Genomic DNA, 72089 nt, shown 5'->3' on the forward strand with positions numbered 1-72089 from the left:
GGCTCAGGGGTGGGGACTGTTTTTAATTCGATTGTCCTCTTCGGGCCCTATGAACAAACCAAGATTTCCTCCTACGCTTTAAGCCATGAAGGTGGCCACCTTTACAACAGCCCCCACCTTCACTATGTCCCCTGAAAATATTAGCCTACTTAATTGTTTGACAAATGTAATTTCCAATATTTCTTTACAAAAAATGTCATATTTCATATGGAACTGCATTGCATTAAAATTACATCGGGGGCCGGAAAAGGTGTCCTCAGAGGCCGTAAACGACCCATCGAACCACCAGGTTCTCCAACCCTGGCATGGCTCTTCCTAGTTCTGCAAGCTCACTTCAGCTTCATCTGAGGCTCTTGAGTGCCTGTAAGAGAGCATTGAACATTGAAATCATCGCCCACCATGGTCAGTACTCTAATCAAGATTCAAGAATTTTATTGTCCTTCTCAAAGATCAACAAAATTATGTTTGGCATCATTGACACAATGAAAAGTGGAATGGGATAAGAACCATGAGATGACATTAAATGGGATGTTTAGCTCCCACTTCCCTGAAATAAACCTGAAATTCCCATAAATAACTTAAGCATTTAGCCATTGTAAGATTGTCGCCAGTGCTAAATTGGGTGGGTAAAACCAGGTAGGCCTAATGTGGAATATGTGGCAATGGGTTGTACAAAGCAGCTTCTGAATGAGGTTGCAGGGTTATTTCAGGGGAGTAGGAGCTAAATGATGGTTAAGCACGTTTGGCACATATTAAGGGGAAGAAGTAACGAGCAGGATGGTGGAGGTAATGCATTTTGGGGCCCTAGGCGAAATATAGACATGGGGGCCTCAAAAGTCATACTTTAAACACGCACACAAAAAAGGGTCACCCTTAATCAGTCTTACCTCTGACTGATCTTAGATTTGCACCCTCTGTAGAGCATTTAAGCATTTAGAGACATCAAATTTGGTGTTTTGGTGCTATGTTAGTGTTTTGTCTCATGTTAAGTAATTACAGATATACTGTACTATGTGACAAATTAAGATCAGGCCCAATTTTTGGTGTGTTCACTGTGGCTGGTGTGAAATTTGGGGGCCCTTATGAAGGGCAAATTTGGTCGGGTCCTAGGCAATTGCCCAGGTTTGCTTAATGTAATGTCTGACTCTGGGAGGAAGCACAAGTGATGCAGATGTGGAGTACAGTAGGTTACGTATCTCGGTAAGAGGAGTGGCAGTGTTTTTATTTCACCTGCTGTTTTCATCATGTGTGCTGGGGTGCCTGCTGGTCCACCTTAATGGGGCTTCAAAACCATGGCAACCATCCATAAGTCAGAACATTGCTATTGGCACAGTTGTAAAAGTTCACCAACAGAGGTCTAGGGGAGCTACGGTAGAGCTTCCTCAGGCAGTTTGTGATGATTAGTCCTCAAGTGTAGGGATTGACATGCTCAACTTCCTTGCGCTCAAAAACTTTTGAAAGCCAGATTGGGAAACTCCAACTCCCATTGTCATTGTGACACAGCACTCCACAGCACACAAGTGTTCACTGCACACTACGAAATTGAATGTATACCTCACCCGTGCAAGGGGGCAGCTCCCAATGGCGCCCCAAGGGAGCAGTGCGGCGGGACTGTACCATGCTCAGGGTACCTCAGTCATGGGGGAGGATGGGGGAGAGCACTGGTTAATTACTCCCCCCACCAACCTGGAGGGTCGGGAGTTGAACCGGCAACCTTTGGGATACAAATCTGACCCATGACTGCCTTTACCCTTGACCACTGCCATAACCGCTTAACCATGTCTCATTTTGGGAGTGAGTAAGAAAGTTAGCAAACTGCACTCAAGTTGCACTGAGGCTGACAGGAAGAGACTGCAGAGGGTGACCAAAACAGCACAAAAAATCATACTGCCCCCTGCCTCCCATACCCACCATCTACAACTCACGCTGTGTAAGTAGAGCCAGGAGTATCATTAAAGATCCCACACATCCTGGCTTTCATCTCTTCACACTATTGCCCTCTGGCAGGCGCTACAAGGCATTGCCAGCCAGAACCAATAGGATGAAGAACAGCTTCTTCCCCAAAGCTGTTACAACAATGAACACACACTTACTGGATGCTCATCTATAAAGGACTGTGCACTTCGTAGGGAAGCTAAAATCTCAGTATACTTTGTATACTGACAATAAAGGCTTTCTATTCTATTCTATTATTTCTATTAAAAAGGATGAAAAACCACAAGTGCCTGATGATGACTTAAAGGACAACTTCAGTCAATTTCAACATGCAGTTATAATGATCACACTACCCTGGACTTATCAGCACCTGAGGTTTTTTTTCTTCTTCAGCCTGGTCTGAGATCCTGGTCATTGTAATGGGGGCAGGTGTTTGTTTACATTTCAAAAACACATCTTGATTTATTCCCAATAACATCAAAAAGGTAATGCAACATCAGCAGACAACTAGCAAACAGTGATACCTTTTGGGAAAATATTTGGAGTAGGCCTATGTTAAGATTTTTTAAAATATAAACAAAATCTGCCCCCATTAGAATAGCGCAGATCTCGGAAAGGGCTGAGCCGAAAAATGCAGCATCGCCGGGTACTGACAAGTCAAGGGTAGCGTGAGAAATACTACAGCATATTGAAATGGTCAGAGCTGGTCCTTTAAGGGCCGAAACAAGTCAGCTTGTGGACATGGTGGTACAATAAAGAGACACATGAGATTCAGCTCATGTGTGCAGTTTTTCCATCCTTTTTATGTTTGTGATGATTGTCATGGGATGTCATCTGGACCTCGGCTTGCCCTCCGCTTGTGAAAGCTGTCTTGTATCAGTTTTTTAAGATATAGTACAGTTTATATCAGCTCTGTGAGATCCTGCAGTGTCACAGTGTGGATGAGAATATGATTTCTCTTTCTGTCTCCGTCTCTGTCACTGTCTGTCTGTCTGTCTGTCTGTCTGTCTGTCTGTGTGTGTGTGTGTGTGTGTGTGTGTGTGTGTCAGTGTTAATTTCGTCAACCACGACGATGACGAAAATATTTCGTCAACGCCCCTTTTTCCCTTGACGATGACGAGACGATGACGAAATAAAAAATGCCTCCAGCTAATAAAAATATGACGAAAATTTAAAAAAAAAATCGTCAAGGAGACTAAGACGAGACGAAATTTACAAGCCATGGACGAATGGACATTAAAAAATGTAATTATTTATAATTAATTTGTAATTTGTAATTGTAATATAGGCCTAAGTGTCTTGAACTTCATAGGTGATTGCGCGCTCACGCTGTGTTGCCTGGCTTGTCTCTGCTGGCAGCTGGCGGCTCAGTCAGTAGTTCTGTAGCCTAGTAGTTCAGTGAGTCCATTAAGTTGAGTTTAGGTCCTAAAACATTCCCAGAGAAAGAGAGAAAATAGCCGACGTTGAGGGAAGTGTTAATTTTGAAACATCTTCAACAACCCTCTTGTCCATGACGAAGACGTGTTTCTGCAGTAATGACAGTCGCGCCAATCCTCCTCTGATACTGTCATTCTAAACCTCCTCGAGCTTCCACTATTCTCCTTTTCACTTAGGCTGTCTTAACCCGGCGTTCGTTGTTTGTTCTTTTTTTGTAATGTTTGCTATATTTGTTGTTTAACCAAATGTGTAGGCAGTTCGCAAGCAAATCATGAAGGTCGGATTTGTGAATTGATTTAAATCAGTCACCGCGGGAGCGCGCGCCAGCAGGGGGAAAGTTGGCCTGTCTAAACAGAGGCACGGCTACTGTAGCCTAGTTTTGAAAAGAATCAATGGATGGGCGATCGCTGAGGAGTTTAAAACTGTTGAGATTTGAAACTTTGAGATTTGAACTTGTTCTCGTCGAGAGCAACGCTAAAAGACCCGAGGAAGTCGACAGCATCTCCATGCGTCTGCAGCGTCTTCCTAAGTTCCAAAAACTCTTTTCAGGGTCATGCTTATCGAGCCTCGACACCCCCGACAAACAAAACAGCATTCGTGTTTAAATATTTGTATGTGCATGTCCTTTCTATCGTCCAGTCTGCGTACCCCTGCCTAACTATTTTTCCTGGGACTTCTGCATGGCATACGAAGTGTGCTCGCACAATCTATTTAAGCCTCCACGCATACCGCACGAGTCATTATCGTTCTCTGCTCGCATTGCCAATTGAAAACAAAAACCGCTAACTTGCATAGTCTAACATCAGCAATATTTTATCTGACTCGTGGTCATCGGGAAGCCACTATCAGGGAGACTTCTTGGACTTCATGCAGACTTGGGATGTCTGGTCTTCCCACTGCCGGCAATCTGCAGGCTTTGTCACGCGGTCAGGTGAAGAAGAGTAGCTTCCTCCGTGATCAAACTCAAAATCAAATAGTAGCCTATGCAGCAGCTTCTAATGCACGAGAGAGAGAGAGAGAGAGAGAGAGAGAGAGAGAGAGAGAGAGAGAGAGAGAGAGAGAGAGAGAGAGAGAGAGAGAGAGACAGAGAGAGAGAGAGACAGAGAGAGAGAGAGAGAGAGAGAAGCTTGCACCTGGAAGTGTGTGTGTGTGTGTGTGTGATGCTCTTTTGCTCTATGATGTTGAAATGACTGATTTGGGTTTTGGTGGAAAATGACCAAGTAACAAGGTGAATATTTGCTGCAATAGGCTATATTAGTATTGAAATAACGATAGCCATTGAAGGTTATTAATTTTACACCACAATATTGACTAAAATGACTAAAATTTGAAATGTTGACTAAAATGGCTAAAATGACTAAAATTTGAAATGTTGACTAAAATGACTAAAATGACTAAAATTTGACTATGACTAAAATTGATTTTCGTCATTTTGACTAAGACTAAGACTAAATTGGGAAGCCAATGACTAAAATATGACTAAGACTAAAATTGTTTTTCGTCATTGTGACTAAGACTAAGACTAAATAAAAAAAAGCTGACGAAATTAACACTGGTGTGTGTGTGTGTGTGTGTGTGTGTGTGTGTGTGTGTGTGTGTGTGTGTGTGTGTGTGTGTGTGTGTGTGTGTGTGTGGGCAAAACAATTGCAGGCTTGATTGGAAGAGGTAGGCCCCTATACTCCCTGTCATTTATGTCACGGTTGGCCGCCTGCATCTTGCAACATAACAGGTGCAGGTGCTGGAGGTTTCTGAAAGCCGACTCTTATCCCACTCTGAGTTTTATTTGGAAAAAAGAAAAAGAGAAAAAAGTGAGACTAATTGATACCAACTTTAAATATTCTCTATCAAGATGTTTGATGGGTTTTTTGTTACTTTGCAGAGGAAGAGCGCAACACTGCTTCTTTACAGTGTCACCACTTTATTTGTGTCTGGCTAACGCACTAAGCCTCTGTCAAAGTCACATCAGTGATGAAGGCTTTAGTGCCGAAAAGTTAGCAAGCAAAAAATAAAGTGGTGAAACTAGGGGCGTAGCAGCAAATTTTGTGACCCTGTGTACAATCAGCTCCAATGGACCCCCCAGCCATAGTATATCTTCATAAACCAGACTGTGCGTAGACCCCCTATATAGGGTACTGTACATGGGGGCCTGGTGACTCAGTCACACTTTACTCCCCTGAACGTCACCCCTGGGTGAAGCCGTAAAGCACTCTTCCTCTGAAAACTGAAGACTATGATACTCTGAGAAGCTTCACCTGCTGAAAAGAAACTTTCGAGGTGTGCGAGCCCTCGCAATATTTTTGTTACTGTAATCTTGGTCCCTCTGCTGACAGTAACTACTAATTGGTCATTGACTTGCCTGAGGTGGGGCAAGGAGCGAATGAGAAAATCTAAGAAGAATCTGAAGACGGTAGAAAATGGAAGCTGCAATGGGCTGGATTTTTCATGCTGGCAGTGACCAATGCAGTTCCATCAAAAAACTGAAAAAAATCCACTGCGTTGCAGCTCTGAAGGAGATCACTTGGGCTTCATCTTGGTTTCAGTGTGTCGTGGCCAGCAAGATATCGTATGCCAAGCACACATCGGCGTAGAGGCAAGGCGGCACATTGCCACGGTGTATCCGTCTGTGGTTGGACTAACTGATAATAATTTGATAGGCTCCTCTAATCTAGCCAAATGCTACAGTGATAATTCTCTAAAGAGTAGAGTGAGGCTCCAGGCATGTAAATGACAGCCTTATCTGCTCTTTCCAGAAGATTGTGCGTGCGTGCGTGCGTGCGTGCGTGCGTGCGTGCGTGCGTGCGTGCGTGCGTGGCAGTGGAGTGGCCAGCTCATATATATATAGCCCTCAAAGACATTATGAAAGGGAAGCTTGCACACTTTTGTCCTCGGGCAAGTTGCATAACTAACTTGCGTGGGCTCTCACCAGGCTCTCAAGTGTAAAATCTCCAAAGAAGCAAAGCAGCTTCCACTTTTCTTGAGTTGAAAGCCTCTCCAGATTCTGGAGCTGGCAGTGCATTGTTGGGTGGTGATGATGCCATGCCGACGACGCCAACAACACCTCATGGCGCGGCACAACAATTAGCCTGATGAGTGGCTGACCTTCTCAGCGAGCCTGACCTCCACCCCGCTGGTCTGTTTTGACAACCTCTGCACTGGGGATTAATGGGACCAGGGGTGGGGAGGCAGTCGATCCTCCATCCGCCCGCCCACCCCCCCATTTCTGACGCCTCTGAAATCTTGCCTCACCCGGGGGTCTGCGAGCGCTGGTCTCAAGGCTGCCTTCATGGTCCTCAGTGGTCAGTGCTGGCTGATCAGGCCCTGGTTCCATTACTGTCATTACCACCAACAACACACACCCAGACAGAGACACACAAACACACACATACTACAGCACAGACATGCACACGTGCATACACGCAGACACACACATGCGCAAACACACGCACACACGCGCGCACACACACACACACACACACACACACACACACACACACACACACACACACACACACACACACACACACACACACACACACACACACACACACACACACTCGGGACTGAGAAGGAATGGATGGGGGTGGAGGTTCGTGCATAATGGAGTTATAGGGGAGGAGACAAGTTGTAGCCTAGGCAGGATCCTAAGCAGGGCTGCAATGAATATTCATAGAAAATTACCGTCAGGGGCAGAACATCAACGTCGACAATATTAATGTTCGGTAGTAAGGTGAGAGAAGCACCTGGTAGAGCACTCTTAGGTCACTGAAAGACAGATATGGTTTCGAGTCAGAGAGGTATTTAGGTATTATGGAAAAGTTTCTGGTGTCTAGTGTTTATCACGCTGTGATTCTGGGTTTAATATCTTTGTCCTCCTGAATTTACAATTGTTTTCTGACATTCCCTCACTTCTGGCTTTCTGTTTTGGTTATTATGCTTTCTTTCTTTCTTTCTTTCTTTCTTTCTTTCTTTCTTTCTTTCTTTCTTTCTTTCTTTCTTTCTTGACATTTCAAGATGTATTTGTGTAGGTTCGCAACTCCTCCACTCCACCTGTTGTTACAATATCTCCTACGTAATTGGTTTGCAGAGATGCAGAGAGAAAACAAAGATAGGAGGCGGATAAGGAGAAGCGACTTGGAGACCACAAAAGATGGTGATTGGTTGTACTGTAGATGGATTATGCTGTGGGCGTCACTCACACTGCATTTGGGCCAAACTGCAAACATGGCAAAGCCTCTGGGTTTTTTTCTGCCGACTGTATATGGTGTATGAGCTGGACACAGTAAATTCTGCAGTGCTCATTCAACACTTAAAGAGTTGATTTGGCATCATCTGGACTTAAATGAACTCTTTAAGTGTTGAATTAACACCACACCATTTACTGTGCAAGACCACTCCAAACAGGAGATGCAGTAGGCAGCCTGGCATTGAATGGATTCCCTATATAAAACTCTCCACTAATCCTTTGCACCAACATGGTGTAAAGGCTTACCAACCAAAAAAAAGTTAGTGACTTACTTTTGGATTTTACTTAATTTACTTTTCCAACAAAGTAGCTGTGTGCTGCTTTATTTCCACTCCAGTATTTCTTTTTTTTCTCTCTCTCCTCCTCCTCTCTCCATACCCCCTGCTCTTCCTTCTCACAGCCTTAAATCTCTTAAGGCTGTTTCTACTCTTATGTACTATTACTGATTTCCAAATGACGTCTTACTGTAGTTAATATAATAAAGATGTTAGCCTTCTGGTATCGCAAAGCATAGCCTACTATACGGTGAGTGTCTCAGCCAGAGTAGTCCAACCGGCTTGTCTTTGATCATTTATGTTTGTCTCTCTGTTTCTGTTGTGTTTAATCAGATAGGACAGTATGGGAGATGACAGGAAATGAAAGGAGAGTGATATTTGAGAGGATATGCCCCCCTGGCTGGCAGCCATCCAGGGTCCACGTGTTTATGGTTTGGGTGCTTTAACCAACAGCCGCATTTTTAGCTTTTAATAATGAACCAGCATGAGCAAGGCTGGGAATACAGGTGACGTCACCTTACTGTTACATGGGTGTGTTTTAATGGTTGGTTGTCCAGCAAAGACACACACACACACACATACATACACACATGCGCGCACACACACAAACACACACACACACGCACACACACACATGCACATTTTATGCTCAAATATTCTTCTCTCCTTTGTTGCTGTGTTACCAAAATACACACAAATGTGCCCGCACACACCCACGCACACGCACACACATTAGAGACACCAGTTCAGCTCTCTGTCTGCATGCACTAATGAATCTTCATTAGTTGGTTCCATGGCCCATCCTGCTGGAGCTGCTCATTGGACAGCAGGTCAAGCTGTTTGTCCGTCTTCAGCCACGCGATCCAAGGGCATCGCACTCATTCACTTGATGGACAACACAGTAATTGGCTCCGGATGACTTCTGAAGCCCCCTAAGCTTAAATGCAGTGGTTTGTCATGCAAATTTGTACATTTGACATTCTAGCCGAATCAAATTAGGTTGAATTTTGCAATGTATAGTTACATAAATAGCATCATAGTTATAATAATAATAATAATAACGATAATATAACTTGGTTTTAGCACCTTACATGGAACCCAAGGTTGCTTTACAAGGGGGGTGTAGGGGTTGGGGGCAAAGGGGCAGGATGGTGCTTATTGACCGTAGCTAGTGTGAGGGCTTGGTATATGATGGGAAGTAAACTGTTCCAGAGGGTGGTGGGGTAGCCTATACTTGAGTTTGTAGAATTGTAGTAGTAATTTATGGCAGTATAATGAAAGGATAATAATATGGCCCTACAGTGGCGCTAATGGTAGGGCACTTGCCTGCTACGTGGCTGACTCCGGGTTCCATTCCGGGTCCTTTGCCAACCCTTCCCCGTCTCTCGCTCCCTACTCACTTCCTGTCCAACTCATCACTGCACTATCATAATAAAGGACAAAAATCCCCCCCCCCCCCAAAAAATATAATAATATAATAGCCTACTAATAATAATAATGTGACTTTCATATAGGCCTACTGTACCTTAAATCTGTGCCTCATGGCTATGGTTCATTGCAGTCATGGGCCTGACTCTACGTTTTGTTCTGTATTTAACTCGTTCCGTAATTTATATGATCATATCATGTGTACTGCCAGGGTCTTTTCAACGGGGTTGATATACTCACTGTTACAGCAAGGCCCCAGAGCATTTCCAGAAGCCTGTCTTCAGATGCAGATCTTCATGGCAGGCTGAGCTTTCATCTATGGAGGAGTCACATCTCCAAGGCTCCTCAGAATAAACACAGGGCAGGGGAAATGTCAAAGCTCGGTAAGATGCAGCTTTAGTGAAACACAACAAGAAAGGACCCTAGTAATGTTTTTGGGTTTTTGTAGATTTTTTTTATTAGGTATGTAGATTCTGGTAATGCGTTTTATGCTCTTCCAGTCTTTTACACACCACAAATGCTACACACACACCACACCAACATCACGTAGACATCACAGAGGTGGCCTTAAATGCCCTCTAATAATAATCATTTAAAATACTGAGCGTATATCTGCATTTTGCCTGAAAATTACACAACACACTTCAACTGCTCATGTGTGAAATGTCAGTCATTGTCTCAGGGTTAAACCCTGAGGTAAAATGACATTTTTACGCGTGTGGCTAGCTTCTTAGTTATTGACATGGCTTGGCAGAAAGGCAACGATTGAAGCCAGACGATTTTCAGACAACTCGTATGAAATGTGCCTAAAAAGCCTTTAAGCCATGATTAGTTTAAAATGTATGTTTTTTGTGTATCTTATTTGCTGTTATTTTATCACCGTTTATTTCCTGTGTTAGTTAACATGCCCAAGTACAAGTACATGTAATTAAACCCTAACAGTTAACATCACAACCACTTGAACAATATTGAAATGCAAAACATTTTCAGACATTGCTACTGGATTATTCATTAGTTTTTAAATAGGTCCTATAGTTCCAATTCTAGGAGCCTCTGCCTTAATTGTTAGCCTTTTCCTTCTCCCCAATCAGATTGCGGCTACAGCCCATGTGTGCCATTAATGAATGGGAATTAGATATTGACTCAGTCTCATAGCAGCACATGAGGCCCTGCAGCCGGACCCACACACCACAACACATTACATAGCCTTCCCATCCTCCCTCTCTCTCCCTACCTACCCCCTCTCCTCTCTCTCTCTCTCTCTCTCTCTCTCTCTCTCTCTCTCTCTCTCTCTCCCTCTCTCTCTCTCTCTCTCTCTCTCTCTCTCCCTCTCTCTCTCCCTCCCTCTCTCTCTCTCCCTACCTACCCCCTCTCCTCTCTCTCTCCCTCTCTCTCTCCCTCTCTCTCTCCCTCCCTCTCTCTCTCTCCCTAGACCAACCCCCCCCTCTCTCTCTCGCCCCCCCACACACCACAACACATCACATACCCCTCCCATTCTCCCTCTCTCTCTCCCTAGACCAACCCCCCCCCTCTCTCTCTCTCTCGCCCCCACACGCACGCACGCATCCTCTTTTCAAGCACCCAATACGTCAGTTTGTCAATGGTCATTCTTCAATCACAGCTCTTTGACAGAAGAAGGAAGTGTTGAGGTGGGGGATCACAGCTGCTCTCTCTCTCTCTCTCTCTCTCTCTCTCTCTCTCTCTCTCTCTCTCTCTCTCTCTCTCTCTCTCTCTCTCTCTCTCTCTCTCTCTCTCTCTGTCTGTGTCAGTGTAACAGAAGATGTGGACTGAGGAGAAGGAATCATGTCAAACAACCTGATCTATAAGCACAGATACTACACTAGGATGTCTATCGTTCTTACTCAAGCAGCAGTGTTTTTGCATGGTCTTGAAATCAGCCATTTCATTAAAGCATTGCAATCGGTGAATATTCTCAGCTTGAAGTCAATGTATGATTTGCGGCTGCTCAAAATACACACCAATAGATATTCTGCAAGCAAACCCACTTAAAAATGCATGCTTTCTTAAAACAGGCAGCATTCAACTTTTTCGTTCAGCCCTCCCAAAGTCATAGCTTGTTCATAATAGGCCCTGAAGGATTTTTTTTGTCTGAAAATACCACATAGTGATTATAAGAGAAAGATGGAGGAGTCCCCGGCCTCCCCCTGCGGGAAGAGCGGCTTGACATAATTTACGCCCATCCAGTCACATGAATAAGTGATGCAGGACTGGCTGCATGGCAATGTCTGAGCTGCCCAGTTCAAGAGCAGGACTCTGTTGTATGAGGAAGTCTTCAGTGATATTGTGTGTGCATTTGTGTGCTTGCATTTTTGTGTGGGTGTGTGCGTGCGTGCGTGTGTGTGTGTGTGTACTCACTCTTGCACCCGTCTGTGTATATATACTGTATGTGCATACTTTGGAGTTTGATATTCTGGATGTGAGGCCTTCCTATTTAAGGAGCAACTGAAGCTGCTTGCCTGAGAAATGGAGATTTAAATGATGTCTTTCGGAGCTGTTAGATCACAGTTCTCCACACCCTGTTGGCTACTGTGCGCTCCAAGTCCAGGATTCCATCTTTGTCCATTGATTTTTTTTCTACCTTCAAGCCCTGCTTTCCTAACTCATTAAGGGCCGGAACAGGCTAGCTCTGGTAAAGGTTTTAACCAGTCAAGCCCCTGATCACACACACACACACACACACACACACACACACACACACACACACACGTAGGCTCTCTCTCTCTCTCCCTCTCTCACTCTCTCTCTCTCTCCCTCTCTCACTCTCTCTCTCTCTCTCTCTCTTTCTCTCTCTCTCTCTTTCTCTCTCTCTCCACACACACATATTCATGCAGACTTTTGTGAACACACACATGCAGACACACACACACACATACACACACGCACACGCACAAGCACAAGCACAAGCACAAGCACAAGCATAAGGCACAGGCACAGGCACAAGCACACGCGCGGGTGCGTGTGTACACACACACACACACACACACACACACACACACACACACACGCACACAAATCAAATTCAATTCAATTCAATTATTTTGAAAGTACATCCTTTTGAATCTGATGTCACAGTGGATCGAAACAGGCCAATAATATCCTATCCCATTATCCCTCAGATAATGATGAAACGTGCAGAACTGGACGCTTGTGTCATGATCAGAAGCGGCTGATGCAATAGCACAGGCCTTTGTTCGAACCGTCAATCCAAAGCCAATTTCATTGGGGGTCGAGTGGCTGAGTGTAGCCCCACAGAGCCCCAGTTTTCTTAAAAATACTGTTGTCTTTTTGTTGAAAGTATGACATGATTTATGATGATTTATGAGCATGACATAGTTTATTCCAATACCTTGCGTGTTATTATTTGGCAAACAAAAGTTGCCAGATGGGTTCACACGAAACGGGCACGACCATTACATTGAGATACCTCTCTCTGAATTGTACTGTGTTGCCTTTCCCTTTCTTACCTCTTTTACAGTCAGTCCCTGGTTCCTTCATTCAAGCGCCCCCCCACTGAATGTGGCATATCAACTCCATTTTTTTTTTTTTACTGAACTCAAGTGCAGACCACAAAGGCTGCAAAGACGCAACAGTGTTTAACTGGCCTGTGTGGGCTATGTTTAGATAACATAATACTGTCCCGCACATCAGGGCAATAGCACTGCTGAAAAAAAAGCGAGAGAGATACCCTGCAGTTATCCAGTAGTCGCCGGGTGCTGCTGCTGAAATGGATGTTATGTAAGCCTTTGATTCCTTACTGTACATCGCCTGGAGTGCTTTGCTGGTTGCCAGTGCTTGGAAGACGCTGTGCAGTATAATTGTTTTGCTCTTTCTTTTGAAAAGACTACTGTATCCATATTTTTCTGTAATGCCTTTTTCCCTTTAGTCCTTTAGTAAGGTAGATAATGTAGATATTAGCAAGCTTATGTTGGCCTATTTACACTATTTACAGGTATAAAAGTGCATTTAAGTGTAACGGTGCATAATGCTATGTGTTCTTACACATTTTATATACATCATTTTACACAATATAAGATAAGATACTAACAGGGATCTTTTAAAGTTATAACCTCTTTGTCAAAGGTGTTATTTTTTATATTCATTATAATGCCATTGCATTCTGCACAATTGGCCTACTTTTGGTGTGTTTCCCTGCATACAATTGAACTGTAGTGGCAACGGCTGACCGGCTGACCAAAAGCTATTTGTCTATTTCATGCTGATCTCCTGAAGTCTTGTTCCATCATTCGCCTCCCCTTGTCATATGTTTCCCAACCACCCGTGAGTGACTTCATACATCCTCTTCAGTCTGTCCTCTTTGGAGTCACCTCTGAGGTTTGCATCGAGGAGCAGCCACTTCTCTTGGAGAGCCGTTGTCATTCACGAGTGGCCCATTCAATCCCACTAAATGGATCACCCTTCCCCGCCTCCCACCGTACACACCCCTCCTCCTCCCAAGCGACGTTGCCCCTCCACCCGCCAACCACCAAACACCAGCCCCACGCTCCACCTTCATCCAACCACCAGCCCCACGCTCCACCTTCCATCACCATCTGCCGCCAATGGAATAGATCCGCTGATCAATACCACAGTATTGTGCGCCTCTCTTTTGGGGCAAGGCCGCGCCTTTTGTTATTCACCACACACGATTGGCTCTCGCAGATCCCACCGATGCCTTTCTCTCTCTCTCTCTCTCTCTCTCTCTCTCTCTCTCTCTCTCTCTCTCTCTCTCTCTCTCTCGCTCTCTCTCTCTCTCTCTCGCTCTCTCTCGCTCTCTCCTGGCGGAGAAATGAGTTCCGCTCGCGCTATCTTTCATTTCCTTTCATTCCTTTGATCAGTGGCTGCAATAGGAAGCCAGTGAGATGGAGGATAATGCAGGTCTGGCCGTGGCCATAGTCGAGCGTCAAAAGACAGGCAGAGATGAGATGAGATGGGATGGGATGAGATGGCCCCACTCTGGCTTTCTTCAGGAGGACTACAGTAGAGGAGGAGTAGAGATGATGGTTATTGGAGTATAGTCACCACTGAAACACTTTTTGAAGTTTTTATTTATAGCTCCCGACACTCCAGAGTCAAACTACCACACCAGACTCTGGATTGCAGCACACCCTAAAAATACCCTATTGAAGTATCCTTAAATCAACTCTCAAATGTTCATTTATGTTCATTTATGACCATTTATGGTATGCTGTTCCAATGTAATGATATGAATTGATATGAAGTTCAGGTCCTGGACATTGTCAAGGGGGTAAAATGTTTTGGCAAATATTTTGCCCTGACAAATGGCTTGATAAATCTGCTTCACTTTTGCTTTTATTTTTACTCTTAACCCTTTTGTGCAGAGCCTGTGTTATAACCTTACTGTCACTAAACTTGTAATGGCTATGTCTTAATCTGTTACTTAAGGCTCTCAGTAATGTCATAGCATTGTTGTTAGGATGTAGTCGACTATTTTCAGCAAATAGTGAATAGGCCTGCAGGCGATCCCATCTGCACTAAGAGGCTACTTGCATATTTACTTTACTTATTATATTGTGTGATACAATGATAGTCAGAGGAAATAAACCAGCAGGGTCCAGTCTCTCAGGCTTCTCCATAAGCAATCAAATCACACTGGCTTTCTGGGTGGGAGCAGTTGGCCCTCTTAAATAGCTGAGCTTTGGACAAGAAGCTGTTGAGTGGATGTGGCCACCCAAAGGCCCTGGGTGTCATATGCTTTTGGTGGAGTGTCAAGCTGCTCCAAGGTCATCCAAGGGTGTCTTTAGACAGCGCTGCAATGGGCCCCCTCTGTGTAACTGTTTCATTTCATCATTGCGCCCTGCTTTCCCCATCCCCCACACCATCCCACCCCGCCACGATTCCCCTCCACATGCTTGCTGTAGTCAGCACAGTCTTTAATATCCTTTAATGAATATGGTGGTTTTTCGCCACCAAAAGATGACCACTCCAAATGATCCGCATAACCCCAGTTGTTGGGATGGATGGATCGTGCATAGGGGAATTTCTCCGTTTCTGCAGATCTGTATCGATTTTTGGTTCTCAATTGCTATAATTGATTCTCAGTACCAGTAAAGGCAGCCAGGCTTGACCATTCAAAGGGGAGAGGGAGGTGGGTGCGTTGCGTATGGCTTGTGTGTCAGAATAGGTCAAACACAGTCGCTCCTGAAACTTAAGTAACACTCAGCTGGTCTCCTCAGCAGTATTTTCTCAGGGACAGAAGGCTTGGCGCCACTGACACCTTTTCTCCCAGTTGTGTTGTGATTTACCTTAGTGAAGAGCATGCCAGTAGCAGTGGAGGAATCATATGCCACACATCATTGTGTCCCATTATTGTAAAACCATAGATCCCACAAAGCCCTCAGGATGTCAAGTATGAATGCCCTTTGCTGCCAGCTTGCTCTCTCCCACTTACTTGCTCTCTCTCTCTCTCTCTCTCTCTCTCTCTCTCTCTCTCTCTCTCTCTCTCTCTCTCTCTCTCTCTCTCTCTCTCTCTCTCTGCTTCCTGCTTACACACCACACCTCCATTCTGCTCAGAGTGAGAGGGGGGGAGAGAGACTGTGCGTTGTCACAAATGATTGATCATTTAACCAGCCCATGAATCGGTTTACAGTGAAAGAGGTTAGTAGCGCGCGAGAGAGATTTGCAGCGTGGATCAGTAGCTATACATTGGACAATACCGTTGTAATATTTTAATGGTAAGATGCATGAGTGTATTTGTTCCCGCTAATTACTTTCGCTTCGTTTATTGGCTACTTCGCTATTAGTTCAAATGCTCCCTTTCACATTTTTCAAAGCGGTGATTACCGACGTTTGTTGCAAAATGTTGAGCATATTTGTTCTGGGCATTCGGATTGTTACAGTGTTTTGTATATTAGATTTTTGTTTCTGAAACAAAAAGCTATTTACGTCTAGGTTGTGTCTAGCCTACTGCCTCTTTAAGTCATGGCTTTCTAACTGTTTGAATGTTAGAGGTAACCAGTTCATTGTGCTGCCGGGGAAACGGTGTCGGTGACATAATGACTCCTGGCTCTACGGTGTAAACATATAAGGCGTCTATCCCATCATTTATTGAGACACAGTCTCTGATTTTATTGTTGCGTTTCATCACAGAGCCTGTTGTTGCCGCGTATAACACACAAATTCAACAATGCAATGCCACCGTTTAATGTTGGAACGTGGTTCGCGTTTATCACTTGTTGTAGCTGAGGCTACAAGTGATACACAGAGCCGTCGGTTTGCTTTCGAAGAAATTGGCGCTGTCCGTGGTGCTGATTTCCACCTCGACGCTCCGCTTAGTGGTGGACGCTGCGATGTTTATTGACAAAACGTCGAGAGCGCATAGCGAGCCTGCAGACGGGTGGTAGGGCGCGCGTGTGGCTGTGTGCGAGTGTGTGCAACCCCTCTGACGAACTGGTTTTGGAACCCACTGCAGTGGTGGATTTGCATAGGCTATGGTTTTAAGAAAACGCTCATGTTTACTTGTGCACTGCCGTGGGGTTTGAAACGCTGCATTTCGACCAAGCATATGAAGCCTGTGACATTTATTTCGTGTGCCAGTTTAATTACCAATTTATTTATTTTTAAATTGATTTAGCAAGAAAAACAATATTGCTAGGCTATATGCATTTCGGCAAATGGTGGAGTAACTGGAGTGCTGCATGAGCTTTCCAGCACCTTTAACCAGCTCTGTCAACAAATGGGCTTTCACCTAGTGAGGATGCCGACATATTGCATCTACGTAATTGGGTATTGACAAGCCCCTGTCCCAATTATCACTCACACCCAAATGGACAGATGGGACTCTGGCTCGGCTTGTCAGGGAGGTTGTAGATCTTAAAAACAGTGGGTTAGTATACACTGATGTGTCATTACAGCACCAAGTTGTTTCCCCACAGATACACCTTTGTGAGTTTGGTCTCTTCCTTTCCCCTCTGCCCACTGGGGCCTGTATTAGCTTTTAAAATGTCATTTCTGGACTTTTAGAGCTCCTTGGTTTAAAAGGGCATTAAACAAAGAGGGACGTGTGACATTTACTCTGTTTGCCTGTGATGTACGGTGGCCCAGTAGTGCAATCAATGTTTACATTATACAACACAAACAAACAACTTTGAAAACAAAATTACATTGAGAATACACACTTACATATTGAAAACAAGATGACATTTCACATAACACATTAACAAATGTAAAAACAACTCTACAAAACACATAGGGCAACTGACATTAACAAGTTTGAAAACAAAATTACATTTGCATTATACACTTACATCTTTAAAAAACTCATTCCTATTTCATAAAACACATTAATAAATGTACAACAAACAAAACAAAAAAACAAATCTAAAATACATTACAAATAATCTAAAATACATTTCAATGATCTGACAAAAAAACCTTTGATACAAATCACATTGACAAGTTTGGAAACAAAATTAGCCTACATTTACAATATCTTACTTGAAAAAAAAAAACATTTCATTAAACACATTTGCAAATGTGAAAGCAAATTACCATTTCATTAAACACATTTGCAAATGTGAAAGCAAATGAACAAAACACAAAAGCAAACTGCGAGACACATTTACATTTCACGAAACACAAAGCAAATTAACAAAACACAAAACACAAAAGCAAACTGCGAGACACATTTACATTTCACGAAACACAAACGCAAACTCCAAAAACACATTACATTAACGAAATTTCTTACGGAAGTAAGAAATTTCTTACGGAAGTGAGAAATTTCTTACGGAAGTGGTGTAGGTGCCCAACGCGTTCCTCCTGCCTGATCCGTTCCCTAATGTGGCGTCAGGAAAGCGGACGTGACGAAACAGGAAATAGTGAGGAATAATTACATACTTTCAGCGAGTGGATGAGACGGTCGATGCGGCGAGTGAAGAGCATTCATTTTTTAGCATTTATTTGATCGTTCTGAGAAAAATTGTCCGGTAACATACACACACACATGTATTGCCCGTCTTGTGGCGTTTGTTTATTCGCCTTATTCACCCGGAACGTTCTAAAGACGTTGAGGGTTACACTCATTGAGAGTAAATAGAATGGAGGCCAAAATTCTATTTCATTGTTGAAGCCAAGTTGGAGCCAAGGTTGGACCCAAAAAGACCAAAAAATGGCCAAATCCCATTCATTCCTATGAGAGACATAAAACCCTGTATCTCCCTTAAATGCCACTCCAGGGGGATCATTTTTCGCTCAACTAGTAGGTCCCCTTGCTCTCCAACTTACCAGGGTGGTGATTTTTTGTGGTGATGTTTTGTTTTAGAGAGATATTAAAAGTTAAATTGACCAATGAGCATCAGAACATGGTTTGATTGACAGTTAGAAGTCTTGTTGTTGTCCAATCAGCACCTGCGTTTGGCGTTGCTAAGGTGGAATGTAAGTTGGAATGTTCCCAAATCTGGCTTCAAAGCGTTGAACGGCAAATAGCGTTGATTTGGCGTCCATTCTATTTACTGTCAATGGGTACACTTCAGGGGTACATTCGGCAACGCACCAGCTGTCATAGCGCCTCACTGTTGTGTGCCCAAATGTTCGTCCTCAAAGAGAAAAAATCCTACCGTGGACAGACTTTCCACCGTTTCCCCAAAGAGCAGGCACTTCGCCGTGAATGTATAAATCAAATCAAGAGGGATCTTGGTCCATATTTCAAGGTAAGATGCAAAATTATGTTCAATCATACGCATTAGCTAGCACAAATAAGCTAGCTCGCCAAACTTGTCATGACTCATGTAGCCTAATGAAGCGAATGCCTCGGTGAAATAAAAAAAAAATATGAATGTGTAATTACACAACGCTACATTTATATGATTGTTGTACCTGTACAATGACAATAAAGTTTCATTCATTCATTCAGATCGCTATTTCAAGATTATGCTTTTAATTGTGTGGTAAGCGATCCGATGGCCACTGATTTTGTGCTACAAGAACCAGTATAGGCCTACGTGTGCCAAAATCAAGTTGTTTTGCTAACGAACTAAAATGCATACCCTGGTATTTATGGTTACAGATCAACGCTGAGACCAAAGTTTGCTCTGAGCACTTTGAGAAGCAGTGTTTTGTAAAGACCGCCTGTGGTATCACAAAGCTTATAAAGGATGCTGTGCCTTCTGAGCTCTAGGAAGAGCATTACTCAGGTGAGCTTCAATCGAGCTATGTGTAAAATGTAACACCACAAAAAAAAAACGTTGTTGTTTATTACGGCATCTGTGAGGCACGGGTGTGCATGTGAATGTCAACTGCTTCCTACATGTTTAGATCTGATACACTTCCCCTGTCTATAGGCCTAATATCAGCACCACGCGTTTAACATGGCGTTAAGTTATGGTGATTAAACATGTTGCATGTCAAATAGTATAACCAGACAGGGCAAAGTGTTGATGGTCCTATCGCAGTTGCTCAGATCAAAGAGCATTGACAGAGGTTGTCGAGGAAAACGCTGTTCCCTAAACGCACAACATTGGCTACGGTAAACGTCGAGGGGGGGGTGGAGAATCAGAGATGGCCATGTATGGTGAGGTGATAAGAAAATAGCAGACAAAATAATTCCAAAATGGCAAAATATACCGGTACTCTGGGACTTGTTGCTGTATTGGAAACAGTTTTTCAAGCGGTGTTCCTCTACCCTCTGTCAGTTGATTGTGTCCATGATTACTGTACTGTGTTTGTAGGCTACTGAAGTCATGGTGCCTTTGGAGTTAGTTACTCTAGTTATTACCAGTGTTGGGAAAGTTACTCAAAAACTGTAATGCATTACTGATCACATGTTACTGTCTTTTCAAAATAATCCTGTACACTACAATATTACTATGTTTAAAATGCATGGCATTACACTACTGTTACATAAATTACTTTCAAAAAGGACTTAGGCCTAAATATGAATCTGGCCATGTATTACAAACATATCAGTATCAGGGTGGTACATTTCAAATTAAGTAATTCAAATAATTTTATACAATATGGTACTAGCTGAGATATCACCTGACCTGCCACAAAAAATGTCATCGACCCATATGCTGTACACAACATTTTTCTAATGTTTTGTATTCTGATCTATTACAGCTGGAGCTTTCCCATGGCCAAGAGATGAACGCTAAACTTGATAGTTTTTTTTCCTCCTCCTTCCTGCCTGCACTGTACAAAAAGTCAGTAAACAAAAACAAATGATTGCATTTCACAGGTTTGTTTATTATAATTTCAAAGAGAAATGATGTATGAATAATACAAGACATTATTATATAACAACAACATTTAGTATAAGAACATTTCGTATAATATGATGATATATCATGAATATCATGTACATTTGAAGCATGAGAGATTTGTACAAATAAACATCAATTCAATGTATGTTTCCTGTTTCACTTGTGACTGAATTTTTCAGAATTTCAGAATAATGGGCCTTGGAAGTTTAACATTGCACTCACTGCCCACATCTGGTTAACAGAGCCTACTAGTGTCATGGGTATGACGCCATAAAATTTTGCTAGGATGCCGGACAATTCTGTAATCTCCTTCTCGGATATGAAGCCTGTGTACAGGTCACTAACGAATGACACCTCACCAGACGGGGCAATTCCAATCAGGCCTTTGAAATTTGGGTTGCCCTTGTAATGGGAATAGATTTTGGAGTTAAGTACCTGCAAACTAAGCATTTGCACATATATTTCTGTACAGTCTAGAATGACTCTGGTGTCTGGGTAAGTGTTTTGAAAACAAGTAGGCATACATTCATCTACTGTGGCTTTTGAAGGCCAAATGGGGAGAGATCCTAACATGAAGTATCGATAGTTAGCCCAGGTGACAGATTCTGCTCACAGTTGACTGTGACACACCAAAGCGCACCGCAAGGTCCTGCTCAGCAAACCCCTGTCTGAGGCAACAGAGAAAGAGAAAGAACTGGTCCATAGTTGCTAGTTTGGAGATATTAAATGCCTGTCTAATGACCTGTACCTCTGTTTGTCTAAGCCTTTGAGCCTGACTCCATCCTACCATGCTTGTGGCTGTGGGCTGTAGAGCCATATATACAGCTTTAAAGGTGGCATAGTCTGGGAATCCTGTGTAAAATGACATCGGACTATCATCACACTGGAATCTTGACACACTGAACACTTTATCTTTGAGTTGTGCTATTAACTTGTCTTGCTCAATGATGTGCTTGCGAGCCGCCTCAAGTTGTTCCTCTGGTGTCAGCGGTGGAACAGCATAATCATGGTACGGGTGTGGAGGAGGTACATCTGTGCTGGAGGGGCAAAAAGACAACACTACTAGTTGTGATCAAACTGTCAATTCCTAACCGGTATAAAACTGAATGCAGTAATGAGTTACAAACTATGGCACAACTAAATACAATTCATTAACTTACCTCAAGGCATCCCTTCTCACATCAGGTTGGTTCTCATCAGGCTGGTTTTCATCCACCTCCATGGAATCCGTACTGAAAAAGAAACACACAGGACAGGAGTCACAACATACACAGGGCAGCCGTGGCCTAGTGGTGGGGCAGCCGTGGCCTAGTGCAATGTTTCCCAACCTTTTTTGTCTTGTGTACCCCCAAGCCTTTTCATTGTGCCATGAGTACCCCCTAAGTCAAGTTCTATATCGCTTTCTCCATCCCAATGTAACTAAGCTCCATATGTTTGTTAAAATTAAATTTTTCCAAGTACCCCCTGCTGTGTGCTCGCGTACCCCTAGTGGTACACGTACCCCTGGTTGGGAAACACTGGCCTAGTGGTTAGAGAGTTGGTCTTTTAATCTGGGGGTTGCAGGTTCGAATACCCCTGACCTCTCCATGGCTTAAGTGCCATTGAGAAAGGCACATAACATTGCTCACTGACACATTGCTCCAGGGACTGTAACCATACCCTGACAAATATGGTAATAACTAAGTCAACAATGCAAACAAATATATCTCCAGCACATATATTAATTCCCCAGTATTTTGTCTAAATTTAAATGTATTCCTATGGCAAACTATTCTCCGTTTTTTAATTATTATTAAAGAGGTTTGGTACACACATGTCAGTATAACAATATAACAGCTGTAGGGCTACTTAATCAAACCATAAAAGCAAAGAATGTATTTGTATACCCTGGCTAACCATTTTTCATTCAAATGTCAATTTGTTAGGCCGCACCCACCAAGCAACCATACCAAATGGAATCACATAATCAAGGGCCGTAAAACTTATCGCAGCACGGCACCAGTTTGAAAATGCATTGTCTGAAGGGCTAATTTTAGGTTATGCCAGACACCGTTTAAAATAATGCAAATATTCAAACACTTGGGCTGCGCAGTCAATGTATGATTAGGCTACGACTTCCAGGTCTACTTCCAGTAACCGGGGTACGATAGAACACAGCCTGCATTCGTTTGATGAAATTAAGCAAGTTAAAGGAATCCTACTGCACAGTGCTACTGGTGTTGTGCTCTAAAGCGACTGCCTGCAATAAAACAAATTACTCATGGACTGCTCTCCTGTAACTCTAGACGACAGAGGGTTAGCTCCATGAAATTCACTACCTGGCACCCTACATTTTGGTGAGTAATGCCCTTAGCAATCCAGACATACAGGGGGCAGACACATTCTCGCAACCCCGTAGTTATAAGGCATTGCAAGACGGTGATTATCCCCTGTAAGTCAGGATTGTGAAGGGCATTACTCACCAAAATGTATGGGTGATGATAGTGGAAGGTGCCAGGTGTATGTGCAGTGAATTTGATGGAGCTAACCCTCTGTAGTCCAAACAGAGTTACAGGGGGGCAGTCCATGAAGTCCTCCGTTTTATGGCAGGCAGTCGCTTTAGAGCACAACACAGGCAATCATGCATCCAGAATGGGAGATAGAAATTCTTTCTAGGCCCCCTTCATATTGGCGTACATCAGTTCCATCACATACCAAGCAGGTGGAAGAAATATGTGGTCAGCAGCACACTGGCCTATGCCAGAGCAGTCTAATATGAGAGTTACGTCACTCCCATAGACCTCTATGGTCCAATCTTTCCACAGCAATGGTGGCTCTCAAGGAGCCTCATGGAGCGTTTTACACAAAAATCTCCATTGACTTGAGTTCCAATAGAAGTAGGCTAGTTACTTTAGCTCTGGGCGGTGGCCGTAGCACACAGACAATGTGGTAAACATTCTTTGTTTGTTATGTAATGGTTCTGTGTTGGTCTACAGCGAACACATAGTTGCTGTTTAGAAATATTTTAATCTAAGTGAATCACATCACCAACTGACTTCCTGGTCCCCGGTTGGCACAACTCTCCTAATGGACGGCTCTGGACCTATGCCATTAAGAGTATTACTGCAAAAGAGGAAAGCGGAATGCACCAAAAAGTGTGCCTCTTGAGAGAAAGAAAAGTGAAAGTGAAAGCCCATTGGGAAACTCCAACTCCCATTGTCATTGTGACACAGCCATGGCCGTAGCCAGGAATTTGAAATAAGGGAGGTCCATAGTGCACGCGCAGCGCACCACACATTTTTAAAGGTGCACTGTGTAGGATGTTGCCCGGAGTATCTATTGTAACTATGTTGCTCATTGAAACTATGCTGTTTTTTTGTGTGCCAATTTTGGTCTTTTCATGAATATTTGCTAAATAATGAACTAATATTTACTAGTATGACCACAGTTTACAGTATGTTTTGCAGCTGAAAAGATTTCTGGAGAAGATCCCCTTTTCATGTATGAAAAATATTATTTTCTCTAAAAATAAGGGAGGTACCTCATATGTGGCTACGGCCATGGACACAGCACTCCACAGCACACAAGTGAACACTGCACACTGCACACAACGAAATTGCATTCATGCCTCATGCAAGGTGGCAGCCCTCAGTGGCACCCCATGGGGAGCAGTGCGGTGGGACGGTACCATGCTCAGGGTACCTCAGTCATGGAGGATGGGGGAGAGCACTGGTTGATTACTCCCCCCACCAACCTGGCGGGTCGGGAGTCGAACCGGCAATCTAACCGCTCACCCATGACTGCCCTGCTCTAGTCTCCCTGTCTGGGATCATAACTTTACTGTAGGGCCTAATCCTCTAGCTTGAATAAAATGAAAGTGTCAGCTAAGTGAAATGTAATGCAATGTAATAACATCACAGTTTGAAATCTTTGGCTCATGACTCAGGAGGACATGATCAATGCAAACAAATATATCTCCAGCACATACATTAATTCTCCAGTCTTTTGTCTAAATTTAAATGTAGGCTATTCCTATGGCTAACTATTCTCAGTTTATTATTATTATTAGAGGGTTGGTAAACACATGTCAGTTGAATATTGACTGAACAAACTAACCTCGGTCTGCGAATGATGATTCTCCTCTTTGGCCTCTCTTAAGTCCAGGCGAACAAAGTTGGCACAGCATCCTTTATAAGCTTTGTGATTCAACGGGCGGTCTTTACAAAACACTGCTTCTCAAAGTGCTCAGAGCAAACCTTGGTCTCAGCGTTGATCTGTAACCATAAATACCAGGGTATGCATTTTAGTTCGTTAGCAAAACAACTTGATTTTGGCACACGTAGGACTATGCTACTGGTTCTGGTAGCACAAAATCAGTGGCCATCGGATCGCTTACCACACAGTTAAAAGCATAATCTTGAAATAGCGATCTGGAAACATCATATAAATGTAGCGTTGTGTAATTACACATTCATATTTTTTTTTATTTCACCGAGGCATTCGCTTCATTAGGCTACATGAGTCATGACAAGTTTGGCGAGCTAGCTTATTTGTGCTAGCTAATGCGTATGATTGAACATAATTTTGCCTCTTACCTTGAAATATGGACCAGGATCCCTCTTGATTTGATTTATACATTCACGGCGAAGTGCCTGCTCTTTGTGGAAACGGTGGAAAGTCTGTCCACGGTAGGATTTTTTCTCTTTGAGGACGAACATTTGGGCACACAACAGTGAGGCGCTATGACAGCTGGTGCGTTGCCGAATGTACCCCTGAAGTGTACCCCTCAACGTCTTTAGAACGTTCCGGGTGAATAAGGCGAATGAAGCAAAGGCCACAAGACGGGCAATACATGTGTGTGTGTATGTTACCGGACAATTTTTCTCAGAACGATCAAATAAATGCTAAAAAATGAATGCTCTTCACTCGCCGCATCGACCGTCTCATCCACTCGCTGAAAGTATGTAATTATTCCTCACTATTTCCTGTTTCGTCACGTCCGCTTTCCTGACGCCCCATTAGGGAACGGATCAGGCAGGAGGAACGCGTTGGGCACCTACACCACTTCCGTAAGAAATTTCTCACTTCCGTAAGAAATTTCTTACTTCCGTAAGAAATTTCGTTAATGTAATGTGTTTTTGGAGTTTGCGTTTGTGTTTCGTGAAATGTAAATGTGTCTCGCAGTTTGCTTTTGTGTTTTGTTAATTTGCTTTGTGTTTCGTGAAATGTAAATGTGTCTCGCAGTTTGCTTTTGTGTTTTGTTCATTTGCTTTCACATTTGCAAATGTGTTTAATGAAATGTTTTCTTTTTTTTTTTCAAGTAAGATATTGTAAATGTAGGCTAATTTTGTTTCCAAACTTGTTAATGTGATTTGTATCAAAGGTTTTTTTTTGTCAGATCATTGAAATGTATTTTAGATTATTTGTAATGTATTTTAGATTTGTTTTTTGTTTTGTTTGTTGTACATTTATTAATGTGTTTTATGAAATAGTAATTCGTTTTTTAAAGATGAAAGTGTGTAATGCAAATGTAATTTTGTTTTCAAACTTGTTAATGTCAGTTGCCCTATGTGTTTTGTAGAGTTGTTTTTACATTTGTTAATGTGTTTTGTGAAATGTCAACTTGTTTTCAATATGTAAGTGTGTATTCTCAATGTAATTTTGTTTTCAAAGTTGTTTATTTGTGTTGTATAATGTAAACATTGATTGCACTACTGGGCCACCGTAGGTGATGATGCATCATGCCTTTTACTTACTGGCAAATTGTCTCGCTGACATTTAGAGGTCTCATCCAACAACTGTTGTGAGTGCTAGACAAAGTTGGAACAGAATGTTCCAAAATATGTGGGCCTACCATTCATTGGTAAGATTTTCCCTCCTTCAGGAGACTACTTGAATAGAGTTAGATTACAACAGCATATGAGTGCATATTTAGCTACGTATTTTAATAGGGTTTTACATTTGAGCGCGACTGCAGATTGATCATTGTTCAATCATCTGAGTCAAGTCACTGAAGTCAGATTCAATGAACTGTGTTTTAGCATGTTGACTGTGCTGACATCGTATTGGTGTAGCAGGGGTGGGGAACCTCTGTCTCGAGGGCCGTTTACGCCCCCCGATATGATTTTAATGTTATGCAGCTTCACATGAAATATGACATATTTTGTAAATGAAGCTTAGAAATTACATTTGCAATATACTTAAGCTATATTCAGGGGTACTAGAGAAGGTGGGGTGTGTTTTAAAGGTGGCTGCCGTCAATATAGGCCTAAAGTTCAGAGGGAAATCCTGGTTTGTGTTCATAGTATGGCCCTTGGAGGACTTTTACGGCCCTCTGAAGAATTTGATGTGGCCCTTCGAATGAAAAAGGTTCCCCACCCCTGTAGCGAGATAACAATGGCTCAAATTTCTTTTTTTATGCTGGGAGTGTTTATTAAAGCAGTGCAGAACCAGATAACAAAATACCTGCAAATGGTGCCTGTCTGAATATGATCACTTTATCCAACCTCTGTGACGTTTTTTTTTTTTTTTTTAAAGGAAATAGTCTTTCTTAGCCCTTCATAAGAGCTGTGCACCGATGCAAGCAACAGTGTGGGGTATTTGTTCCAGACAATGCTCCCTTTAATGCTCTCACTGATTAGTTTGTCTCTGCCTTTCCCCCCACAGGACCTGTAGAGATTTATCCCGAGTGCAGCGCGTATTGACAGCAAGCGGGGCAAGCCAGGCCTGCAGGACACGGTGGGCTGCATGCGACTCTCTCTTTAGCTCTTTCTGCCAAGAGACCCAGACACACCACACAAGTGCAACATGGATTTTGTGATGAAGCAGGCTCTCGGGGGTAAGTCCCACTGATCCACTTCATATTGTTTCACAGCGTCAACTACCTGTTACATCTGCGGGTTAAATATGTATGTTGCATGTTTGCATTTCAGGTGAAAGAAACCGTAAATACTACAAAGTCTGCAATTAAATCTAAGTCATTATGTGGCAGGTGATTGAGATACACAAATCAAACATTCATTGCAAGCAAAGGGACATATGCGTAGACAACAAGAGACAAATGTTTTGCTGTGCTGTTCTCTTCCCTTCCTCTCAATACTCCACCAGCCTTAATGTTATCTCATGATATCTCATGACATTTATACAAGCCCCACAGACCCTCTGCGCCTTCCGCCAAGTATATTTTACACCCCAAGCTGTGCGATGCATATGGCCATCAACATGGATATGTTTTGCCTAAAGGTCAACGAGCCCTTGAATCAATTTCCCTGATTTGGATTCATCAGAAGAATGAGCAGAGGGGTCATAAAAATAGATTTATTCCCCTCCCGCCAATCCCCACCGAGCCCCCGGGGGCGGAAAATTGCCTTGTCTTGAGCCCGTGGTCACATGACATCCTCCTTATGTCTGTATCGCGGCCTGATGGAATCCAATTGGACAAGGCAAAGAGGCGGAACCTCTTTCCCTATTTTCCTAAATGAAGCAGCCTAGATTCTGTCTCCTGTCTGGTTCTGCTTCTTGTAGAGGTTCTGTCCACGCCAGTCAGACAGGCTATTGGGTCGCGGATTTTGTGGTTGCTCTACGAGCATGAATTAAATGGGTGGTTGAACTCTAGTGGTATTTATCTTTTTCCAATGCTGTGTTTACTAGAAATAAAAGAATGACATTGTGTGAAGGGTAGAACCAAGTGTACAATGTGCACACACACATAAACACAGGCACGGTATACGGTACCTACTTTCCATGTGCTGTATCTCGCTGGCAGAGAGAGAGTATTGCAAATGCAACACATGAACATGAACTTTGGGCACAATATTCCTGGTTGGCAAGCTGAAAATGAAGCCGTGGCTTTTGAGACTCCGTGGGGTTCTTGTGAAACGAGAGCATCCCAGCCCTCTGAGATTACTGTGAGACATGCACCGTGTCTTTGCTGTCTGCCAGGCGGAGGCAATGGCCCGTGTCCCTTCTCTTTTCCTCAGCTGACTGCGCAAAACAAGTGCCACACAAGGCTGTGAAAATTATTTGTCGAATGTTTTTGGCTCCATGCAGACAGTTAAAACTCCATGTAGAGCAGAGATGTAGGCATGCTCACGTGGGGCTATGTGGAAGGGAAAAGGACTGATGGTGAACCTGGAGCAAATTTTGCAGAAAGAAAGAAAGAAAGAAAGAAAGAAAGAAAGAAAGAAAGAAAGAAAGAAAGAAAGAAAGAAAGAAAGAAAGAGAGAGAGAAAGAAAGAAAGAAAGAAAGAAGCACAGTCACTAGCCTCTTTTTCCACTTGTTACTCCCGGTCACTTCACCAGCTATTGACTGATGTCTGTAACATGTAGGCGTGCTCGTGAGCGCTACTGTATATGGAAGGGAAGAGGAGTGGGAGCAAACCTGGACCAAACTTTACAGCAAGACAAAAAGAAAGAAAGAAAATACTGTATATTGATAGATAAAATATTGGTTACTTACGCATGATCAATAATCTCTATTTTTGTCCATATGTTTTTATAGATTACTTAACCACTTATTGATTATTGTATGTATTGTCTGCATGCTTATAAATACCACCACCCACCACCATTTCTCACTCACATGCCCTCATACAAAGAATGGCCCACTAGAACATTAAAAACAATTCTGCTAAGTCAGCATTACCATTGTCTCTGGTTTGGCATCAGCATTGGTAAGCATGTGTAGTCATATTTCGCCACATTAGTATTACAGTTAGTGACACAGTTGTTTTGAGGGTGCGTAATGCATTAGGGCAGTATCATGTGCCACGTATTAGTATTAGAAGAATTAGCATGAGTACTCTGACTCTGGCACCTCACGGTGATTCATCAGCTAGTCTTGGGAGGATCAATTCAAAAGCCCTATGGTTTGTTTCTGGAGAGTCCAACACCCTACCCACCACCCCCCACCCTCCCACCGCATCAAGATTTCTATGCTAGGAATTGACATCGTTTTTGGTCTGTTTTGTCTTTCATCAAAGAACAAAAATGTGTAATTCACACGCAAATTTGGTAAGCCAACACATTTGCATATGGTTTCTAAATAGAGAGAATTATTCTTTCCCCTTTTTCTCCTCCCTCTGATGCATAAATACAGCCATTAGCATGACTTCAGCAGACAAGAAGGTTCTCATTGCGTGTGCATAAATAGTTCCTGTGTCACTACAAGGTTTTTTATAGACAGCCAAAGTGGAGGGCCTCTGAGAGGGACAATCTGCATAATAATAAACACCAAGGAAATGAAACCAGAAATACTTTTAAATTCTAAAAGAAAATCTACAAAGGATTCTTCCTCAGCCATTGCAGTGTGTGTATTAACATTATTTGCATGTGTGTAGACTGGTGGAATATCACTGTCATGACTATTCCTGCTTGCTTCTGTCTGCTTTGTTCGGCACGCTGGTGAATACTTTTGATTCCTATTTTTAAGAAGTTGCTATTTTGAGACATGATGTTCTTGTATGCAAAGCAGTACAAGACGAGTGAAAATCCACAAAAATAGTCACTGTATAAGAACACAAGGATATGCAAGGGTTGGCGTGTTACGAGCTGGAAAAAGATTTGCCCTAGCTGCTGCAATCACTGTGTATACACACAACTTCTTAAGCTCCGCTCACGTACCAAAACAAATACACGTCAGCATTCTTCCCAGAAATTGCTATTCAGTATTGACTCACAGACATTTTTTTCCGGCAAACTTTCCGTCAATCTTTCATATCATTCACTGTTGTCTGTTCTGCCAACATCTGTCTGAATGGGTAAATGTTGTACATTGCCAAGAATCAAAGCCACTATGGAGGGACACAATCGTACAATATCAAGGGAAAACAAATACCCCAATATTCAGTGCTGTACATGCTATACATTTTGTTTTCCCCTGGCTGCGCGAACCTAGCTGCGCACAACTCAACCTCTGATTGTTGGAAACCGCTGTTGGTCAACAAATCAGCTCATGTGGTTGACTTCCAGTGTCTTGCTCCTCCTCACAATATTGTGTTTACAAACACTGTGAACCCATCTATAGGAATGCATACAGATGACCTTCCTTTTCGTAGGGTGCGGACGGTTTCTGCCGTGATGATGCTGACGTCTTGCAAGTCATTTATCTATTACCCCGCCATGCAGGAAGTACGGCCACCTCTGACCCTCTTCTCGAGGCCTGGCCTCATACATAGACCCCAGGGGGATTGTGGGTAAGGTAATCTGCCTGACAGCCCATAACACCCACCCCCACCCCCAACGCCAGTCCCAATCTATCATTTCAAGGTGTCCTACCATGCAAGTGCTTTGCTCAATTAAGGATGAGGTCAAGGGGCATGGGTGTGCTGTGCAGGCATGGGCCCATGCTAGTAGGTCCTTGTGCCCCTGTCCCCGTCCCCGTCCCCGTCCCCGTCCCCCTGCCCGCCCTCCCCTCCAGGAGCCCTGAGAAGGAGAGATGGGGGCAATTAAAGACCCAGGTGACGAGCTGAGCTGCATCCATGCAGGAGGTGGATGCATAAGTTATGCATAATAAATGCCTGTCATCAATAATGAATGGGCCCTAACCTCTCCCTTCTACTCTCTCTCTCTCTCGCTCTCTCTGTCTGACATACACACGCACGCACGCACGCACGCACGCACACACGCACACACACATGCACACACATGCACACACGCACACACGCAGGCACGGACGCACGCACGTATGCACACACACACACACACACACACACACACACACACACACACACACACACACACACACACACACACACACACACACACACACACACACACACACACACACACACACACACACACACACACACACTGGGGGAGGGTATCTCCTCTCTCCTTATGTTCCCCCTATCCTTCCTCTCTTCCCTTCCTTGAGTCCGCCCGTTTCTCACTCTTCCTGCTAAATGGTGGGATCGCAGATGGTGTTTGTTCCAGTTTGTTTGTTTTTAATCCCTGCAGCTCATGCAGAATCATGCTCTTCTGTGTCGCGTCGCGGGGTAACGTCTGAGTGCTGTGCCATTACGCCCTAATGCTATCTCCTGCACTGACTGAAGACACACACACGTGTCTGCTTTAAAAGGCTGAAGTTGCTGGACTCCAATTAAATATGAAATACAGAGCGCAGCTGTGTCTCTGACTGCTGAGCCCTGGACTGCTACGTGGGCGACCCGGGTTCGATTCCCAGCCCAGGTCATTTCCAGATCCTTCCCCATCTCTCTCTCCCACCTCTTCTCCTGTCTCTCCTCCACTGTCCTATCTGAAACATAATAAAATCCCCCCCAAAAATACAGTTTTTTATAAGGGCAAGGCTTTGTCAATATAAAAAGGCCAAAAGAATGATGTAAAAGACACTATATTTTGTGTGTCCTTCCACGTGGACTCTCTGAAGTCCTTGGACTTGTTCTTATACTCAGGATGTGGAGGACCATTATTTGGAATCACATGGAATGTTGTGCTGATTCTACCGCTGCTTCTCAGTATGCTGCTCAAAAATTGAACTCAAGTCTGTTGCGTCTGTTGTCTGTCTGCACAGTGTCCTCCATACTGTTTGTCCTTCTACAGCATAGTAGATTTGTAGCTTTTCTTAGTGCATTATTTATGTATCTACATTGACATATTCATACCTTGCAGTGTGCGCCATGAAGGAAAACTTTACATCTCATTGTACTGTGTGTAATGACAATAACCAGGATGGCAGATGTGAGTTGAGGCCTATTGCATCAACTCAGACTTCCTACTCAGGCCACATGTTTTCTAAACCTACGGTAGCTCCGTCCAGCTTTGTGTGACAGGCAGGCTGATTCTAAAAAGCAAAGTTAGAAATATATCTTTCAGGTGCATGAGACAGGCTTGCTTTTTGGGTGCAAGCAACGGCGGTCTGTATTTTCCAAACCAAGCTTCGTCCACAGGGTTGGTGTGATAGTCAGGCTGATGTGAGGGGTTGAAATTGTTCCTAATGCTAAGAAATATAGTAGACATGCCTCAGTCCCATTCCAGACATGAAAGTACAGTATGCATATGTCAATTTGCACTTATAACTTATGTGCCAAATGCATAGGATACTTTCCTCTCTGGGTCGTAGGTATTTATCCATTTAATCTGGCCACCATAAACAGGCAATGGGGACACAGCTCATTGTCTAGCCTCGCATCCTCACCTTGTGTATTTGGCATATTTGTCCTCTCTTCTGTTTTTGTGGATCATGTTGGCTGTTGTCTTTGAGAGCTAGTAGTAGTATGCTCCCTGATAACAGGTGATTCAAAATGATGGTGATGCAATGTTTTGCCATATACAGTACGATGTGCCACTTTTTAGTTGCATTCAGTGACCCTATTAGGCTACTGTTGATTCTGCGCCGGACGGACTGTCGGTTGGAAACGAACAAGTTTGCTTTTTGGAGGGCTGGCATGAGACAGGTTTATTGACCTTGGTTCTTTACAGGATTACATTTAGTCAATGTCAAGTACGGGTATATCAAATTACAGCGTGTTGTTGTTATAGAGCCTCTTCCTGAAAATAAAAAAAAACAAGCCGGCCCAGTGAATGTTGGCTTCAACACTTTGCCTGTCTGGCCTGTGGCCAGGATCAATATCCAGATAAAGTTTGTACTCAGCTGGTGAATACATAATTCATTTTCACTCAGGTGGTCCTGCATCTGTGATCGATTGTCAGCCCAGGACAATAGCCGCTGTGCTGTTGTACGTGTTTGCAAGACTGTGAGGTGGGCGGTTCAGATCGCTTGTGAGATCTGTTGTGGTTTGATTGCACTAGGCTCAGCATAAAACTCTGCCCAGTTCTGTTTCTTCAACTATAATTGTGGTCATCAAGTTGTGAGTCAAGCTAAAGAGAAGCATTTACTGTATAACTAACATTTAAACAATTCAAAGAATTAACCCATTGTAGCCTAAGGCACCTGCAAAAAACGCCTGTAGAATGCCTACCCTTTTTAGGAAAAGGTGCCCTCTTTCTATTAAAACCTTAATATCTCAGCCTCTGAAGTACATTCAAACAGTACGTTGCATTTAAAAGCTAGAACCCTCACTTTACATTAGAATGTGTTCATTCAGCTCTAACATCCATATTTTAATGGGAAAAAAAACCTCACTGAATATACTGTATGTCAAAGTCGCCAAAGGTCAAACAACGTATGCGCAGCATCAAGCTAACATGGGTTAATATTTATTTGGTCCTATACTGTAAAGGACAGTATGAAATAGCTGAACGTCTCATTACTGTCAGAGATACAACGTAGAGGCAGGCGCTGAGAGGCAGGCGCTGAAGGCTCAGCTACCACAAGCTGATCTTCGTAACCAGCAAGCATAGCAAAACCGCTTAGCAAGCCAACAAATATTACGCAATCTCTGTTTGGAGGTTCAAACAAGGGCAAACAGGGTGGCAAAAAAAAGCCATCCCATTCTTCCTCTCAACAACAGAGAATGGAAAAGCTCTTCAGAAAAGGCCATTTAGTTGCAGTAGTGCTCACACAAAACATGTACAGCGTAGTCTAAAAGAAACACTAAGGAATCTAATGTGATCAAATACAAAATACGAAAATACGCAAGTGCCCACATTTGAAATATCGTGTCCACACCTTTCATCTGACTTTCTCCTTCTCCCCTTGCCCCGTGACCTCATATAGATCTAGAGCAGCGAATATTAATGATGGCCATTAGTGTAGCTATCATTATTAATGACACATTGGTCACTGGAGACCTGTCTCCTCCTGCTCCTTTTACACTACACTGTGTGTCTTACTCTATGGTTAGACCTCCATTCACATTTTTTTTACTTGACATTTGTCATCTCTTTTAGGCCTCTCATTTTTCTTCCTTTCCTCCCAATTGCTGTACGTGCGTGCGTGCGTGCGTGCGTGCGTGCGTGCATGCGCATGCTTGCGTGTGTGTGTGTGTGTATGTGTATGTGTATGTGTATGTGTATGTGTATGTGTATGTGTATGTGTATGCGTATGTGTATGTGTATGTGTATGTGTCTGCTCTGATAAGGCCATTGTCATTATGCTTCTGCTTCAACCCAACACAGACATGTTTTCCTACCCTTTCACTAACTCAACAACACACACACACACACACACACACACACACACACACACACACACACACACACACACACACACACACACACACACACACACACACACACACACACACACACACACCACACACACACACACACACACACACACACACACACACACACACACACACACACACACACACACACACACACAACACACAGTGCTCAGGCTAGTAGCAGGAAGGCTCTAGAGGAGTGGTGTATGGTGTTTATGTGTCTAGGGGAGTGGTGTGTGGGGCAGCCTACAGTACACTCTGTGATGCTCAATGAATCTTCTTTTCTCTTTCTCTTATCACCTCCCTCCATCCCTCTCGGTCCCTCCACCTCCTTCTATCTCGATCTCATCTGCATCTCCTTTCATTCCTACCCCTCCGCTGCTCTTCCTCTTTCCTTCCTTGCTCCTCTTTCCCCCCCCCCACTCTTTCCATGCCATACCTGTGCTGTTGTTCCTTCCTCTTCCCATCTCTTTTCCATTCTCTTGTCTTTCCTCTCTTTCTTCATGTATCTCTGCCGTTCTCTCTCTCTCCATCCCTCCCTCTCTCCATCCCTGTAACCCTCCCTCTCTCCATCCCTGCACCCCTCTCTCTCCCTCTCCCCATCCCTCTCTCTCCCTTTCTCTCTCCATCTTTCTATCCCTGTGTCCCTCCCTCTCTCCATCCCTGCATCTCTCTCTCTCCCATTCTCTCTCCCTCTCTCCATCCCTGCCTCCCTGTCTCTCCTCCAGGGGCCACCAAAGACATGGGGAAGATGCTGGGCAGTGAGGAGGAGAAGGACCCGGACGCCCAGAAGAAGGAGGAGGAGCGGCAGGAGGCCCTGCGGCAGCAGGAGGAGGAGAGGAAGGCCAAGCACGCCCGCATGGAGGCCGAGAGGGAGAAAGTACGGCAGACCATCCGAGACAAAGTGAGTGTTTATACGGTACAGAACCGATCACCGTGGCAAAGCAATGTGGCTGCAAAGTGAATCTCCAATCTGACCAGCCACGTTTAGGAGTGTTACACTGTCATTCACTACAGTTACATGAAACATTTATTTACGAATGAACTCACTTTAATTTTGAAAAAAAGTTAATTCCGCTTTGAAAACGTCATGTAAACACTTAAATGAATTAAATGAAAAATCAAAGTAAACTCAACCAAACTATTTCATTCGGAATCATTAATTCGGAATTAAAACTGTCATGTAAATGTAGCAGTTGTCACAATGCAACTAGAAAATCGATATCCAGTGATTTCTTTTTTGACTTGCTGAGACTTCTTAAAAGTTGTTAAATGGCTGTCACTTATGCTATTTTACTCATATTGGAATAACTCTGTTCCGTGTTTGATTAGTACGGGCTGAAGAAGAAGGAGGAGAAGGAGGCGGAGGAGAAGGCGGCCATGGAGCAGGCGTGCGAGGGCTCTCTGACGCGCCAGAAGAAGGCCGTCCCCCCCGGCTGTGGCGACGATGACGATGAGGACGACGAGAGCATCCTGGACACCGTCCTCAAGTTCCTCCCCGGGCCGCTGCAGGACATGTTCAAGAAGTAATGCTCGCTGCAGGCTGCACTCAAGGGGTGCCTTTCTCGAAAGCGTAGTTGTTAGCAGTTAGCAACTTGGGTAGTTACCAATGGGAAGTTGCATTGCAAACAACAAAGTAGCTAACGTAGTTTTAGCAACTTTGGTTTCGAGAAATGCACCCCAGACTAGTAAGAAGAGGAGGACAGGTGGGGTGGGGTGGTTGTTGGTTGTGGGGGTGGAGGGGGCAAAGAGTGAAGGGTTAACAGGAAGTGGGAGGGGCATTACAAAAGTTCCAGGGCCGGATATTGTTAGAGAGAGAGGAGAGAGATATAGAGGCGAAAAAAGTCTGGTATTAGAAGAGATGGAGATTGGGAGAGTTGGGGTAGTTTTTTGCCAAACTGTGGAGGGCTCATCACTGCCTTGATGTAATTTCTTACATTCCTTATATTATTATTATTATTTTAAATGTCGGAATTGTTTTCAATGATGTCGTTCTTTCTTAAACGGCACCCTCCCCCCCCTGCCCCAAACCCCCAGCATAAGAGCTTAGTCTTTGAATGGTCATTCAGGTTGAAACTGTTTACACTGCATAAAATGATGCCCTTACATGTATCTACCTATTCTGTTCACAAATATGCCACGTCATCGGGTTTGTCAAAGAGATTTACTAGTGTGTGTATTAGTGTGAGATGCAAAAGCTAGACTGTAGATGTCAAGGTGGGGCTCATGATCTTAACATCACAGTAGTGCACGGTACTTAGAGACACGAGTGTCAGCATCCCCGTACAGCAACACATGTCATGAGCTCCTCACATGGTGGAGGGAAGAGAGAGCAGAAGGGACAGGGTTGCCAGATGGAAAATGTGGAACTATCGCACCAAAACCTCCAAATGATCATTTTGGGGGGCTTTTGGGAGGAAATTGACGTACACGAATACATCAAATGCTTGTTTCTAGGCAACCAAATGAACTGAATGAAAACTCAGTCATGCACATCATGTGGTTTTAATCGTACAGAATACAAAATAATGGTACAAATATGATAACTATCATACATCTGGCAACACTGGGTTAGGAGGTGGAGAGTGCAGTTCCAATGTGGTTCATGGCCTCTCCATGTGGCAGTGAGCTGGATAAAAGATCTCATGAGGGAGTAGCTATACAGACTGTGCCTTCATACACTTCCCTTAACGGCATGATGGGAGTTTACCTTGAAGGTGTGGCCAGCACATCCGTCTGTGTCACAACGCTTTTAAAAAAAAAAGAATATACAATACACAAATAATGTAGATACCTTTATGTTATCTCTCCTATATGGTGGCAGGATGTTGTATAACATTCAGATAAACTGATCTGATGAAAGACAACGGTAAATATATTTTAATATATTGCAAAAAAAGCATTGTAATGTATTGAAGTTCTGCGGCACCACCTTCTTTCAGGTGTGTCAGTTTGCCTCACGTTCTTTACCTTTAATATAACGTAGGATTACCTCCGATAAAAAATAATTTACCCATCAAGTGTTAATTTAGCGATACTGCCTGGACCACGAACCCTTGTTTTCAAATGTACAACTTTTAGACATATTACTAAGAGAATGGGAGAGAGGCCATGCCCTCTCATACATATACATCTACAGAAGGTACTCTCCTGACCATGCGATATATATTTGAAGACTAATTGCCTGTTTTCATGTATAAGAATATATCACTGCCTTTTTAAACACAAAAAACTACATTGAAAAGGGAACTCAATCATTCGCCTCCAAGATTAATATATTAAAACATGCAAAAAAAACATTCCACATTTTAGATAAATTTACTATTGTAATAATATGTATACACGATCCATCGATTGGTAGGGCTAGAAACATCCTTGTAGTTTAGCCTATTCTGCTAATGTGCGTAGTACTTACCTAGAGGTGGCCAACAAAGTCTCACGGACAATCAGATAAATCCACTGCCAATTCCTTGGACAAAGCTTTTCTATATCATTATCACCACATTTATGAAATACATGATATGAATCTGTCCTTATAGAATCCCAATGGTAACTCCCCGGTGGTGTGGTTAGTATGTCCAAGCATTAATACACCTTGTGTTGTCATACTCATATCGTCCAAATGACCTCCCTAGAGAGCACTAGACAAAAAAATGTTGCCAAATGAGACTTTAGGTAGTGTACTCTGCCACCTCTAGGTAAGCGAGTGAATGTGTCATATTTGTGCTATCAGGATATTGAAGCTAATTAGAATTACATGCTGTCATTTTGTTGTGGTAAGTGCCACTCTGTAAGGACTACATAAACAAAATGTTTACGCGTTTCACCTTAGTGCAATCTGAGGGGTATACTAAGAAGCTGGTTCAGGAGTAAACTAGGTCACGTTAAGAGGTGAATCATTTAATAGAAGAGCCTGGAGTCCTTCGAAAATGAGGACTCCAGGCTCTTCTAATAGATGATTTACGTCTTAACATCTTAACCTGGCTTACTCCTGAACCAACTTCTTAGTACATCCCCCTGGGCCAAGATGGCCGACAGCAGGCTAGTACCATTGTCCTCGTTGGCGCTTTGAGTAGTAACAAAAACACTCATCAAGACCGCTTGAAGGGAAGACAGTTTGCTGGGTGAAAACTATTGCTTACATTTTTACCAATGCCAAGACCAAAGAAAGTGTGAAAAATATGAATTGCTCTTTAAGTGTGGATAAAGTCGACAAGGTCAAATGGTCAAGATATGTTGCACTGATTACCACAGGTACAGTAAAGCAGAGAGGGCGTGTCCTGCTCATGGCATGGTCTTACAGACGTGCTCCTTGGGTACGATGCGGCTATTCAATATAGCAAAGGGGTCCTACATATGAAGTACTTGTAAATATATTGTATCCACTGTAAACTTTATATATGAAATTAACAATTAGAGACAACATTGAAAATGTCTAAAACAAATTCCGGAAATGAAAGGAATTTTCCATAGTTTACATTACAAGATTGAGGGAAGCTGAGGACAGAAGACTTCCTGATCTCATGAATGTGTAAATTAAATGTATTTTACCTATGATGTAGAATCACATGGCCACACATATGGATGTGATCTTTTTGAAAACCATGACCCAATGGTTAAATGACTGAATTATTACTTTGGTTATATTGACACATTACAGATACAATGCCGTACAATGCATGTACAATGCAGTCCATTTAAATGATATTCATCTTTCAAACTTCAGAGCAGTCCCTGAGTATGTTTTATAGTACAAACAGAAATTTAATTTCTTTTGTAGATCTCAGAAGTTTTTTCACTAGTTAAAGCCATATTGTTTAGACTGCAATAATTATCAAAATCAGTGAATATGTAAATCAACATGAAAAACATTTGTCTTGTCCTTCTGTTTCCATTTCAAAACTAAGATGTTTTAAAAGAGAAAAAAAATGCCCGTGTTATTTTCAGCATTTATGTGTGTGTACATACATTCAGTTATGTACACATAGGCAGACATTCCTGTCAAGACTGAAAGAAAAAACAATTGAACAAAAAGATCAGAAAAAAACAACTTTTAAACAGAAGCCATTGTGACTATGTCTTTTCTCTGTACTATATGTTGACTGTGAGTTAGCCTGTATGTGTCTCTCTGTTCAGTGGCGTGATTCTTTGTCCTCCGTTTCCGTCGTCTCCGTGTGTGTGCTGTAGGTGTGTCTCTCTAATCCCGCTCGTGAAGAGTGATTCGATGCCAGATCTCTGTGGCTACATGGCGATGGCTCTTGCACACAGTCACCTGGCTAACTGTACCGAATGCATGCTAACAGTAGGAACTTTGCTCAGGATGCCAATTAAAAGAGAGAAAATAAACAACTCAAGAAAAATATAAAAGAACAAGAAAAACATCCAAGTAGTTATTATCTTCCTCTCCTATATTGTGCGGCAGTAACCCTGCAACTCAACCTGTCTATTGAATGCAAAACAAAAGATCTTGTGGATAACAGAAATGATGCGGAATTAGTTTACAGCTGATTGAGATTCATTCATTCAGTAGATAAATAGCGGATTTTAATGAGTCTCTAATGCCTCTTTTCCACTGCCGGTTTTCTGGTAGGCCTACAGCTCGACACAGTGCGACTCGACCGCCACTTTTTGCTTAAAGATTGAGCTGTGTTGTGCTTATTCGAAAAGCAAAAAGTTGGCGGCCAAGTCACAGTACAGCTTTGTCGAGCTGTAGGCCTGCCAGAAAAGTAAACCAGCAGTGGAAAAGAGGCATAACACACTAATAAGTTCATTGATAGACGCCATTGCAGTGCAGCACTACGCTTCCTCAGCTTGCTAAAGAAGTTATGCTGGAGTTCTTTCAGACAACAATGGTGGCTCACATAGATTTCAAGTGTGTTGTCTTAACTACCATATTCATTATTTAAAAGAGGATCATAGAATGATGGCACTGTTTGGTGACAAAACAATATGTTTTCACTCTTCTCCCGACTGGATAAGGCCCTGCCTTCTCAAATAAGTCTCCGATGCAGCATTCCCAGATGTATATGTGGAGCCAGGTGGAGGAACATTCCTCTGGTGGGGGTCAGGTTACATTGGCTATAGATCTTCATCGTCTTTTTTTTCACCTCTTCAACAAGCACTTCGTTTGGCTCGCCCATTCATTCTAATCTGCAGGTCCTATGTTGATCTGCAGGCCCTATTGTGATGTTTTAATTGGACCTCGATGTTCATTTCAGCTTGTTGTCAACTTGGTCACCAGACTTTACCAAATTCATCCATTCATCCATTTTTCATTCCGCTTCTTTGTACTTATTTATGCCTTTGGAAGAGGAGAGCCAGAATGACAAATTGTCTCAGTTATAAAAGGTATCTGCGTGGCTAAATAGCACTCCCACTCTCACTTCTCCTCTGAGAGACTTTGCAAATGCCAGTTTGTAGTTGGCCGTGGTCTTGTTGGCGTACCTCGCTGCTTGTTTTTTGTTCTTGGACGTATTTCAAATGATACAGCTCCGTGTTCCCATCTCCTTTCTCCTCCCACCTACAGCTCACTCGCCCCACCACCGTTCCGCTCCCCTTTCAGAGCTTGGCAGCGTAGAGAAAGAAAGTTGCGGGCCCCAGCCATCTGTTGAGGGATGATATCCTATTTTTGAAGCGTTCGACTGTGTCTGTCATTAAAGGATACTTCAGTGAGACAAAGAGATGGCAAGACTCACCAGTCCCATACCCTACAATTAAAGATGTTTGGGTTAATTGAGATATCGAGGTCCTACTTTTATTGACATATTTCACACATAACATATTGCCTATTTACACATTCCTTTTTCTTGCAGCCTTAAAAAACACATTATTAGTCGCCAGGTTGGGCATGGAGTATTCTGGAATAAAGTTGCTCTATTTTTCATAGAGCTTGTCCATATCCATATCACTCGTGGTCTAGGGCTGCATCAACATGTTGTTCACTTCCTTCATTGTGCAGCATTGTGTCCTACATGTCAGCACTAGGGCCTAAGCCCGACACTGACTGGAGAAAGGAGCAACAGCCATGCAATGTAATGGATTACATATAGTACATACAGTACATTCATCTCTGTCTGAAGGCACATGTGAGTTGCCTGGACAAAGGGCTTTTATCATCTTCTCATCAATGGCTCCATCCTCCATGAAGTCTGTTCACATTATGGAAAGCCTTACACAATATGTTTGTCTGCTGCATGCATTCAATGTTCCTTGGTGATAAATGCCGACTATTGTTATAAAAGGAGGTGTTTGGGTAATAAAAGAAGGTGCAGAGCCACTGGGATGGCATGCTACATGATAGAGACTAATGCTAGTTAAGGCTGCCAAATGAAGGTCTTCAAAATTACAAGACCCTGACAATTGGGGGAAAGTACAACACCCAACTTAGACCCTCACTTTTTTCTGACTTCCAAAATAACTCTTCATGTGCTCCTTAGCTTCTTTAGCAGCAAGAGTCTAGCTAGTGCTATGCCATGCCCTTTTGTTCTGGCAGGTTCCTTGTCGCTGTAAACATGGTCTATTTTTTTTTTTTAACTTCCGTTGTCAGGGTTACAGAACACTGCAGGCACTAAAAGTTAAACAAGCGAGAGACTGAATTCTCAACAATTAATCATGTGAATAAACTTTCTGGTAACTTCCGATGGTTATTCAAATGCTTAAAAAGGGGTATACCTGGGGGACCTGGGGTATACACCTTTTTTTTCACCAAAAGATTTCTCTCCTCAGCATAGTTAATGTACAGAAGTTACATAGCGCAAGTAGAAAGAGACCTGTATTTAATGTTGACCATTTATGATGATTTTATCTTGCAATGAGGCCATGAGTGGGATGTGTGCTTGGGGTGGGGAGACGTTCAAGTTAGCAGATGACATTACAGAGAAAATGTGATAATGTTGTGAAATATTTTAGCCCTTTCAACTTTATTGTGTCCACCTTAAAGAACACTCTCTCTCCCATGTGCACACACACACACACACACACCGCCAGCTTAACACTAGCCACTAGACTTTTTCATTTGAAAATGGTCATTTTGAAAACAGTTTGAAAACTGTAATTTTAACACTGTGCACAAAGAGAAAAACCTGCATACGCATAAATACAAACACAATTCCTCTCTCCCCACCTGGGGGTTGGTTGGATATTTGCCAGGCATAACCAGCCTAGCATGTGACTGCCACAAACAAAAAACTGAAACATAGTTACCGACATGCTAGGCTAGGATAATGTGCCCAAATACAGTACATTCCAGTCTCTCAGATTTGCACTAGAAAATCTTTGAAGTTATGATTTGTCCTTGTTTTATTTTTTTTTATCTGAAGGACGTTGAAAAGAAACTTGTTTCATGTGTTGTCTTCGTCAGTTCTTGGCATTAAATCAACTTTTTTGCTGTTTATGGTTGTATCTTGTCAAGGCGGGAAACAATAATAAAGTTGAAAGGCTTAAAAAAAAGTTTAACTGAAAAACAGCAATTCTCTTTTTAAATTCAGGGGTTATGAAGCTGACAATGTAAAGTGTGAACTCTTTTTTTTCTTTCAATGCATGTCATATAGTATATGTCAAACCAAATCACTGTAGAATTGTCTCATAAACGAAAAATAAATACTTTTTTGGAAATGAAATGCATTACACAAATAAAAGATTTATAAAAATATTGGATATTTTTTTTTGTATTTCTTGCATCTTGAAATTGAAGTACATTTTCATTGCATCCCACTACTTCTCCTTCCCCCAGCACGCACGCACACGACAGCTCTGGCAGCTATACAGCAGATGTGAGTGGTGCAGGGTAACATAGGTAAAGGATTTGTGTTCCACTTGACTGCCACACCTTTACTCCCCATTCCTGGTGTGATGACAAATTCTCACTTAGATGTGCAGACAGACAGACAGACAGACAGACAGACAGACAGACAGAAAAACAGGATCCTGTTGGCTTGGCTGCCAAGGAGCCGCCGGAGTCTTGACAGCAAACTGTAGATTTGAGCCAGCATGGCGTGAAGGGGCAAACAGCTGATTGGTACACGTCACAAACAATTACAATCAGTCCACAAGTTTCCTGTATGAACTTGGTGATTACACATTAACCCAGCACGCCAACCCTGTGTGTGTGTGTGTGTGTGTGTGTGTGTGTGTGTGTGTGTGTGTGTGTGTGTGTGTGTGTGTGTGTGTGTGTGTGTGTGTGTGTGTGTGTGTGTGCGCGCGTGTGTGTGTGCGCGTGTGCGTGTGCGTGTGTGTATGTGTTTACATTGAGACTTGTTCATCTGGTATGTAGGGCCAATGGGGGAGCGTGCAGCAGCTGTGCATCTCCATTGGAGATGAGAGGAACGCAGCGCGGTGCGGCACAACTCTCAAGCAAACCTATGAATGACAGACAGGTGTAAGTGGCTTAACCGTCTCCTGCCTCCTAATAAATCTGTGTGTCGCCAAGAATTTGCATAGTGATTGCTGTAGTGTTCAGTGCAGCTTACACACCCCAACCTGATCCTCTGCTGTGAGTGGTAGAGGGTTGGAAAATACATTCATCCTTGAGGTTGGTTGTGCGCACACACACACACACACACACACACACACACACACACACACACACACACACAAATGCGCGCAGTGCACACGCACGCACGCACGCACGCACACACACACACACACACACACACACACACACTACATAGATTCAATAGAATTCTATAGAGTGTTTTTCTCACTCTCTACCAGGTCCTGTAGTAATATTAATAATCACAAGCACAACCCCAGTGTGAGAAAACCTGGATGGTAAATGACCTGGATAATGAGTCATTTTGACGAGGTACTTCATTACCTGCAATATGAGTTTACAGTAATGGGAGATGGATCTCATCAGCCTCCTATGGTGGCAGGCTCTATATAGAGAAGCAGGGAGCCAGATGCACCCCTTCAACCTGGAGAAAAGACTATAGAGCGCTCGCTATCCTTTCCTTTTACTATTCTAGAGAAGCCTGATTATCATCGACTTCTCTTCGAGACTTGGTCTGACCTAGAGCATAACAATTGACGTTTCCCAAATTACATGGTTGACCCGCCTACCTTGGCTTGCTACTGGTCGAGGCCAGAAAAGGCTGTGCCAAAGTTTAAACCAAACATTTTCTTATTCCCGATAGGACGTCTCTGCTTAAACCACGTCACTGCCTTGAACACGCCTCTACCCAGGGCGCTTGGAGCTGCTGAAAGTTGATTGGTCCCCGACAAATTGGGTGGATTTCCAGATATTTCCAGAGATCAGAAACGATATAGGCCTATATATTGCTCTTGGAGTTTACCTGCTCTGGAGAGTGTAGTCCGAGTCCGGTAAACATGAATGATCAGCACAGAATAAAGCTGAGGAAGCCCATCGTTGAGACCATCATCAAGGGACCATGTCTTTCCAGATGCTGAATTTGAGATGCGTCTTCCATTAAAGTCCCACAATCCCACCACCAAACTGTGAGATCATTCTTCTTCATCTCTTGTTTCCCCTTTCTTATTTTAATAGAGAGCATTTTTCAAATGACCACACAAGACATAAGACAGCTCCTCTCATGATTCATTGGTTTGTCAACTGGGAAGAGTTTGCCTTCATAAAACATCATGCTACGGCTCATGGCAACGGCTGAGTATAGGCAAACATACACACATGTACAGTACATGCACAAGAGCGCGCACACGCACGCACACACGCACGCACGCACGCACGCACGCACGCACGCACGCACGCACGCACGCACGCACGCACGCACGCACGCACACACACACACACACGCACACACACACACACACACACACACACACACACACCATTTGGGAGGAGGACAACACTTAAGTTGTTATCTGAAAGCAGGAGGGGAGGTCTGCAGCAGGGAGGATTATTAATAAATTGAATGTCCAAAGTGTTTTGTCTCGGGCAGGGAGTTAAATGTGGGGGCAGAGATAGAGGAGAAATCCCAGAATAGAGGGGGGAAGAGGGAGTGGGTGGGGGCAAGACAAACTGCATAGACCAAAGAATACGAATACAGTGGATTGAACGCATGGATGAATGTAGTAAGACCTTGGGAACAGTTACAAAAGGCTGCACAGGTTTTTTTTAATGCAGTGTTAATTCAACACTCAGAGAGTTGATTTAACACCTAAAATTGTGCATTTGGCCCCAGAGTACTCTGTTAGTGTTGAATTAGTGCTTCATGTTTTACTGTGCGCATACGGCATTAACCCTTGGAGGTCAGAGACGTTTGACACGGGGACTTGTGGAGGGAGGTAGGCAGCACTTTTCAAATGGAAATGAACCTTATACAGAGATGTGGCAAAATGGCATTGTTTATTGCACTCGCGTCTCTTTTTTGGCCATTCTTTTCTTCGTGCAGATGCACGATACAGTAGCATAGGCATAATTCACCAATACAATACAGTAATGGCACAAAACGCAGAAAAATCAGATACCCATCAAATGAAATACAACACAACATAACATAAGAACGGCTCACAAAGGCAGTGTTTTGCCCATTCATTGGTGAAGTATCCTATACATATAGGCAGCTAAACGTATCCCTAACCCTAACAAGGGGCACTACTACTGTATCGCATTTTGTAATGACTTTGTAGGACAACTAGCAGTGTAGGACAAGACTAAATGACTTTTTTTTGGCAATCATGTCCCTTTTGTCATAATAAGGCGGAGACAGTTCCTCCCTATGCCTTATTCTGGGAAGAACTCAAGCAGTGCTTTTCCAGGCTGCAGTGTGTGGCTAATCTCTCTCTGATAAAATTACAGAAAAATGGCAGCAAGAGTCCGACTGGATGAGCACATAGTAACAGGCAGTGGGTATTCTCTCTCTCTCTCTCTCTCTCTCTCTCCCTCTCTCTCTCTCTCTCTCTCTCTCTCTCTCTCTCTCTCTCTCTCTCATCCGTTTTCAAGACCATATTTCAGTTTTTTTTATTCTACCTCTTCAATCTCTCTCTCTCTCTCTCTCTCTCTCTCTCTCTCTCTCTCTCTCTCTCTCTCTCATCCGTTTTTCTTTTATTCCCCCTCTTTTCCTTTTTATGTTCTACTGAATTTCTCTCCTTAGGTCTCTGCTGCTAAACCATGTTGGCAAGCAGCATGCCTACCACATTATTTTACAAATGCTAAATTCACATCCCCCACCCCCAACAGCATCCCCCAGTCATTTGCTTCACCCACACACCCTTCACTCAGCCCCTCCCCCCATTCCCTGATCTCTCCTCCATGCCATTTATGTTGCTGCTCTTTCTCTCTCCCTCGTCCTTTTCCAACTCCTTTATCCCCAATTCACTCTTCTGACTGGTCCCCCTTTTTTCTCTTTTTCTTTCTTTTGCTCTTGTATCCACCCATTTTTGTGCCCATTGCCTTATCTGGTAAATAAATAAATACATAATAATATAATAATAATTAATAATATTAATATTAATGTGTGTCATGAGGACAATCCAGTCCAATACAGTAAACAACATTTCACATCATCCTCAAAACACTGACAAACAATAAGGACAGACTTCAAGACCATATTTCAGGATGTTTTTTTTATTCTCCCTCTTCGATCTCTCTCTCTCTCTCTCTCTCTCTCTCTCTCTCTCTCTCTCTCTCTCTCTCTGTAAAAGCTTGGCTGTGACATCCCATCCCAGGTAGCCTGCTGTTTCTAAGACAATTCAACAGTCCATCTCCCCGAGCATCCTGATTCCGTTTAGATTACCTGTATATTAGTCCTTGGTCCTCTCCACCAACAGATTATTGGATTTCATTGTGGAAATATTGAGAACATGTGGGGCTCTGAGCATTGCATTGTTTACATTTGCATTAGTGATATGGTGCTGTAAATGTGAGCACACACACACATGGATACAAACCACACGCATGTATGCTCATGCACAAACACAGACAGACATAGAGACACACAGAACGGCACACCATACAAACACACACACACATTCAAAAGGCACACCATTATCTTGACATTTTGTCCTTGAGCACATTTTGCCTAATGCTGTAAATGCTCACTCTAAAAAGCATTCTGTTTTTGCCAGCTGTCGAGCATCCACACAGTTCATTCAAGATGTGAGCCCAACAGGGGAACAACAGGGGGTGTGATGGTGATGGTAAGCAGAGGGCAAAACTCATACTGCGTTATCCAAATATACTATCACATTTCAGATCGCACTCACATGCTCTGACAAGCACACAGCCAACAGCAGACGAGGCAAGGCCACGTCGAGGACCCAGTGCAGCGGCTGCCCAACAACAAGCCATACAGATGATCTTCATTCAATTACGGCACCCGGCCGTCCGTCCAGCAACCTTTTCTCCCACAACAAAAGGCACACAGGCCTTGCAGGCAAACAGCAACAAAGGTGCACTTAAGAGACGTGACCAGCATTCAGAGGATGGGATGTGGAGTGGAGAGGAGAGACAGAGGGGGACTATGCACTACTACAGCGGTTCTTAACCTTTTTTTCATAAAGCACCCCTTTACCTCTTCCAAAGACAAGCCGCGCACCCCCATCCCAAATGTCTACACGTGTATACGCACTAAAAAAATGATTTTAGTAATTAATTACAATGATTCTTCTTGCTTTAGACATTTATTGTTACATTTATATCTATACTTCAATGGCTTTACATGGGGACCAAAGCGTGTTTAATTTGGTCTTGATTTGGCCTAATTATAATGTTTGGGAGCAGAATTTTGGTCACAACCTCAACACAAACAAAATTCTGTGCACCCCCTGAAATCTGTGGCGCACCCCCAGGGGGTGCCCGCACCCCAGGTTAAGAACCACTGCACTACTATACCCGCAGAGTGCCTCTCTTTCTTGCCTTGACTAACACGGACATGCGGCTGAAGATCCGAGAGGAAAAATGACTTCAAATGAGACTGGGGGCCTCTGCGGTGGTGATAAGTTCACCACTTAATTTGCGAATTTGCTGGAGCAGAGCGCTTGGCAGCCACGCGCGTCTACACACAAGAGCAGTCGCACACAAAGAGTGCAAAATGGTATTTTTAAACTCCAGTAAGCACAGAGTCTAATTCTGACTTCCAAATTTGCTCTCGAGAATGTATGCACACACAGAGCAATTATAATCTGGGAAGACCAAATTCCTTTATGGAACCTTGTGCTGCTCACACATACAGTAGGCTCACATTAGCGCATCACAGCCATATTAATGTCTGCCCTCCTCCTTTGCCTCGACTTTTTTCTTTTTATTTACTTCTGAATAAACAAGAAAACGGCCCCAATGATATCTGTGGCGAAGGAGCAGCATGGCAGGGCTGATGGAACTGATTAGCTTCTCTGACAGGATCAGAAAAGTCATTTCACACCTCAGCCTTTGAGAGTGGCTGGCAGCCCCACAGGTAAAAAATTGGTTTGTAACAGATGTGACCCCGCTGCTCCCACTGTGCCCGGGATGGCTGAGCCTCTATCGCCCTCCATCTCTTCATCTGTTTCTCTCTTCCTCTCTCTCTCTCTCTCTCTCTCTCTCTCTCTCTCTCTCTCTCCCTCTCTCTCTCTCTCTTTCTCTCTCTCTCTCTATCTCCCTCTCTCTCTTTCACTCTCTCTCTCTCTGCAAAACTTTTGCACAAGGGCGCCATGGGTGGATTACTCCATCAAGGGACACAGCACAACTACAGTACAGTAAGTAGCAGTGAGGGGGTGTGACGTTGAGATGCCACAGCTCTTGGAGTCAAAAAGCTGAAGTAGACTAGAGAATTCTCTACAACCTTAACTCGTTAAGACACGTCATTCTAAATTTGCTGATACCAGAATGGCAATGACCAAGTCGTGGTGCATTACTGTATTATACTATGGTACTTAACTTTTGAATCACTATTACAGCGTGCCACTGGAGGTACAGGGGTGCATTAACATAACTGGAAAAAAAGCAAAACAGCAATGGCATCATAATGCATGCCATTCTGTCTGTGAAATGTTACTACTTGTTCTGAGTCATTAGTAATACATTATGACTTGATCATTGCCAATCTGGCAACCACAAATGTATAGGGGGGTCATGTCTCCACACATTTACTCACGACAGCTTTACATCACAGAAGATCATCTGTTTGCACCACTGCTTTATCAGATGGCACTACACCCTGCCCCTTGCTGCCAGAGGGTTGCCAGGGGTTTTTGATTTACAAATACTGTGAACGCTTAACGCCCGGGTGGTTGCCAGAGGCCTGATGCCAGCGGCGGTGCCCGAGGAGGCCTCTTGACAGGACCTCAGAATTCAATTAGGAGGAGACCGGCATCGTTGTCAACGCGGCGTAACGCTGTCTGTCAGACGGCTCTACCCATGCAGGGGCTAATTCATTCTGACTGTGGAAAATAGGACGAGTGGATATCAGCTTCACTCTCACACACATACAGAGACCCACACACATACACACAAATACAAGGATAGGCGAATACACACACTGGCCTACACTTTCACAGACAAGGCGCAGATACCAACTTTGATTTCTACAGTGACACACAGACTTAACATTAGGCAGGCAATTGCCTAGGGCCCCGACCAAATCTCCCTCCATGTCACAGTAATGCGATAAACACACACAAAAAGTAGGCCTGATCTTAATTTGTCAGTAATCAAAGATATATGCGAGATAAAACCACTAAAATAGTGTCCTCACTCCTTCCAGGCTAATTGATGTTGAGATTGTTTAAAGAATGGCTAGATCAGCCTACGAGGCCATTTTTCTCCAGTGCTGCTGATGGAGTTATGGCATGTAGGCCTGGAGGAGACAGATGGCCGACAAAAAGCAAGAGCCTACTCTTGGCTAAATATGAACATGGGTTGACCATACCTTGCATGTTGTTTTCATGTTGGTTTAAAAACTCAGTGTGAGCGTGTCAGGTTTTTAAACTACAGTAAAGCTGTAAGGTCTTCCCGTTGCCAAGAACACCAAGAACTAAAACTTGTATTTACGTATATAGCACCATATCACAACTATACAGTTGACTCAAAGGTCTTTCAAATACCTACACATACTCCTTCTCACAATCACACACCAGCTCTGGAGGCTGCCAAGAGGGCGTTCACATGAAAAAAGAACACACACACACGAACACAGACACAGAGACACACACACACACACACACACACACACACACACACACACACACACACACACACACACACACACACACACACACACACACACACACACACACAGTAATAACAGTCCTAAATTGTCAAGGTTTATTTTGGTAGCACACGGTGCCGTGCCTCTTGTTACGTGAGCCTGGCAGCTTGGAGAAAGAAAGAAAAAAAACAGCATCACGATTGCACATTTTATGGACACATGTTTGGGTTTGTTTGGGTTTTTTTTGTCTAGACTCTACGTTGCCATCGTCAATGTTTGTGGAGGTGATGTTTCTCATCACTGGTATGGAAATAGATGTTGTACTATTCTATGTCTATTGTTGACATTTAAGTGTCAAAGTAAATGAGATTTATTCATTATGATTTATTCATTGGTATAATACACCGGGCCGCTATAGCACTCTCAATATAAAGAACGCCTCTGGTCAGGTGGGGGCGCCACACACAAACATGCGTATTACAGATGCTTTGGAAGAAGACACAGCATTCGGTAGTGACAATCAATACATGGGTTTCCCGTTTGTAAACTAGCCCTGACTGCGCACTCTTCAGCCTCTGATTGTTGGAAACGGTTGCCACTCAAAAAAATGTGCTCTCGTGGTTGGCTGCTTAGCATCTTGCCCCTCCTCACAGCGCAAATGTTTGTAAACAGGAAACCTATGTATAGAGTTCGCAAGTGGGTGCCGCCACTTGGTATGCGGTAGATAAGCATTTGAATTGAACCTTCTCACTCAGCTCCTCTGGTGCAATGTGCCATTAATGAAGACTTGCCACCAAGGTGGTCCAATTTATCCATGAAACTTCCCAACACCAAAATGGCAGGTGTTTCAGTTTCATTATCCAACCCCTGTTTATACTTAGGGGGTTTTATGCCTCTTTTTGAAAGGACAGTGTGAGGTGGTCTGTGAGAGAGAGAGATGAGAGAAGATCAGGAAAAGACCTCGGGCCAGAATCGAACCCAGATCCCTAGTGCAACACTCTATGCCCCAACCATTTGAGCCACAGCCGAACGCCCCTGTGTTTTAGGAGGGTATTGGAAGCAGCTGTACCAACAGGGGCGGGCAAAGGGGACAGTTGTCCCTGGCTCAGGGAGACGCAAAATTGGATCCTCATTACATTTCATGTATTGGGCTGGGGGGCCCTTTCAGATGACTTTGTCCTGGGCCCAGCCAAAGCTGTAAGTGGCCCTGATTAGAAGTGTTATATTTGTTGCTTTAGGTTTCAATTTACAGTACCGTAAAGGACCCTAATGTGTGTTTGTGTGTGTGTGTGTGTGTGTGTGTGTGTGTGTGTGTGTGTGTGTGTGTGTGTGTGTGTGTGTGTGTGTGTGTGTGTGTGTGTGTGTGTGTGTATGTGTGGGTGTACTGTACGTGCATGTGTGGGTGTGCGCATGCGTGTTCACCCATGTGTGTATGTGCATGTCTGATTTGGACGCATTACTGTCTCCAGTGTTGTCTTGACCACAGTGCGCCTCCTCCTCCTCCTCATCAGTTTCACCCATCCATCCTCGCTCCAAAACTCTAGCCGCTCTGTGAGGGCATTCACATTCATGTCGCTAAGCAAGCAAGCCAATGGGTTATGTGTGTAACCCTGCACACTGTCCTAGGACTTTAAATACCACAGGGTTCACAAGGGTGCAGCAGCACTAAAAATGGAAACTGAACCCTATGAGAATACTTGTTTTGAAAATATTTGTGTTCAGTAAATATTTGTGTTAAGTATTCATCCTAATCTGGGGGTTTATGATTCTTTGAGGAATATTAGGGGAATTGGGAGAACTGGGTTTACAGAATCCACTACAGCTGCAGATTGAGAGCTGTGGCCAATGATACAGACTAACACAGAGACAGAATATTTGAATAAGGAGGTCTAAGGAGCAATGAAATGGCATTGTGAGTGAGATCATGTTTACACGCATAGTATGTGAATGTTTTTCTTGTAAAGTTTTTGGACTATCACAATTGCATAGAGCTCACTGGAAATTAAACACGTCTTTTAGGTTAGAGAATAGTTATCTACAAAATAACAACCTATCACATTCTTGCTGTTTGTCGCTGTAATCGAGAGATAAGAGTTAATTTTGTCCTTTTACTATACTGCCTCTTAGTGGTTGGATGAAGCCATTACATGTTCATGCACACAACTGCCATAGGTCATTCATGCACAGTGAGAATTAAAGCTGTTTGTTTAAAGCATGTCCAGCTTTGCTTTTCCCCCAAAGGACCGTGAGAGATAATATGGAGAACGCTTACATAAAAAAGATAAGACAATATTTGCACAGGTGAACTTTGGATTTTCCACTTTGCTGGATCAATGGAAAGGTTTCCTGAATCGAGGTCGCAGCAGAGGACTGCTTGATCTTTTGTCTTCTCGGAACTTAGTAAGTACAGGAGGCCAGACTAAAGCATCAGTGTGTCAAGTATGTGCTGTATATGTGCATATGTAAAATTCTACTGTGTTTATAAGTATGACTTGATCGCCTTTGAAGTTTTATTACAATATAGGCCTACTGTACACATCTTGCTCTGGAAGCACCTGTTTATCACGTGGTTGCACCCAAACACCGTCTTTATCAGGATGACACACTTGAGGAGATAGTGCTTATCTCTGCTTCAAAAGAGTGTTTTGACCAAAAAAAAACTGTTAATGGGGTTATGACAACTGCACAGGACCTTGGCCTTGATTAACACAAAAAACACACTATAAAATGTCCAGACATGTCCACAAGCAAACAACGTTAAACTTCTAAAATCACATGAGAATCTCATAATCCGTTGTTGTTTCACTTTGTCTGCTTTCCCGATTTTGACTAATAAACAGGAGAATCTTTATAAAAACATATAATAAGCATGACATCTTCAATTTGTGCTCATACAGGTTTGTTCTTTATTTAAAGATGATTAGTGACATATTTTTTGTTACATGTTTGCTGTTTTAAAAACTGTAAAAATATAAACATGTAACAGGTGTGACATAAGATATAATTGTTGCTCTTGAATGGTTTGGATATAATCGTGTTGAGTACATTTAAACAGCGACATAACGTTTAGACAAAAAGAAAAATTAGTATAGTATTGACTCAATACTTATACTAAAACAAGTGAGGTAAATGTAAAACATGCTTATAAAGTTATATATTTAGGTGCATATAAAACATATCGTCTTTCTTAATATAAGAAATGAGCTGGCAATTAAAAAAATCTATCATTTAATACATCATTAATTATGGCCAATACACATAGAAGTCACTTAACGTGGCTTAAAAATGGACAAGGATCCCAAACCCTCTGTTTGTAATACCTTGCGTTACAAGTAACTCGAGTAACCATGGCAATAGTTGCAAAGCAAGGTTTAAATCCACTTAGTGAAGTTCAGGTTAGGGAGGGGAGTCTACAGGCTCCGGAAAAACTTGAGCGAAAGTTCATAGGTGAGGAACATGGTGGCGGACATAGGGAACCCTCGGATGGCATTCACTGTGGCTCCCCGAAAGAAGATCTGCAGAGGAAGAACAATCACAAGAAGAAATTTCACTATTTCAATTCTCATTTACAATTTACACAGATTATCTACTTCATGTCTTAGATGTCATTGAAACATAACTTCAGGGCAGGTAATCTCAAGATAAATCGTTTCATAATTTTTAGTTAGCATAGTCAGCACCCTCTCACAGCATAGTCATGCACGTTCCAAACTCTTCTCAATTCTCTCTGTTCTCTTTTCCACTGCTGTTTTTCTGGTAGGCCTACAGCTCGCCACAGCGCGACTCAGACGCCACTTTTTGCTTTTTGAATAGGCATGACACAGCTTAATCGTAAAGCAAAAAGTGACGGCCGAGTCACGCTGTCGAGCTGTAGGCCTACCAGAAAACCGGCAGTGGAAAAGAGGCAAATGCTAGTTCCATAAAGACTGGCCTGCACAAAGTCCTAACTTGAACCCAATAGAACACATTTGGGATGAAACAGAGTGGAGACTGAGAGCCAGATGTCAACTGACACTTTAAAAAAAAAACACATTGTTTTGTGTCCCTGGGCATTGCTTTGTAAAGCTACACTGATATTGATTTACAACACATGAAAACCCTCTGCCAAGACTTCCATAAGCACATGCTTTGCATCTTGGTTGAAAACGGAAAATCTTCTGGGTTCTAGGAAACTTGGCACGAGGCAATCACAATGAGCTGATGGAGGCTATTGTCCAGTTATATTTCATAAAGCAGTAGCAGTCATGTCCCATAAAACCAGTAGTCTTGTGATCCTGTGTTCTTGATGAGTCACTGGCACTTGAGAGGCACAATAAGTGAATAAGTTATCTAATCTCCGCAATACCATAAATGGAGTCATCAAAAGGAGGATTTCACGTAAACAGCCAGAGTATCATCATATAGCCATAACCACCACAACCAAAATGACTATTATAAGTACTATTCTTCAAGCCAAGGCATTTCCTTATGGAAAGTTTCTTCATACTCCTGTCATGAATACAATGTCTGTAAAGGTAGCCTTTCTTACCGTTCTTTGCTTTCAAAACAATTTGTGTGAAATATTTTCACCTTGGACTCATTTAGTCCCATTCCACTGAGTTCGGAATAAATAGCTACAGTGTAAAACATGGACATTCATGGCTGCATTTTAAGTCCATCATGTTGAATACAGGTTTTTTTTATTCTGGCATGTTAGCTGCTTTGTTTCATGTTTTGTTTCACATGTTATTTCACAATTCGGTGGGTTTAGTGTTATACTTTGCTTTTGTCAAATGCCCTTTACTGTAACTGAAACGGCAAACTGTCAGCTTGAGAGTAGTCGTTTTGGTTAAAAAGCGTCTGACAGATGCAATGCAATGCAATGCAATGTAATGCAATGCAATGTAATGTAATGTAATGTAATGTAATGTAGTGTAATGCGCAGGGCTGGGAATGGCGGGGTGTCTTACGTGTATTCCTTCGGTCTTGTAGCTGTGCGTGATGCAGTGCAGGATGCCCCTGTACTTCCTCTGGTGCATGGCGTCCGCCTGCAGCCGGCTCTTCACCACGTCAGCAGGAGTGGCCGTCACCCACGAGATGGAACCTGCACAGGTGCACGTGAGAGTTAATGTCTGCGGGAGTACTTGATGACACAGACACATGCTACTGAGAGAGAGAGAGAGAGAGAGAGAGAGAGAGAGAGAGAGAGAGAGAGAGAGAGAGAGAGCGAGAGAGAGAGAGAGAGAGAGAGAGAGAGAGAGACAGAGACAGAGACAGAGAGAGAGAGAGACTAATAGTTCTCAAGAGGGTTGAGTCTCCATGAGGCTGTTTGTGTATTTTTGAGTTCCAGTTGCTCCATGACATGACAAGTTCTCTTTGCTTTTTCCAAAGAGATTAGGCTCTTAAATGGAGCGGGTTGTACTGGAGCTGAGTCCTGCTAAGTATCGGCCTGTAAACATTTAACACTTAGGGCCTCTGGAATAAACTCCACAGCATTACAACAATGACGCCATATGCACAGTCAGTCCCATTACAGCATTACAGTGCTTAGACAGGCCTCTGGGGTTTACATACTTGGTAAACAACATGTAAACAGCATGTACTCCTGGATCTGCAATAGGAACTGTAAGGCCCAAGTTATTCCTTAAGAATTCCAATCATTCCTGAAAAGATCTCATTTATACATAATGTGAAGTCCTATAGATTATACTTAAATACACTTATTGTAAAAAAAAATAACTATTCCTGAACTTGGAAGACCATATTCAAAGTCAATGAGTGGCACACAGAGGGTTCATCAGAAATGTAATTCCGCTTTGACATTAAATGTATTCAAAACCAATGATGATAACTGGAATTTATTCGATTCAATTTCATTTTTAACCACATTGAATGACAACTGTTTGTGATAATGTGCTATGCAAATAAACTGATTTATTGAACATTTCAGCTGCTACTGTGGGGAAACACTAAAGGTTCTCTGGAGAGCCTTGGGGTTCTTCCCAGAACTCTTGGGTTCCTCAAAGAACTTTTAAGGGTTCCCCCACAGTGGCAATCTTTTCTTTGCCTTAAGTCTAAAGGAGTAGGGTTGCCACCTCTGTCTTTTGACACCTCCGTTGCCTTCTCTGACTAATTGAACCCCAACCTTTTTGCTTGTACTTTTGCTCGTGTTTCTTTCCGGGACAGTCCATTGCAAATCGGGATAATCAGGAAAAAACCGTGACAGGTGGTAACACTATATATGCTGCATGAGTGTCAGCTCACCTGCCAGTCCTCCAGCCAGCCATATGGAGCAGGGGTGTGCGGATGCGCTGCCCTCGGGGCTAAACCAGTTACAGAGCAGTGTGTAGGGAATGAAGTAGAGCGCGTAGCCGGGCACGTCACGCAGGATCATGGCTCCGGCGCCGCGGTACAGCCCCTGGACGCCCTCCGTCTGCAGGATGCTGCTGATGCAGTGGATGGGCCCCCGGTACATGGGCTGGGCCTGGGCCTGGAGCTGCAGGGAGGAGGTGTGGAGAGGGACCATGCCACTACCGTTGCCACCGCCCGCCAGGTGGAAACTCTCTGGAGATGAGAGAAAATTGCAGAAAGGAGCTGTGTAAACGAATGAGTGTCTGTTTGTTATACCTACAGTATGGTAATACCATTTACTTGTCATGCCAATAAAGCTCAATGTATTGAACTTGAACTTCAAAGGCGGAGAGATAGAGAGAGAGAGAGAGAGAGAGAGAGAGAGAGAGAGAGAGAGAGAGAGAGAGAGAGAGAGAGAGAGAGAGATCACACACCAGTGTGAAGTGTCATGTGTCATATCAGTCACACCCAGTGTTAGAATGCTGCGCTGTCCACAAAAAAATGTCCACACACCGCAATTAACTTTTACCCTTTCAATAACATTGAAATAACACAGGCGTTGCATTTTTTGCCTTTTTACTCCCAGCAACTTAGCTAGAAATGGACAATGGACAATAGACCACAGGAGCCATCCCCTTTAAGGAGGTGGATAACTGTCTTTTGCAGCTGTTCTCATTTTATCATTCCTCTCTCCACTCCCACAGTTAACCATAAAATCTCTCTGGCAGCCTGCTGCCATCACGCAGCTCTGATATGGTTACACATGTTGCAATGCAATGTGATTCAATGTTTTACCATACTTGTTAACAATTTTGCCGGTTGGGAAAAGAGGAGTTTTGGCACGACTCCGTCAAGGGAACATATCAATGAGTTTCAATTATGGTATTTCCAGCTGAACTGCTGATATTGCATTTTGACACCAACCGAAAGAATCCAAAGAATCTTCACCCTTTGCCCCCAAAACTCTCAGGGTTAATGGGGGTCAAGTTCCCCTTCAAGGTCCTGAGTCTGCACTCTATTTACATAGTGTCTGGCAGACAGGAATAGACAATAAACAATGTTTTATCAGTGGCATATATGCCAATGACACCCATGATACTGGTGTAGTTATCTTTTTACTCAGTCTAGCCACTGTCACATACTATGTACGATCTGAGCCCACAAACAAATATTAAACAGAAGCTTTCGGGAGTGGGCCTTCTTACCTGCTAAAAGGGGCTTGGGCTGAGTCTGCATTTGCAGTCGGATCTTGACGAGGTCGACCGGCGCCCCCAGACCCACTGACACCAGCCCGGTCAGCATGCTGGCCACCGTCAGGTCCAGCATGCCCGAGGGGTGCCGGCCGTCGCCATAGCGATACTGGCTGATGAGCCGCTGTGTGTTGCTGAAGAAGCCAAACACCATCGAGTTGTAGACCGTGATGCTGGCCAGGGGGAAGGACAGGCCTTTAAAGAAACCAGAGACCTGGCACGCAGACGGAGAGAAGAGAGAGAAAGAGCAGGGAGAGGGGGATAGAGAGCAGGGAGAGAGAGAAGGAGAGCAGGGAGAGCAAGAGTGGTGAATTGGAGAAAGAAAGGAGACGAGAGAACATGGAGAGAATGAGTCTGGCTCCAGATCTTTGAGTCTGCCAGCTAAAGGAAGAAGGGGGGTTGTTCAAGTCTCCTGGAATGCATGTAAATAGAGTCCTAGGCTATGCATAAAGCCGCGCACAGGAAACGGTCTGGGACACAGCTCTTGACATTGCTTCAAGAATGTTCGGCTAGGCTCTCACTAGAGCCAAAAAACATGTCATAGCTACTGTCATTTCATCTGAGATGGCGAATGACTATTGTACCCCGAAATCATGTTCACCTTTTTGGAATCTGTCAATGTTGTTTTCAGTTGTTGGTGAACATTCTCGAATGAAATGTGTTCCAACAAAAATCTGTGCTCGTTGACATATACGTCAATCTCTGTTCTTGAATGTTCTATCTAAAACTATGCATTTGGTTCTTGATTTTGATTGGCTGAATTTGTGTTCCAAGTGTTTATAAATCACCAATAAACAAACAGCATTGTAATCGAAGATTCTTGTGCAGTTCAATTAAATCCTAAAACTCACTTTGACTTCCAAACGTGAATCTACCGAATACATGAGATGTGGGAAAGTGACAGAGCCTTTAGTGTGATACTCACCGTTTCTTTGCGATAGATTGTAAGTACGCAGTGCAATGTGTTCTTGTAACCTTTCCCTGCCTGAAGTCGTGTCTGTTGGAGAAAATAAAGGAGGGAGCATTCAGGAAAAACAGATACAAAAGCATTAGGTCTGAAACAGGCAGGGTCAAACAGAACTTCATAAAAGTCAAATCATTCATTGTGGTTCCTTGTCAAAGCTACACAATTCAAGGGTTTACTATCTCACATTTAACACATGCTACTCTTGTCATTCCATTGCTCATTCAGGTTTTGACAGTCATTCTAATCAAAAGAGTTGGATGACTTCGTACCTTTACTGTGTCCAGAGGGTGACCCACGACAACACTGGAGGCTCCTAAGGTAGACATGAGACCAGAGCACATTATTTACAGACAAGGAAAGTTGTTATATGAAGGTAAGCAAAATTATGTACCTACACAAAAATACACAAAAAGTAATGTTTAAATAATTTCATAAATTCTGTTGACGAACATGCCCTGATGAAAACTGTTGTATTGCATTGTAAAAATTTGCAGTTGCAAATGACAATAGCCTACTGCACATTGTAAAACCATGAAGAAACAAATCTGCATCATGCAGTATTTTGGACATGAAAATAAAGGGCAAGTTAATTGTGATCATTGTGATATGCTGTAAACAACGATTTTTTGTATCCACTTCTGCATTGTGGGCAGAGGTTCTCTTCATGTCCACTGTATACATTCCACTGCGCCATGTGCGGTAATCATCAGTGCTTGCATTGTGTTCACAGAGCAGCAAGCGAGTGCATGTGTCGGTGTTGAGAATGCTTGGACTGAGCACATGTGGCGCAGGCGCAGCGTTGTCCGCATAAACAATCGAAAACCACAGCGAAAAAAGACATCTGGTTCTTTTTGGAAGCAACCAAACAATTTTCCCAATTATGACTTTGCATTCCTCCTTCAAGAAAACCAGGACAACTGATGCGTAAAACCAATCGGACAAGGGGACTGTTTGCAAAAAACGGAGCAAAAGAAGTGCGTTAAATGGAATAAACAAACACTGCGACGCTTCTGCTTTTTTCCTTTTGCGTTTTTTTGTCAGCAACCCCACCCCCCTTGCAACCATACAAAGGAATTATGTAGCCTATAGCGGTTTCTGGTTCCGAAGAAAAATAACGGTTCATTGAAATAGTCTAATAAGGAAAATCCGTCCACGTAGGCAATTTTAGTGGTTGCCCAGGGTTTCTTTCAATCAAACACTAATGCATTTGCAGATGATAATCTTGCAAAACGAGTAGGCTAATATACAGACCCGGACAAGGCTACTCTTGGCTGAATTGATATCAAACAATAGGTATAGGAATGTAAGATATTGCGTTAAAACAGGCAGGGCTGACAATTGTTTGAATGCAACATAGACGCATTAATGCACCACCAACAAAACAACAACAGCAACAACAAGCAAACTTACCACCAATCCACCCAGCTAAAAAGTCATCCAAATGAAAGCAGGTCATTTTAAAATCGGTCGATGCTTCATTCAATAGGTGAACGGGTTTTCAGAAAGTGAGCCGTTTAAAATTATTGACAAGCCCTCGCATTGTCCAAAACGGCCCACGAAATTATCTACTTTTTTCTTCGCATCCTACCATATAAGTATCGTGGTGGAAAACCCAGCACGGAGGCGGATCAACAACAGCAAGTTTAAGCTTTCTTGGCCAATGAGGAGCCGACTAACCATGCCTCCCGTCCCATCCTTTTCTGTGATCAGCTTCATGTTACACACAACTGTGCTGTTTTTGTTTTCAACAGCTGTATGGATAAAATGTGTTTAAGAAGAGTACCCCAATAGAAAGAAGTAGGGAATAGGATCCATGAAATGCTGTAACCTATTGAAAAGGCAAACAAAAATAGACAATGTCACTCCAATGAGGGGCTATTAAAAAAGTGCCATGGTTTGCAGAACTAATTGTTCTTTATTTCAATACATTGCAAAATGCAACAAAGTAAAGACAAAACAATAATAATAACACATGCATTATTATATTCAAAACATACAAGAAATTTGAGTTGAACATTTTATGGTCCTCCCACACACCCACTCTACTGATAAGCACACACACACATTCACGTGAGTGGAAAATTACCAAAACGCAAGTAGGCCTATACAAAGAACTTCTGTGCATCAGACACTGCACTGGAGTTTGTAACACTTTTCAGGCCTGGTTCAGTTTTTCCCTAACCTTCATAAACCAATATTTCTGCCTGAAGTGCACAGTATTCCTCTATATTGTGCAATAACACTTAGACGGTCTCAATGCATTGCAATTCAGACCGTTTCCTGTTGGCACGTTCCCAAGCATACAGATGCTAGGCTAATTATTACACCCCCAGTGCAGAGGAAGGCCTGTATTTTCACTGACGACACGTCAGACACATGTGCTGAGGGAGATAAGATGACAGACCTGTGGCTTCCAAGTAAGCCAAGCTCCAATGCTTGAATGCAACCCCTGTAGAGTCACGTGCACCTCAGGGGCACTGTCTATGAGGCCTGTGGCCATACACTAAAGTGCACGTTTTTCACTGGAGACCTGCTATCGCTATCACGCTCTCTCTCTCTCACTCACTCACTCACTCACTCACTCACTCACTCACTCACTCACTCACTCACTCACTCACTCACTCACTCACTCACTCACTCACTCACTCACTCACTCTCTCTCTCTCTCTCTCTCTCTCTCTCTCCTCTCTCTCTCTCTCTCTCCTCTCTCTCTCTCTCTCTCTCTCTCTCTCACTCACTCACTCACTCACTCACTCACTCACTCACTCACTCACTCACTCACTCACTCACTCACTCACTCACTCACTCACTCACTCACTCACTCACTCACTCACTCTCTCACACACACACACACACACACACACACACACACACACACACACACACACACACACACACACACACACACACACACACACACAGAGGAAGGAATGCTCTGCTCCGTTTGATAGTTCATGGCAGTTCAACAACACCACATGTTTTTTGTTGACCTACTCCGCGTCTTGGGGGGCGGCCATGCTCTATCCATCACATGGCCCTCCAAATAGGCCACGACGACACCCTATATGATGCTGCGGGGAGCTCAGCGTCATTCTGACTAAAATGTAATCTGAACCTTGGCACACTCCGGTGAGAAGACTGTACTGAGAAGTACTCAAACAGTCAGCTAGCCTGTTACTATTGAGATGGTACATGAAGAGGATACTTGTTTTGATAAGTAGTGCGGTAATGTGTTTTTTCCTGTGTCATTATGATAGTTATAATCAAGAGGTCCAGCACAGTAGATGACTTGAGATATGCCACTAGGTGAATAGGCCGTAGTAGAGTGGAGTTACTTTCTTGATCCTGAAGGAAATTAGAACAGTTTGCAGTGCAGAGGCATCACAAATAAAAGTGAAAGTAAATTAATGATGTAAGTACAACACTAGCACATCCTATTACATACATAACTGTTACACCATTTACTCCATTGTACCTAATGATATGGATAGACTGTGTTATTACTGAAAAACACTGAAAACCTACAAGGAAGGACCCACCACACACTTGACCCAATCAGTGCAGTGTCAGCCGACCGTAAGACACGTACACAGGTCTTGGTTTCTCAGATAAGTAGCCTGTGTTGGAAGGAAACTGTTTCTTTTTTACTTTTACTTTTGCACCTCTGTAGCCGTGTTTAACATTTACAGGCTAGGGCCAGCACTATCAGAGTCAAATGTAAGTGTTGCATTGACACAGCAGCATTTAGCCTACTGTGTAAGGTGCAGACATTTGAGAAGGGAGGGCAGGACACATCCTGACTCGTGCTGACGGGAAAAGCAATCTGACACATCGTCAAGACAGCAAATTCATCTGACCTCTTGGGTGTGGCTCTCTCTCTCTCTCTCTCTCTCTCTCACTCTCTCACACACACACACACACACACACACACACACACACACACACACACACACACACACACACCTCACACACACACACACACACACACACACACACACACACACACACACACACACACACACACACACACACACACACACACACACACAATAATATCTACCCCATAATACTAATTCAGAGCCAGAGCAGAGGTGTCGAAAGTAAAAGTACAAATAAAAAACTGTTTCCTTCCAACACAGATAATCAAAGTAAAACAAGTCCGACAGGCGGACAACAGATGCGTCCGTCTATGCCCGTTCTGAACCTTTTTTGCCCAAACGCCCCCTTGGCCTCCTCATAACCTGTCAAGGCAATTTATCAATAAGCCTACCATGTACTGTATAAGCCTGGATTTGAAAAAGTACCATAGGATTTCAACAGTGTTGGGCAATTTACTGAAAAACTGTAATGCATTGCTGATTACATGTTACTGTCTTTTCAAAATAATCCCTTACACTACATTTAGCAATGTGGGGACCTAAGGCGAATTTAGGTTAGGGGGGCCATCGGTCCATCCCATCTCACATTTTTTTTAACATAAAATCTCTATTTTTGTTAGGCTATTTTTTTTTTTAATCACGATTTTTTTTTTTTTAATAATTACAAACATAAAAAACAGGCAAACATTACAACCCTTTCTGGACAGATTTCAATGAATAGGCTATTTGCAATTTTGCATAGGCCTACATTAAATAAACTAAAATGTGAAATTCTCTTTTCACTTTAATATGAGAGCAGTTATGTCCCCCCCTCACTGAAGTGTTATTTCATGTGTGTGCATGATGCTGTCACCTATTTGAAGTGACGTTGATGTTGGATTTCATGGAATACTTTTAAATGCCGCTTTGGGAAGAAAACAGAGTAGGCGACAGGTGAACTGTATTTCTGTCAAAACAGTGGTTTGCAGGCGTTTGCGTTTTCACGTGGATATTGTCTTCGTGGACCGTAACAGACAAACCGCAAGTTCCATAAACTAATCAATGAGACATTGGCTACGTGTACATGATGTTTTTAAGTCCGATTTAATAAATGCGATTTAAATAGATCGGATTAAGAGTTATTTTGCGATGTGTATACATGGCACTTTCACTTAAATGCGATTAAACGTCTGGGGAAAATAAAGCATTGCGATTGGACTGAGGACGCACGTGCTGAGCGAGCCAAATAAGGCACGGGGGCGTGGTTCAATGCCACCGAGATGCAGGTCATCTTCCCCACGAAAATCGTTGCCTCAGGCGGACTGAAATCACAACATTTCCCCCTTTCTCCCTGGATCATTTACAATGCTACATTAGCTACCCTGTTAGCATAGAAAAACGAGTGGTAAAATGGTAATGTGGAGTAACTTTGTTGTGCTTCATTACTTCGTGGGGCACTTTTACATCAATATATGGAAGCCACAACATGTATAGTCGCTTAGGGACTTTAAATTAAGCAAAACTTTCATGTGAAAATCAACAGGAAGTGCCGCCATGTTTTTCTCACTGGCAAAGAGCACGATCTGTTGGCTAGATGTGTACATAGGAAACGCTATCTGCAAATGTCTCATGCCTTCCTATTTCATGGCACACATGGATGGAATATGCATACAGACTTCTGTGCTTCTGCAGTTGTGTCAGATAATGCAATCAATCAGCTGCGTAGCCGGTTTGCTAACCATTATGGTAGACGTTTTGGTTTGCACGCATGAGCTCCAGGCCAAAACTGAGCTCTGCCACTCCACTGAGCGACTGCCACCTTGTGGACACAAGAGGGAATCACAAGAGGGAATCACAATTCAGAAACTCATCACGGGAGGGCGGACGGACGGACGGAGGGACGGACGGACACCAAAGCCTCTTATAGAGATGCGTGGGACGCATCTAAAAAGTAGACCTGTGTACTTGTCTTCCGATTAGCTGACTTTGTGTCCGTTGGATCACATTTTTTAGTTTTAAACTGTGTGGTCTTTTGACTTTATTTATGATAGGACAGTGAAGGTTGTGACAGGAAGCGACGGAGAAGGGCCGGCAAAGGACCCGGGCTGGGAATCAAACCCGGTCAGCCGCATGGCAGACGAGTGCCCTACTGCTTGGCCACGGCAGGGCCTAATTGGATCACATTTGTGGTGGGTTCTTGTTAGGTTTTCAGTGCTTTTCAGAAACAACACAGTCTATCTATCTTATTAGGTACAGTGGAGTACATGGTGTAACAGTTAAGTCACATCATGCACTAGTGTGGTACTTAACCATGAACTTGCTTTTACTTTTGACACCTCTGAGCCAGAGTCATACAGATATTATAGTACAGGTTTCAATTCAGTCCCATGTTTCATAGACATATGCTGAGGCACATAGGTCTACACACACACACACACACACTCACACACACACACACACACACACACACACACACACACACACACACACACACACACACACACACACAATCTCTTTTTAAAGTTTGTCTGTACAAAATGTTCGCTTGTGACTGCCATTTTGGTATTTTGAATGGCTGTATTATTAGTTAGCCATTGGTATCAGTCTAAATGTCTGGTGTTGGTCTTTTAGAGCTGACCTTGTAGACCAATAGTAGCCAAAGAAAACGACAAATAAGTGACTGAATGTTTGTTCGCTCCCTCTAACAATGCAATTGGGTGTATCATTAACAAGTCATAAAAGCCGATTGGGCACACTCAGGTTCCCCTAAATTCATCTTCCATAAAGGACATTTACACCCCACCCCCTCCCACACACACACACACACACACACACACACACACACACACACACACACACACACACACACACACACACACACACACACACACACACACACACACACACACACACACACACACACACACACACACACACACAAACGGAACTGAATTGAACTTGCAATGAACCAAATACCACACCCAATGTGCAGAACCACCACATACTTTTTCATATGATTCATTTAATGTGTCACACTGAGTTAAACTGAGCTGTGGTTGTTATTGCACAGGAAGACGTGTTTAATTTCTTGTAGTGTGGAAACAATCTTCTAAATCTAAAGCTTCATTTACTTGCTTTTTTTATTCAGCATTTCTGTGTGATTCCTTTTAAAAATGTTACAGCAGAGCCAGGTTTACCAATGGGCAGATAAGGCTTTTGCTGAGGGCCTCACAAAAACTGCCATCTGTATAAGACCTCAACAGACAGCCCCTACATAGTAAACGCCAGCAAAAATAATTCAACAGGGCCCCATGTTTAGGCTATACTGCGTAGGGCCCCCACAGTATACCCTACTTACACGGGATGGGAGAGACTTGGTCTGCACAAAGGCAGTCTGAACTTCACATGCCTCCCCCACACGACCTCCAGTGAACTATTATTTTATGACTTCACCTCTGGCGTTACAAGGTAACTCCCCACCAAAACAAAGTCGAGCAATCATGTGTGTCTGATCAAACACTGCAACAGTCAAGGACAACTGAGGGCTGTGGCGAAGGTGGTGGGCTTGACTCATTCCTTAAGTATTGAGGTAAGAGTGGGCCATTCTCTATTTTTCTTTGTGATCAACAATTAGATGTTTGACAATTCAAACAGAAAAGATCCTTTTTAAAACAAACGTCAACAGCAAAAACACCATACACATTAGGTCCTACTGTTACAAATTGCTACTACTGTACATGTCACATATATCATATTGTTGTTGTTGTTGTTGTTGTTGTTGTTGTTGTTGGTGGTGGTGGTGCTGGTGTGTGTGTGTGCACCCAACAAGAAATGGAAAAGAGAGAAGCCACCATTCCCATATGCAAGTCAGGCATGCCAAAACCAATGGAGCCAAAGGCGTTAACTTTACCATTTTACAAAATCAGATGCTGCTGCCAATAATACATAGAGTAGACTAAAATCAAAGAGCCAGTACAACCGCTCCAATCTTAGCTACATGGAAAGAATGACACTTCACAATTAACAAACTACTTAGTGACACAGACAACTACAAAAGAGACCCAACAAACATCTACAAGACCAAAATAAACCACTCACAAAAGCAGAATGCTGGCGCCAGTAGAACAGTTCACCGTAGCACCTCAAAGATGCATAAGAAAGGGCCCCCCACAAACCTGACCGTCTGTGGCGTCAATTCTGTCACCTAACACTGCCAAGTGTCTTGAAATAGTTCTCTCCCTTTTGCTTGGAAACAAACCCATCACATCACATGCAGAATTCTATAAATTTGACCAACAACCAGGTGACTGAAACTAGATGCACATGAAGCCATGTTTTGATGTCACATCCTTCCTTACCTGCATCTCTACAGCAGTGGTGGCAGCCAGGCCTTCAATAAACACATACATTCAGTCAACACACAAACAATCAAATTGCATTGCAATTCAATTGCATCTTTGGATTCTGAAATAATTGTTGAGGCCTTGTCACAGGGGGGCTACAGGAAACCCACAGACAGATACCAATACTGGCTTCTTGACTCTTACAGCCCATTGGAGCGCAAACCGGGTGCTACTACAACACCAGTCAGACAACATTTCATCCAAAAGGGGTTATAAGTGATTTTGTCCCAGGCGAGTGACAACCTTCCGGTCAAAGAAAGGAAGCCAGTTTTTTTCCACGTTGGTAGTGGCTCCAGAAGGTAGAAAATCCTATAGACTCCAGTGTTAACCAGACATTTTTCATCTGTCAACTGTGTTTATATCCACGACTACCATATGGTGTATTGTGACTAATGTTTTTAACGCTTTCCATTGTACACTTAGCCAGGTGTAAGTTTTACAAACTATGTGGAGCCTGGTTGGCAGGGTTGGCATGATTGACAGTAGCAACCTGTTCCTCCAACACCTGGGAGGGAGGATATTCAGTGCCTGATACAATAATTACCCATATTTGGAACTGGCTGTGAGAAAAACGTGTTTCCAGGGAAAACAAGTTCCCACATCAGTGAAATGAAGCATCTTCAAGTGGCAAATACAACTTAACTCTTCTGCATAGAATTAGGATACGCTTCCAATTACAATCAAAATAAACCACCCCAAACCATATTCTATATTACAAAAAACTTTGGTAGTTTTTTAGTCACATCATCAGATGTCAAGTTTTTTGTCTGATGGTGGTGGCAAAAAGCCTCCAAATGTGTCTCAGTGGAGGCTAGAGTATAATTTGGTGGTAACATCTGATGGAGGTGACAAATATGCATATGCATAATATGTCAGTTCACAACATTAGCCATTTTTTTAGGTGCTTCTCCTCTTCTCAAAAAGTATATATTGATTAACATTAATCTTAATATTATTACAGTATACAACAGTGACATTGGTGACAGACAGTTCATGGTTGAGACAGCAGTGTCCAAACCAATTAACAAATTCAAGATAAAATAGTGAACTTAGAGGAGCTTCAATGATGGTGAAGTATGCAGTAGAGCGAAAGGTTTGAAAAGGGGTCCTCAGTAATGACGATGACCTTGTACATGCCTGAACAATCCTTTGAACAATCAGAAAATAATAGTAAATATTGTTTTAAACTCACTATTTGCAGTCCAGTAGAACTACTTTAATATGTTCTTAAACGTAATGGTGATATTAAATTCCATCACTGGTTTTTTTTTTAGTCAATATAATTGATGACATCTGTCCTGAGTGTAGCTGATTTTCAACAAAAATTAGAACTTTTATTTCTGGGACATGTTTTGCCAAACTTTCAAGAATCAGTTATTTGCAATACTGTCATGGTGTTGGATTAAACCAGATAATGCTAGTTATTTGAACGTCATCAATGGACTGTGGTGATTTCGTCATTTGGCAAGAAAAGTCAGGACAGGCTGTACTGCCCGGTGACTTAACAAAAACCACTCAAACCACTCTCAGCACTGAACATGACGGTTGTGCACTGTTCACACAAAGGACAGACAGTTCAAAATGGTTACAAACTGGCCCTTACTTTCAAACCCAGGGACAGAGAAGAAAACACACACATACCTGAGTGAATTTAGCGTGCGTGCGTGCGTGCGTGCGTGCGTGTGTGCGCGCACGTCAGAGTGTGATTACATTCATGTGAAAGAAACAGAAACATAAACGGACAGACGGGCAGACAGAATATGTGTATGTATACAATAGAGAATTACTGTTCTCTCTGTGTGTGTGTGTGTGTGTGTGTGTGTGTGTGTGTGTGTGTGTGTGTGTGTGTGTGTGTGTGTGTGTGTGTGTGTGTGTGTGTGTGTGTGTTTTCCCTTTGTGAGGTAACAAGCTTATGCTAGCCACTTTCCTAAGCCTGTTAGGCATGTAATGGGACCCAGTATGTGGAGTACAGTATTTAGGGCCCATGTATCAATAGTGTACTTGTGTTCCTACAGGTCAATACTTCCACAGTGCCAATGTTAAGTGAATGGATAAAAAAGTGATGAATATTGGGCTGGACAAAATACCTTTTCCACTCGATCAACAGCAAATTCTGTTGGTAAATAAAACTAAATAAAAGAATGCAGTACCTAGTCCTAGACCAAAACAACAAGTACTGTATTTGAGAAAATCATGAAATTAGAAAAGTCTTGTGAGAATACCAGACAATGGGAACATAGAGCTGCGCATTGACCCCCATGCATCAAAGGTGCAGGGGCCGCAGTGCAACATCTTATTGTTTCTGTACACAGATTCTGGTTCATGTACTGCAAACAGTATGTGATCCACACAACATGGTGTAACATTCTATTTCATAGTTTAAGCACAAGAAGCAATACCTCTATCTTACTGTGAGTCAGGGCAGAGGTTGCGGTTTTGTGGTCAGTTGCGGTATTGTGGTCAGTTCTTGCTGGTCATTTTGGATTGATTGAAGCAGTTTCGTGGTATTTTTAGTAAGGCAAGTGAAAAGGCCATGAAAATGCACATGCGCAAGTGTTCATCTGGTTTTGATGATACCTTACACTAGCAACAGTCGCTGTCCCTGTTGAAGCTTAGTTCATTCAATGAAGACAAGGTGGAGAGAATAATTCATATTAAGTCTCAAGAGCAGTGCTAATTCAAAATCATTCTTCTTTTTTACCGCCAAAATAATTACCACAGTCTTTTCAGCATTCAGACAAAGAAAATGGTAGGACGTCCAGATATGAATTAGGCCTAGAGAACCTTAGGCAGGCTCAAGAGGGGAGTGAAGGGACAGGCACAAGAAAATAAATGTGGGTGCCACCAGCAGAGTATGCAGTACAGTAGGTACGCTTAAAAACCAAACCACCACTTTCAAACTTTGAATGGACCAACAGAAGCCTGAGAACATAACAGGCGAGCTTATGAATTACAATGTGCTCTGAAAATAACTGTTTTGACTTTAGACTTAGTTTATTAATTCCCAGTGGGAAATTAAGATTAACGGCAACCACCAATGCGGCACCCCAAACAAACTTTTGTGATCATTACAAATTTTCAATTTTAGTAACATTCCAGTGACCTCAGGTTATTTAATTAATCACCTCACATTTTAATTCCATATTGAATACAGTTTTAATAGAGTCACCACCATATTACAAAATCATGGAGCAAAACATAGGCTACTGATGTTTCAAGTTAATGTTGCCAGCAGGTCAGTTCACAGAAGCCAGTGACCGCGAGTATCCTCTTTCATAAACTGCCTGACCATACAGTGCACTCTCTACCCTGTTGACGCAACACATCTTACCCATTCACAAACACACACACACACACACACACCCCTAAGCGGTGGCTGTGGATTGGCAACTGGTATTGACAAAGGTGTCCCCATTACACTCCACCCTCGACACACACCACACACAGACAGACAGACAGACAAATGCCCCGCACACACACATGCGTGCAGACACAGGAACTTTACCTTTCATTCCCTGAGAGGGGAGGACCTGTTTTCTTTGCATATTATAAAGCAAACAGCGAAGTGGACATGTTGCTGTGTTTTGGAGAGTTACATCATCGACATGATTTGGGAATTCCTTGTGCATCTGCAAATGAAAAAATGAACAGGACATGAGATCAGAAGACATAGCCTACTGCATGTGATGCTGTTAAGTAGCCTACACCAAAAGTGTCTATGTGGCTTTTCAATTCTATCAGTTGAGTTTACATACTGGCTGTCTGAGCTACCGGTCTTGATAACTAATGACAATAACTGTATTCAGATCCTGATAAGCTGATATACTCCACATTGCAAATCTTGTTGCATTGTTACTGCCTGCACTGCAGATCTGTGTCCCTATTGACAGAGAATGAAAAAAAAATGGTTGTAATAATACCTGCAACTTTTTCTTTTGCTTTCACTTTTAATAAAATATATTTATTTTTCAATAACATTAATTGTAATAGCTGCTATAGTAAGTGCTACAATTTCTCTATTATAATTACATGCTTAAATAAAGCTGTTATTCAAAAAAGCGGGGCAAAAACATCATGTCATCATCATGGGACTTGTAATCAAACAACAAAGAACCATAATGATATTGACCACTAGAGGCCAATGTTGGGCCTTTTTGCTGACTCCACTTTTACTTGGCCCACGTCATCTGAAGTGACTGTATAGCCGGTGTCTCCTTATCCTTGTGCAATCTCCTGGCACGGGGCTGGACTGGTCATCTGGCATACAGGGCATTTTCCCGGTGGGCAGATAGTCCTCAGGGGGGCGATGCTGGGGTTTTTTTTTTTAGTTAGTTTGTTTTTCCCAGAGACTAGCCGTCCATTTAGATGGGGCGGCCCATTGGCTGGGGGCTGTGTGAGGGGCTGCTCTATACCCCGAATGCCCGGCCGGGCTGTTTTTTGATACCAGGCCAGCCCTGTCCTGGCATGAACAATTTGTACCTGTGGTGCAATAACTGTAACCAGGTCAGTATGAATGAATTACACTATATGGCTGCAAGCATGAGAAAACACTGTC

The 72089-nt window shown here is 43.0% G+C and overlaps 2 protein-coding genes and 2 long non-coding RNA genes across 4 annotated transcripts; 2 read left to right on the forward strand and 2 right to left on the reverse strand.

Annotated features, from left to right (window-relative positions):
- The first annotated feature begins 18824 nt into the window (after positions 1–18824).
- On the forward strand, positions 18825–20703 carry LOC134439751 (uncharacterized). Its single transcript, XR_010032836.1, has 2 exons — positions 18825–19490; positions 20416–20703. It is a non-coding gene; the product is annotated as an uncharacterized LOC134439751 (long non-coding RNA).
- A 136-nt stretch (positions 20704–20839) lies between these two features.
- LOC134439750 (uncharacterized) lies at positions 20840–26251 on the reverse strand. Its single transcript, XR_010032835.1, has 4 exons — positions 25133–26251; positions 24654–24811; positions 21719–21790; positions 20840–21595 (listed from the first exon to the last, which is right to left on the reverse strand). It is a non-coding gene; the product is annotated as an uncharacterized LOC134439750 (long non-coding RNA).
- Positions 26252–27157: 906 nt separating this feature from the next.
- On the forward strand, positions 27158–36314 carry cplx2b (complexin 2b). The gene is made up of 3 exons (XM_063189839.1): positions 27158–27375; positions 35353–35528; positions 35957–36314. The coding sequence occupies exons 1-3, from the start codon at positions 27345–27347 to the stop codon at positions 36152–36154; spliced, it is 405 nt and encodes a 134-aa protein (XP_063045909.1). The 5' UTR covers positions 27158–27344; the 3' UTR covers positions 36155–36314.
- A 17295-nt stretch (positions 36315–53609) lies between these two features.
- Positions 53610–60863, reverse strand: slc25a48 (solute carrier family 25 member 48). The gene is made up of 7 exons (XM_063190525.1): positions 60685–60863; positions 59544–59587; positions 59233–59304; positions 58263–58521; positions 56971–57270; positions 55677–55810; positions 53610–54242 (listed from the first exon to the last, which is right to left on the reverse strand). Exons 1-7 carry the CDS (start codon positions 60728–60730, stop codon positions 54138–54140), a joined length of 960 nt encoding a protein of 319 aa, XP_063046595.1. The 5' UTR covers positions 60731–60863; the 3' UTR covers positions 53610–54137.
- Between the last annotated feature and the right edge of the window lie 11226 nt (positions 60864–72089).

The sequence above is a fragment of the Engraulis encrasicolus genome, chromosome 23 (genome assembly GCF_034702125.1).
Source record: "Engraulis encrasicolus isolate BLACKSEA-1 chromosome 23, IST_EnEncr_1.0, whole genome shotgun sequence".
NCBI lineage: Eukaryota > Metazoa > Chordata > Actinopteri > Clupeiformes > Engraulidae > Engraulis > Engraulis encrasicolus.

Bases quoted from the DNA above. Each gene is read 5' to 3' on its own strand.
- cplx2b (XM_063189839.1), top strand. From the start codon at position 27,345: ATGGATTTTGTGATGAAGCAGGCTCTCGGGG. The intron at 27,376-35,352 runs GTAAGTCCCACT...TCTCTCCTCCAG, and splicing joins GATGAAGCAGGCTCTCGGGG to GGGCCACCAAAGACATGGGG. The intron at 35,529-35,956 runs GTGAGTGTTTAT...GTGTTTGATTAG, and splicing joins GGCAGACCATCCGAGACAAA to TACGGGCTGAAGAAGAAGGA.
- slc25a48 (XM_063190525.1), bottom strand. From the start codon at position 60,730: ATGACCTGCTTTCATTTGGATGACTTTTTAGCTGGGTGGATTGGTG. The intron at 57,271-58,262 runs GTAAGAAGGCCC...TCTCATCTCCAG, and splicing joins GCCCAAGCCCCTTTTAGCAG to AGAGTTTCCACCTGGCGGGC. The intron at 54,243-55,676 runs GTAAGACACCCC...CTTCCTCTGCAG, and splicing joins ACAAGACCGAAGGAATACAC to ATCTTCTTTCGGGGAGCCAC.